At 41.1% G+C, this 72,089-nt stretch overlaps 1 long non-coding RNA gene across 1 annotated transcript; it reads right to left on the bottom strand.

The window, feature by feature from the left end:
* Positions 1-60,340: 60,340 nt before the first annotated feature.
* LOC115136483 (uncharacterized) lies at positions 60,341-69,266 on the bottom strand. Its single transcript, XR_003864633.2, has 7 exons — positions 69,086-69,266; positions 68,859-69,004; positions 68,624-68,667; positions 68,326-68,450; positions 67,809-67,932; positions 61,002-61,044; positions 60,341-60,548 (listed from the first exon to the last, which is right to left on the bottom strand). It is a non-coding gene; the product is annotated as an uncharacterized LOC115136483 (long non-coding RNA).
* Between the last annotated feature and the right edge of the window lie 2,823 nt (positions 69,267-72,089).

The following is a 72,089-nucleotide window of genomic DNA, read 5'->3' as shown; positions in this document are numbered from 1 at the left end:
ATAAAGTGGGTCTGCTGAACGTCGTTTAAAGTGGGTCCGCTGAACGTCGTTTAAAGTGGGTCCGCTGAACGTCGTTTAAAGTGGGTCCGCTGAACGTCGTTTAAAGTGGGTTCGCTGAACGTCATTTAAAGTGGGTTCGCTGAACGTCATTTAAAGTGGGTCCGCTGAACGTAATTTAATGTGGGTCCGTTGAACATCGTTTAAAGTGGGTCCGCTGAACCTCATTTAACGTGGGTCCGCTGAACGTCATTTAACGTGGGTTCGCTGAACGTCGTTTAAAGTGGGTCCGCTGAACGTCATTTAAAGTGGGTCCGCTGAACGTAATTTAAAGTGGGTCCGTTGAACATCGTTTAAAGTGGGTCCGCTGAACGTCATTTAAAGTGGGTCCGCTGAACGTCATTTAAAGTGGGTCCACTGAACGCCTTTTAAAGTGGGTCTGCTGAACGTCGTTTAAAGTGGGTCCGCTGAACGGCGTTAAAAGTGGGTTCGCTGAACGTCGTTTAAAGTGGGTCCGCTGAACATCATTTAAAGTGGGTCCGCTGAATGTAATTTAAAGTGGAACCCATCACGGTCTAAATCATACACACAGTTTGCAGTACACTGTTTGCGTGGCTATCAGTAAAGATGCTGCCAAATTATTTATAGGAAATTGTACCTATTGATGAGGTCCTTACATAAACAAATAGTGATGATTGTTCATTTTGAGAAGAGGGGTAACATACTTACATGATAATATATGTTAATGAATGTAATGTTACAATAAAGTGTCATCACTTATTAATATCATTAAATGTTAATAATGCCAGAATGTGCACCCATAAAGCTAGTATGTAACCTTCCCCATGGCTACCAGACTGTGATGGGTCAAATGAAAAGTTAATCCTTCTTTACTTGTTTTTGCTGAACTTGCCCACTGAAAAAGTTGCATGACGACTCAAACTGAATGTTCGCTACATACTTCAGTCTGAGATTGCCATCATTGAAGTTGGTTGTGGTGATGTCAAAATGAGGGTTGGTGTACAAAACAAAGTAACCATAGATAATTTCTAACCAATCAGAGTATCAAAGGCAATGACGCACTTTCAAAACGCTGCTTTTCCCACGTGTGTTCTGGCTCTGGCTCAACCCATCGGTTTCTGGGACCAATCAGAAAGGTTAGAATGAGTTTGTATTCTAGAAATTGTCGGGGAGGTACTAAGATCCAGACTCATTGCGGAGAAGAAACTAACATCAGTGGGCGTGGTGTAGCGTTTGGCCGGAGCAAAGCGTTTGGGTAGCAAGGCAATTGAAAAAGTGCCATATAAGACAACATCAGTATTCCTGGCCTGTGTTTTGCAGTGTCTGTGCCCCACAAACTGTTCCAGATATGCTGCGCTAAAATAAGGTGAAATTATTAATTGTCACACTTTCTGCCATCTCAGACTTTCTAGGTATGCAATCCAACACATCCCAACACGTCACATCCCAACATGGCTCACCTTATGTGGAGGGGCTGTTTAAAACTTTAACATAAACGCAGGCACCATTGTCATGATGAATAGTGTTGCATTGATCTTCTTCCTCTGCTCTTGAAGTGTAGTGGTATCTTGCATTAATGCATCTGAAATGCATGGCGTACCTTTTGACTGGATCGAGCAGAAACATCTCAGAGATGAAAGCCCAGGCGCGGGTCAAAGCAAATTCTCTTTGTTTTTCAACACACTTTAACAACATACACACACACAAACTGGGCCTGGGCAAGGCATGCTGGGAGATACCTATATCTGTTGGGCTTTCCAACAAGTTACAGCATAGCACAGTGATTTTATGTTATGCAAGTCATGTTAAATGTATACTCTCAAAGTAAGCCAGGATAGTGGAAGGGGGAAAAATAACAATGTTCCTAAAGACTGATAAGCCAACAAATAAGATAAAACAGGGCATCCATCTCTTAAAACTTCTTACAGCTAGGGGTTCCGCTACCGGCACCCCTCGACAACATTCCGCTGAAAAGGCAGCACGCGAAATTCAAAAATATTGTTTAGAAATATGTATCTTTCATACATTAACAAGTGCAATACACCAAATGAAAGATACACTTCTTGTTAATCTACCCATCGTGTCCGATTTCAAAAAGGCTTTACAGTGAAAGCACAACATATGATGATGTTAGGTCAGAGCCAAGTCACAAAAACACACACAGCCATTTTTCCAGCCAAAGAGAGGAGTCACAAAAAGCAGCAATATAGATCAAATGAATCACTAACCTTTGATGATATTCATCAGATGACACTCATAGGACATCATGTTACACAAGACATGTATGTTTTGTTCGATAAAGTGCATATTTATATCCAAAAATCTCAGTTTACATTGGCGCGTTACGTTCAGTAATGTTTTGCTTCCAAAACATCCGGTGATTTTGCAGAGAGCCACATCAATTTACAGAAATACTCATAAGAAACATTGATAAAAGATACAAGTGTCATTCACAAAATTAAAGATATACTTCTCCTTAATGCAACCGCTGTGTCAGATTTCAAAAAAACTTTACGGAAAAAGCAAACATGCAATAATCTGAGTACGGCTCTCAGACAACAAATCAAGCCAAACAGATATCCGCCATGTTGGAGTCAACAGAAGTCAGAAATAGCATTATAAACATTCACTTACCTTTGATGATCTTCATCAGAATGCACTCCCAGGAAATCCCAGTTCCACAATAAATGTTTGATTTGTTTGATAAAGTTAATCTTTATGTCCAAATACCTCCTTTTAGTTAGCGCGTTCAGCCCAGTAATCCAAATTAATGATGCGCGATCACTAGGAGCAGACGAAAAGTCAAAAAGTTCCGTTACAGTCCGTAGAAACGTGTCAAACAATGTTTAGAATCAATCTTTAGCATGTTTTTAACATAAATCTTCAATAATGTTCCAACCATAGATTTCCGAAATGCAATGGAACTCAAGCTAACTCTCACGTAAACGCGCATCACGAGCTCATGGCACTCTGGCAGAACACTGACTCATTCAGCCCTCATTCCCCCCTCCTTCACAGTAGAAGCATCAAACGAGGTTCTAAAGACTATTGACATCTAGTGGAAGCCTTAGGAAGTGCAATTTGACCCATAGACAATGTGTATTCGATAGGCCAAGAGTTGAAAAACTACAAACCTCAGATTTCGCACTTCCTGGTTGGATTTTTCTCAGGTTTTCACCTGGCATGTGAGTTCTGTTATACTCACGGACATCATTCACTTCAGAGTGTTTTCTATCCAATACTACTAATAATATGCATATATTAGCAACTGGGACTGAGTAGCAGGCAGTTTACTCTGGGCACGCTTTTCATCCAAATGTGAAAATGCTGCCCCCTTTCCCAAACTGTTTTCACCTTCTCCATATTTCACCAAGGCTGTCAATAAGTTTGTAAACTGATGCATTCAGTCTAGTAACAGCATTGCCATTCGAGTGATGTTTACATAAGCAATATCTGTCTCTGGGTGACGGTACTATGCCGCTACTACTCAGTGTGCGCAGAAGAAGAAATTCTTGTTGAAAGAAAAACTAACTGTGTCATAACCTCCTCTGACAGTCCTGCCCCTCTCTCCAGCACTTGGCCTGCCACTCAAATTAATCATCCTGAATCCCTGTCATCGCATCTCGAATCCCTGTCATCGCCAGCCCTCTGTCACTCCATCTTCAGCGAGGTGCTCTTGAACTCATCCTCCTCCCTGTCCACTCTCTTCATTAGCCCTTTCTCTCCCAGCTGCGGCCCGCATTCACATGCCAATTATAGGCACCTGTCCAAATGTTGTACAACACTATAGCCCCATCCATGACACTCATGTACAGTCACAGTCAGTCACAATTGTATGAACATGCACACACACACACACACAGCTAGCAACAACACTTCCGGATCCGGTGTTATATGCGTGTTTTCAAATACTAGCTGGCTAGCTACATGTCAGGCTAGTCTGGTGTTCTATTCTTTACGACGCTTCTGTTTTTGCCACAGAAGCAGAAGCAAACATGTCTCTCTTTGAATTGAGATGGATAAAGATTGAACTGCTCTTACTACTCAGGAAGGGAAGAAAAAAAACAGAAAATGTCAGGTTTATCCACTGAACACTACAAGAGGGGATGAAGGAGAATAACCATCTCTTTTCCAACCTATGAGAAGCATAGACAAGGAAAGACATTTCAATACTTTCGGATGTCTGTTGCTAAATTCGACAACTTGCTTCAGCGGCTTGCCCATCACATCTCGCACGAGAGAACTCACAGCTTGCCTGTAATTGCTGCAGGAAAACTGTTTGTGACCCTTCGGTTTTTGGCGTGTGGCAGCACACAGCAAAGTATCGCTGAGGAATCTCAACAGTTGGTGACATTGCCTCAGAAATGTGCCAAGCTCTCTGGCCTGTCCTGAAGGAGGATTTTGTTGCTTATCCCTCTGTGGCAAAACGGGCTTCACCATGATCAACGTGGAGGCATAGTTGGGAGAAAGTTTGGCTACCAACTCATTGCAGGCCAGTTGGCGCTACCAAGGCTCTAGTGCTTGCCGGGGGACCCAAATACTGAGATCATATGTCTTAGTGGGAGACAAAGCATTCCCTCTGATTGTAAACCTGATGCGACCATAGCCAAGTAAAATACGCTAAATACATGTAATATACAGTGGCAAGAAAAAGTATGTGAACCTTTGGAATTACCTGGATTTCTGCATAAAATAGTCATACATTTTGATCTTATCTTCATCTAAGTCACAATAATAGACAAACACAGTCTGCTTAAACTAATAACACACAAACAATTATACGTTTTCATGTCTTTATTGAACACACCATGTAAACATTCACAGTACAGGGTTGGAAAAGTATGTGAACCCTTGGATTTAATAACTGGTTGACCCTCCTTTGACAGCAATAACCTCAAACAAACGTTTTCTGTAGTTGCGAATGAGACCTGCACAACGGTCAGGAAACTGTTTCAGTTTAGCAATATTCTTAGGATGTCTGGTGTGAACCGCTCTCTTGAGATCATGCCACAGCATCTCAATCGGGTTGAGGTCAGGACTCTGACTGGGCCACTCCAGAAGGCACATTTTCTTCAGTTAAAGCCATTGTGCTGTTGATTTACTTCTGTGTTTCGGGTCGTTGTCCTGTGCACCGCACCCCCCAACTTCTGTTGAGCTTCAATTGGCGGACAGATAGCCTTACATTCTCCTGCAAAATGTCTTGATAAACTTGGGAATTCATTTTTCCGCCGATGATAACAAGCTGTCCAGGCCCTGAGGCAGCAAAGCAGCCCCAAACCATGACGCTCCCTCCACTATACTTTACAATTGGGATGAGGTTTTGGTGTGCTGTGCCTTTTTTTCTCCACACGGTGTTGTGTGTTCCTTCCAAACAACTCAACTTTAGTTTCATCTGTCCACAGAATATCTTGCCAGTAGTGCTGTGGAACATATTTTGCGAACTTCAAACGGGCAGCAATGTTTTTTTTGGACAGAAGTGGCTTCTTCCGTGGTGTCCTCCCATGAACACCATTCTTGTTTAGTGTTTTACGTATTGAAGACTCGTCAACAGAGATGTTAGCATGTTCCAGAGATTTCTGTAAGTCTGTAGATGATACTCTAGGATTCTTCTTAACCTCATTGAGCATTCTGCGCTGTGCGCTTGCAGTCATCTTTGCAGGACGGCCACTCCTAGGGAGAGTAGCAACAGTGCTGAACTTTCTCCATTTATAGACAACTTGTCTTACCGTGGACTGACAAACATCAAGGCTTTTAGAGATACTTTGTAACCTGTTCCAGCATTATGCAAGTGAACAATTCTTAATCTCCTGATATCTCTTTTGTTCGAGGCATGGTTCACATCAGGCAATGCTTCTTGTATCATTGATTGGACTCCAGGTTAGCTAACTCCTGACTCCAATTAGCTTTTGGTGAAGTCATTAGCCTAGGGGTTCACATACTTTTTCCACTGTGAATGTTTAAATTATATATTCAATATAGACAAGAAAAATACAATAATTTGTGTGTTATTACTTTAAGCACACTGTGTTCATCTATTGTTGTGACTTAGATGAAGATCAGACCATTTTGAAGGCCTGCGTGGCCCTCCACAATTAACTTTGTACTACAGACATTGACAACACAGTCATCAACACAGTACATCCACCCCACGTTTGTTGACCACTCCACACCCACTGGGGACCTGCATCCAGAAAGGTGGATACAGGCGGTGCATGAGACACCAGCTTCCCAGACCCAAGAAACATGTTTATTTATTTGATTTATTTCACCTTTATTTAACCAGGTAGGCAAGTTGAGAACAAGTTCTCATTTACAATTGCGACCTGGCCAAGATAAAGCAAAGCAGTTCGACACATACAACAACACAGAGTTACACATGGAGTAAAACAAACATCCAGTCAATAATACAGTATAAACAAGTCTATATACGATGTGAGCAAGTGAGGTGAGATAAGGGAGGTAAAGGCAAAAAAGGCCATGGTGGCAAAGTAAATACAATATAGCAAGTAAAACACTGGAATGGTAGATTTGCAATGGAAGAATGTGCAAAGTAGAAATAAAAAATAATGGGGTGCAAAGGTGCAAAATAAATAAATAAATAAAATACAGTAGGGAAAGAGGTAGTTGTTTGGGCTAAATTATAGGTGGGCTATGTACATGTGCAGTAATCTGTGAGCTGCTCTGACAGTTGGTGCTTAAAGCTAGTGAGGGAGATAAGTGTTTCCAGTTTCAGAGATTTTTGTAGTTCGTTCCAGTCATTGGCAGCAGAGAACTGGAAGGAGAGGCGGCCAAAGAAATAATTGGTTTTGGGGGTGACTAGAGAGATATACCTGCTGGAGCGTGTGCTACAGGTGGGAGATGCTATGGTGACCAGCGAGCTGAGATAAGGGGGGACTTTACCTAGCAGGGTCTTGTAGATGACATGGAGCCAGTGGGTTTGGCGACGAGTATGAAGCGAGGGCCAGCCAACGAGAGCGTACAGGTCGCAATGGTGGGTAGTATATGGGGCTTTGGTGACAAAACGGATTGCACTGTCATAGACTGCATCCAATTTGTTGAGTAGGGTATTGGAGGCTATTTTGTAAATGACATCGCCAAAGTCGAGGATTGGTAGGATGGTCAGTTTTACAAGGGTATATTTGGCAGCATGAGTGAAGGATGCTTTGTTGCGAAATAGGAAGCCAATTCTAGATTTAACTTTGGATTGGAGATGTTTGATATGGGTGTGGGAGGAGAGTTTACAGTCTAACCAGACACCTAAGTATTTGTAGTTGTCCACGTATTCTAAGTCAGAGCCGTCCAGAGTAGTGATGTTGGACAGGCGGGCAGGTGCAGGTAGCGATCGGTTGAAGAGCATGCATTTAGTTTTACTTGTATTTAAGAGCAATTGGAGGCCACGGAAGGAGAGTTGTATGGCATTGAAGCCTGCCTGGAGGGTTGTTAACACGGTGTCCAAAGAAGGGCCAGAAGTATACAGAATGGTGTCGTCTGCGTAGAGGTGGATCAGACTCACCAGCAGCAAGAGCGACCTCATTGATGTATACAGAGAAGAGAGTCGGTCCAAGAATTGAACCCCGTGGCACCCCCATAGAGACTGCCAGAGGTCCGGACAGCAGACCCTCCGATTTCACACAAAACTGTGAAGGAGTTGGTGAACCAGGCGAGGCAATCATTTGAGAAACCAAGATAAGCTTACAAGGCAACCAAAGTTGCTATAGACGTGAGCAACAACCTCAAGGACTACTTCCTCACACCAGCTAGCCAAGTGTCTTTCCAGGATCCTACTATCACGCGTGGCACCCTACAGTAAATGCTCAAATGGGGTTTGGAAATGTGCACACACAAATTATGTTCTCTTCCTTTGGTTGATGATTGTTGTTCTGAGATAAACACTTGGTTTTGCTGTTTTTCTTGTTCACACTTTACAAATCACAATAAAGACTACCATAATGGTAGCCACTTCATCCTTGTTGTTTTAGTTTATCATATTTTTTGGCGGTTGGACCTCAAGACATATAAATAACTTTGTTATGCCTTTCAAATGGGGACTTTTCTGCTATGGTACACTATATATACAAAGTATATGGACACCCCATCAAATTAGTAGATTTGGCTATTTTAGCCACACCCGTTGCTGACAGGTATTATAAAATTGAGCACACAGCCATGCAATCTCCATAAACAAACATTGGCTGTAGAATGGCCTTACTGAAGAGCTCAGTGACTTTCAACATGCCTCTGGAAGCAAGGTCAGCCTAATAACTGTTCATCGGGAGCTTCATGAAATGAGTTTCCATGGCCAAGCAGCCACACACAAGCCTAAGATCACCACGCGCAATGCCAAGCATTGGCTGGAGTGGTATAAAGCTCGCCGCTATTGGACTCTGGAGCAGTGGAGAAGCGTTTTCTGGAGTGATGAATCCCGTTTCACCATCTGGCAGTCCAACGGATGAATCTGGTTTTGGCGGATGCCAGGAGAACATTACCTGCCTGAATGCATAGTGCCAACTGTAAAGTTTAGTGGAGGAGGAATAATGGTCTGGGGCTGTTTTTCATGGTTTGGGCTAGGCCCCTTAGTTCCAGTGAAGGGAAATCTTAACGCTACAGCATACAATGACATTCTAGACAATTCTGGGCTTCCAGCTTTGTGGCAATAGTTTGGGGAAGGCCCTTTCCTGTTTTAGCATGACAATGCCCCCATGCCTTACTAATGCTCTTGTGGCTGAATGGAAGCAAGTCCCCGCATCAATGTTCCAACATCTAGTGTAAAGCCTTCCCAGAGGAGTGTAAGCTGTTATCCAGTAGCAGCAAAGGTGGACCAACTCCATATTAATGCCCATGATTTTGGAATGAGATGTTCGACGAGCAGGTGTCCACATACCTTTGTTCATGTAGTGTGCTTCTGAGAGAATGGCTGTCTAGCTGTAGACAACGAAGCTGGACCCTCAAGACATTCACCTTTGTCACAAGTATAAATAACCACAAATGCATTTGCAGACCATTTTAGATATTTATTTAGGAATGTAATACACAAGCGAAAAGTGTGATGAAAGGGTAAATAAGAGAGAAAAAACACAAAGTAAACCAGTGAAATGTGAATTAGGAAATAATAAATATTTTAAAAACACCCGTTTTTGGGGTGAGACTGCTCTGTCTCACACGAGAGCAGACAGTGCACTGATCGATGGTCCTGTGAAAGTACTGTACATTGTCATTTCCCTGGCAAATGGGAGACATTGATCAGAATGCATAAAGTCAGTGTCCAAAGGTTGCGCCTGGACGGTGGGTTGGGTGTTGGTGAGAGGGGCCGGGGAGATGTTGAACCAAACCGGGGAGAGAGATGAACAAAGGGGCAATGAACCACCTGTAGATGGGCCCTCAGGGCTCAGCTCTGTGTCTGGGCTGTTCAAAACATCACCCACTGTGACACCTACAAGCAGATGAGAAATACATTGCAAGCAATCTTAAAATATCTCCATGGGCTCCTTTGAGTACCTGTTGAGGCGAGGGGTTCCCCTAGGGGAACTCCACCCCCCGTTCAGCTGAAAAGGTGGCGCAGGGAATGCAAAAATATTCTTTAGAAATATATAACCTCCACACATTAATAAGTCCAATACCTCAAATGAAAGATAAACACCTTGTTCATCTACCCAGCGTGTCAGATTTTTTAAATGTTTTACGGCGAAAACACAACATATATTTATGTTAGACCACCACCAAACCAAAGAAAAAACGTAGCCATTTTTTCCAGCAAAAGATAAAAATCACAAAAGCAGGATTTAAAAAAAAAATCAATCACTAACCTCTTGAAAATCTTTATCAGATGACAGTCATATGACATGTTACACAGTACATTTATGTTTTGTTCGATAATATGCATTTTATATCCATAAATCTCAGTTTACATTGACGCCATGTTCAGAAAATCCTCCAAAATATCCGGAGGAATTATAGAAAGCTACGCCAGATAACAGAAATACTCATCATAAACTTTGACTAAAGATACATGTTCTACATATAATTAAAGATACACTGGTTCTTAATGCAACTGCTGTGTCACATTTTTTTTTACGTTACGGAAAAAGCCTAACATTGCAATAATCTGAGACGGCACTCAGACGTAACAATATTTCTCCGCCATATTGGAGTCAACAGAAATACAAAATTACAACATAAATATTCCTTTACCTTTGATGATCTTTCATCAGAATGTAGTGCAAGGAGTCCTAGTTCAACAATAAATTGTTTTGTTTCATAATGTTCAATTCTAGTGTCCAAGTAGCAGCATTTGCTATCACTTTCAGCTCATATGCCCAAAAAATGACTTCTGGTCCAGGATAACTTTGCATGAAAACTTCCAAAATACATATTACAGGTCGAAGAAACTGGTCAAACTAAGTGCAGAATCAATCTTCAGGATGTTATAATCATATATATCCAATAACATTCCAACCGGATCATTCGTTTTCATCTGGGGCTGATTGGAACAGCCGTAGCACTCAAAGACAAATGCGCCACAACAAAATGGCATTCTCTTGCGACACCGACTACTTTCCTTCCCATTAGGTCAAAGTTCACAGCAAATGCTCCATTACACTTTCTACTGAATGAGGACATCTAGTGGAAGACGTAGAAAGTGTTTCCAGATCCATAACTTGTTGGGAAGGGAGGGGGCGATGACGTCAAAGTTGCCCCAACTTTCAGGATTTCAAAACTTGTTTGGAAGATTGCCTGCCCTGTGAGTTCTGGTATACTCACAGACTTAATTCAAACAGTTTTAGAAACTTCAGAGTGTTTTCTATCCAATATTAATAATAATATGCATATATTAGCAATTTAGGACAGATTTTGATGCAGTTCACTATGGGCACGCAATTCATCCAAAGTGGAAATACTGCCCCCTATCTCTAACTGTTTTTTTAAAGTGCTTACTCAAAAGCACTGATTTCATAAACATCTCGATCTAATTAGCACACACACACACACCACAGCGTCTGTTTTCAGATGTTTGAACTAGCCCTGCTAATGAGTATGATAACACCGTCACGGAATATTTCTGTTAGAGGAAATTATAGTTGAAATGATTAATTATGTATACATTACTGATTTGAACCATTTATTCTAATACTATTATGTTATGATATGAAAAGTATGAGTTTTTGGTTGAGCTGTTACTGAAAATGTAAGCAGAACGAATTAATTGTCTGTGCCTCCTGGGCGTTTAAGGAAGAGGGATAAGATAGTTTTTCAGACAGATAAGAATGTTTTGGTTGGATTCCATTAGTGGAGAGAAGTATATCTTTTAGACAGGTTGGAATGTAGTTTTATGAGGGGAGTAAAAAAATCTCTAGGACTGAATACTACGCTATTGTAAGGCTGGGAGAGGGTGTGAAACTGATGACGTCATTTTATGTTCTCTTTCTTTAAAATGTAATGTTCTTTGTATTTTGGGTCAGTACTCTCTGGAATTAAACGCTCTTACCTGGCTTTTAAGACTGGTCTCAATCTACTTCATGCATAATTAATGAACTTACAATTCATTAATGAATTAGAAATGAGTGCGAATTGGTTTTGGCAATAAAACATAAAGGAATTTAGAATTCCTCTATCAATTTGGTCCTTCGAATGCCGGATCTAAATATCTCTCACTGTGCCTGAAGGTAGTACGCTGGAAAACGTGCACGGACGAGTTTTTGACTCGTTTTACTAAAGACCTGACCTCTGAATTGAGGTTAAAATTGAAACAGGCCTGCGTATTATCAGAGGACAGAGAGGGTGACTAGATTCAAACGAACAATGTTTTCCCAGCCGGCAGCAGGTAAAGTAGCCTTTATTCTCGATTCTGGGGGGATTTGAGCTCTTTAATTGATGTTCTGAAATTTTCAGAAATCATCAATAATGGGGGCCTGGCTATTCCCACAGGGTATGTATGATCATCATACAATGGGTTTTGTAGAACCGAAATACACGGAAGCAGGTTCGAAAATAACCTGTGGTAATGTGCACTACCGTAAATAAACTAAAACTTAGTCATGAGAGGCATTCCCGCCCGAGATTAAGAAGGGATATTAAATAGGTACTGGAAGATAGGACGGTGATTTTGTACAAATACTGGGCGTAGAGAAACGGCAAGAATGCGCAAGATAACTGGATGGGTCATATAAATAGTGGCAGTATTGATCACCGTCCCGATTCAACTAATACTACGGAAAATATCCAAATGAGGAGGAGAGGGAAACTTAAATCTAAAGAAATTAGATAAAAGCCATATCTATGGACATGATGTTTCCATGCGAGAGGGAAATTTAACAATTAGTGGCGTGAGATAACGATTATTAGAGTTCTTTACTGACACAACCGGAAAATAAGATTTTAACTAGGGCCTTACAAACCCTGGGCTTATAGTTGTTAGGTTAGACCTAAAAATCTGATTCAAAAGTCAAAACTATTGGTAAGATTTCCATAAAAGAGCTAAACTTAATCATGAGAGATTAAGACAGAAAAGGAAGGATTGTTTAGCCGAATAAGGAGGAGAGGGTAACTTAAATCTAATGCATTTACATACATTTAAGTCATTTAGCAGACGCTCTTATCCAGAGAGACTTACAAATTGGTGCGTTCACCTTAAGACATCCAGTGGAACAGCCACTTTACAATAGTGCATCTAAATCTTTTAAGGGGGGGGGGGGGTGAGAAGGATTACTTTATCCTATCCTAGGTATTCCTATTCCTTTTTGAACCAATGGAATGGTTCAAAAATAAACATATCCAGGTGTTAGAATGGCCAAGTCAAAATCCAGACCTGAATCCAATCGAGAATCTGTGGAAAGAACTGAAAACTGCTGTTCACAAATGCTCTCCATCCAACCTCACTGAGCTCGAGCTGTTTTGCAAGGAGGAATGGGAAAAAAATTCAGTCTCTCGATGTGCAAAACTGATAGACATACCCCAAGCGACTTACAGCTGTAATCACAGCAAAAGGTGGCGCTACAAAGTGTTAACTTAAGGGGGCTGAATAATTTTGCACATAATATATTTTTCAGTTTTTGATTTGTTAAAAAAGTTTGAAATATCCAATAAATGTCGTTCCACTTCATGATTGTGTCCCACTTGTTGTTGTTTCTTCACAAAAAAATACAGTTTTATATCTTTATGTTTGAAGCCTGAAATGTGGCAAAAGGTCGCAAAGTTCAAGGGGGCCGAATACTTTCGCAAGGCACTGTATCTACCTCAAATACCTTATTATTATCTATCCTGATGCCTAGTCACTTTACCCTGCCTTCATGTACATATCTACCTCAAATACCTTGTACCTCTGCACATTGATATGGTGCTGGTTATTCTCTGGTCTCTGAACACACTGTATCTTGAGATGTGTTTCCCAGTACTGTGTCCATGTAGCCCACCTGCCAGGGCCTTGATGATGTCGTCCCTCTTGTTGTGGGAACTGTTCCGGGCCTTGAAGGCGATCTGGTAGCTGCCCTGGTTGGGGGCTTTAAACCACGGCTCTAAGAACACACTCAGGTACTTATCCATGTCCTCCTAATGCGAGAGGGAAATCTAACAATTAGTGGCGTGAGATAACGATTATTAGAGTTCTTTACTGACACAACCGGAAAATAAGATTTTAACTAGGGCCTTACAAACCCTGGGCTTATAGTTGTTAGGTTAGACCTAAAAATCTGATTCAAAAGTCAAAACTATTGGTAAGATTTCCACAAAAGAGCTAAACTGAATCATGAGAAACGCACCCGCCCGAGATTAAGACGGGATATTAAATAAGGTACTGGGAAATAGAACGGTAATCTTGTAAAAATATTGATCATCGTTCCTATTGAACAAATACTACTGAAATATCCAAATAAAGATACACATGGCCAGACAGAAAAACTAAGTAATTAAGTAACGGTCAATTGCTAATTCGTAGAAAGCCACACATAAAGAATTTAAAAATGATATAGAAAGGCATCTAGATTTCGGAGTAACCAATACAGATAACGGTAAAAACAAGTATATTTGCGGAGAGTCTCAGTCAATTCCATTGTGTTAGTAGGGGAGTGGTGAGCGCAGCAGTCTCACCAACGGTAATCCACGGTTCAGTTTCCGTTTAACTAAAATTGATTTTAGATCGTAATTGACCTATTTGCATGTTTTGCCTGAAAAATACGGTCGCCAGTGTTTGCAAAAGATATAACTGAACGGATATTATGTGTTCTAGATAGAATTGATAAAATAAGTCATTAAAAATAATGGCGAGACAATTTCGATGTAAAACGCTATTTCGCCCAAAATGATCTGGTGGAATAATGTATTGAGATGGGAGTCGTAATTAAATTGATGTATCATAGAAGAGAGAGAGTTACCTAAAGTTAAATGGAGGGGATAACGGAGAGATACGATACAATTCCAGCCTGCCTTGATGTTATGGCTATTTATGAATCAATTGACATGAGAAGTTTAGCACAAAAACATGGTACGTTTAAATGTTAGGGTATAGTAAATTGAGAAGTTCGGTTGGGTTTACTCTGATGATTAGAATTTAAAACTGAACTCAATCTGAATAGGGAATATATATTTTACAAAGGCGGGCAAATTGTTGTCTATGGCCAGCAACGGAATTGCTAGACACTCAAATGGGGCTATATAGTGTAACGCTTTGGACTCTAAATTAGGTAAGAATAGTTTAATCGTAAAAAGTTGTGATTGTTTTTCTGATTATTGATTTTTGGTTAAGGTAACACCAGTGAATTTGAACAAAAAGTAACGTATTCTAAAAATTATCTGATTTCCGTTCACATTGCGGGGAACAAATGAAAAGTCTTATCTTAAAGGGACAGTGCACGGTAATCACCGTGGTTTGAGTGTATGACAGTGGAAAAAATATTGTGGGACGACAATTCGAAGAGAGAAAAATAAGTTACATGATACATCAAGAGATTTAAAACGAACGACGTGAAGGGATCATAAGAATTATTGGGTGTCGTTGTAGGAGTAAAAGTTTGGGTTAAGGGGATTTCCCGGTTCCCAGAGACAAGGCATTTTTAAGGCGAGCACTCACGAATGCTGGTCTGAGTTTGTAATTAGACAAGTGAATAACGTATTGGGAATAGAGTTGTAATTAAAATACTAAGTCAAAGACGAGACAGGTACTTAGAGCAAAATGGATTCTAAATGATAACAAAGAGACAATTATGATTTATGCCCATCGAAAAGCTTTTATAAAATTGGCGAATTTAGAGATGTCGGTTGGGGTGGTAAATTATAATTCAGGATTTGAACAAGATGTGATAAATTAGGTTTGGTTAATCGAACAAGAATTATTTACAATTCATTTGGAGTCGCTACGAATTGGCAGGTTGAGCGCTTGATGATGACGTCACTAGCGAGACACTTTTGTCACCAGGGACTGGGGATAACGGAGCAAACTGTATGGCTGTTAGTGTGTGTATCGAGGCTTCGAGTAACCTTTCAGAAGTTGAGATAAAAGTGTTTTGTTTATTGGTTATGGTCAATTTTAGGGTTTGATTTAACTTAGTTGAACAGTGTGTTCTGGCGGGTTTAGGTAGAACTCTTTGTTCTGGGACGGATGGGAGTTACCCAAAAAAATAAGTAAATTAAAGGAGCCATGAGAGAATGTGAATGCATATTTATTAAATATCGGGGATTAAATTACGGATTCCTTACACTGTGAAACGTACGACATTTGCGGCAGAGAGAAAAAGTAATGCATTGGATAATAATGTTATCGGGTTAATTGTATCTAAAGGTAGCATGGTCATTTAAGTAAACATATCCGTAGACGATGTTTAAAACTTATGATTATTGATTTGAGTCAAAGGGGAATTATCATTAGGTTTTAGAGGCATGCTCACACAGGTGACTATTTCTATTGTAAGGATAAAGGGATCTTTATGTCTAATATGGTATGGCCTTTTGACCTTATCATGACTGGCTTCTGAGGTCTGATCAGCCTCAAGGGAGAGTCATTTGTATAATGAATGGAGTCATATTGAGTTACTAGTTTTAAGGTAAATTCATTAGAAATGAAGCAGTTTTGGTTGAGGGCTTAGAATTACTGTTTGAGCCACAAATGAGAAAGGGGTTCAGGATTCCGTCTTGTAACATTAGCTGTGAAGTTTTTTGAATGGGCTATTAGGGAGTTGGTATTGTAACAGAGAAAAAGTCATATTCATCATTGAGAATAAATAGGGGAAGATAACATATTTTGAGCCAACAGGGCAGGGAAGAAATTGAGCTATTTTTGTTTGGTTTTAACACCCGTGTACAGGAGTGTCAAAAGACGGGGGACATTACCTGGGTAATGGGGGAGGGTGTCCATATGGGGATTACATGATAACCAACTTGGGACAGTTCTGGGACTGGAGAAGAGGGTATCCTTATAGCATAGAGGATCCCACAAAGGTGGATGGGTTTTCCATGATATGGGGGAAACCTGGGAGCACTGTTGAACTTTGTAAAGGTGATGAAATCCTACTAACCATCAAAACTATTAAGCTCTCTGATGCAGGCACTTACACCCCCGGACTACAAAGGACCGGGACAGACACGATGGGTGTGTTTTCTATTAAGGTACTGCCAAAACCAGAGGTCCCAGACGAACCAGGGCCAGACACACTCCTCTACCACCCCTGGACCGAACCTGCCACCACTGTGTTAAAAATCCCATTCAGGTAATTAATGTTAGACTATTCAGCCATTGATCAATTAGGCACGGAGACTGGTTTTGATGGTAGGGACAATTTGTGGCTGTCTTATACAGAATAGACTTGCTTAGGATATGCTTCTTGCTAGTCAGGGGGGCGTCTGCAAGATGTTCGGTGAACAATGTTGTACGTATATCCCTAATAACACCAGTCCAGATGGTAGTATATCTAAGGGCCTTAATGGGCTTGATGCACTATCTGTCGAGATGAGGACCATGGGGGGGGGGGGGGGAAGAGTCTGACTGTCCTCTTGGTTGGGAGCCTGGTTTGGTAAGTATACTGGTATGGTGGTTACTGGATTTCTGACCCTAATTCTTGTATTATTTGTTATTGATGTGATGTGCTGCCTGCATCATACCGTGTTTTAAGAAGTCTGTTACAGATGTGGTGAAGGCTTCAGGCACGATGCCTTTGCTTGATGCTCCAGTTGGAGAGGCTGAGGTGAAGCATGCTTTCAGGGGAGGATGAGACTGACTGAGGATGACCTGTGTATGGTTGTTCTCCCTGTCGTGAAGGGTGGCATGGTGCCCACCTGGTGCAGGATAGGAATAGCTGAGAGGACCAGATGGATTATAAAAATGCTTTGTTCTGCTTTACTCTGTTTTCCAGGACCAAAGTTTTATTCCACACTTTGCAACACATATTAAATCCATGTTATTGTCAGATAGAATACTGAGGGTCCCCAAGGAGAGGGCTTGTTAGTGTAGGAAGGATTTTTAATATGGTTAGCATTTATTAGATTATAAATTTTTAAATAGTATTATATTTAACAGGAATATAGGACATCTATGATGATTTAGGATTATTGTTAGGATTAAGATAGATTGATTAAGGACTTTAGAGAAAACCGCTCATAGACATGTTCTTTCTAAAAGAAAATCCATGAGTTTAAAAAGCCAAACAGTGAGGCATGTAGTTCAAATTTGGGAATGTGAAAAACAGCCACAGGCAGGCAGAAGAGCCCTCCCCCGCACTGCAGAGACCTTGAAGGTTGGAGAGCAGAGAAGTTTTAGAAGGGGAGCCAGGAAGAGCAAAGATAACATAGTGTGTAGATACTAAGTGGAGACAAAAGCGAGAATTGGACTTTTGGAAAATGAAAGGGACACTCCTAAATGAAAATGTCAGACATAAGGATAATTCACTAAATCTTACCTAAGTCATTGTATAAGAATAAGGCAAGGTTGTTACCTGGGCAGAGCCAGGTAACAAAAGGGGGATGGGTAAATAGTGTTCTAGAATAGGATGTGACCTACGGGATAATTAACTAATAATTTTTTTTTTAGCTAATTGGTTTGACGAATAAGAAACTGTTTTATTAACCAAACCTGTATGTCCAAGAGTTTATGCACTACAGGTGAACTACAGGTGAAGACACTCAATCCAGTCCCGTGGGCCACCCGGATTCATATCGCACTGCGGGAGGGTAAGATACATATTTTCTGTCGAACAAATAAACAGTGTTCGAGAGTAGAACTGGAATTAACAGAATTCCGGGGGCCATGTCTCGAATGAAGTAACCCTCCCTGTCCTGTCACCCCTGTTTTTGTTCATAGAAGTGAAGATGTGTCTGGCTCTTGCTAAGTGATGTGTTCTCGGGGAAAGGGTGGGGTTTCACATGGAAGCTGTTCGTCTGAGCTGTCTTATCGTGGGTGACATATTCCTGATACAGCACGTCCTACTAGATATGCGGAGAGTGGTAATTTGACCCAGGGTTTAGACGGTGAGGATTTGTTCCGAAATAGAAGAGATATCGGTGCAGGTTCCCATATTGATCGTGGACACAGGTCATAGCTCATTGGAAGAGAGGACTATATGAATCCACTCACCCAGTATGGAAAAAGGTAGTGGAGTGGCATAAGGAAATGCTTAACTCTTTAAATAAGAAATGAAAAGGATCAAGGGTTGTGATGACCAGGTCTTGGTCGACACCCTAGTACGGTTCTGGGTAGAGGAGTGTGGGTCGGTATGGTAAAGCTGTTCATGAAAGCAGGAATGCCAGATAATGACAGTTGTATTGATTTGCACTATTTATGTCCCCAGGTTCCCTTTAAATCAAGACTTCCTCCCTTTACCGTGACGAGAGGTGAATATTACTGTTTGGCCAGATACAGTACACATGGGAAATACGTGGGGGAAGTTAGTACTCGCAATAGGACAGAGAATATTACCACTGACGAGACCATGTCTGATTTGACAGGCTGGTTGAACTCTGGGGATTTCAATACGTTGAAGTGGGCCAGGGCGACATCTGGTGGTTGTGCGGGGGAATGAGTTTGTGGCCAGTATTACCGACTGATTGGACTGGTTAGGAATGCCTTTTACACTCATACAACACCAAGACATGAAGTTAGACAAACGAGAGAGAAGAGAAGCTCCATCTGGGTCTTTTGACGACAGAGTATATATTGATAACATTGGGGTTCCACGAGGTGTGCCGAATGAGTTCAAGGCAAGAAATCAGATACTAGCAGGATTGGAGTCAAGCATTTTCTGGTGGTCTACTCTCAATAAGAATGTAGACTGGATTAATTATAGTTACCAGAAGTGTTATTAAAGGTTTTGTAGAACAGACTGAAGCAACCAGCTGGAAGACCTGACAGAATAGAATTGCATTAGATAAAAGGAGGAAGTGGGCGTGGTAATCAGGACCATGTCTTACATCCCAGGTAGCACAGCTCCGGACGAATCAGTGCCCGAAGCCTCAGCTGGTTTGACCACCCTGGCTCACGGGTTGGCAGAAAACTCTGGGGTGAATACTTCCCTGACTAATTGGTTTGATAGTAGATTTGGAAAATGGAAAAATGTTATAATCACTGTGTTATGGGCGGCATCCATCCACCATGCATGACTGTTTTAAATTTATGCGGCTGTGTGCGAGGCCTTGTTTCCAGGACTCTGGAGAGATCAATGACACTACAGATGGTGCGTTATGGGCCGATTCCAGGTTCTGACCTGTGGAGGACTGAAGGCATGTCTACAGAGGAAGTGGACGAATCTGGATCTGTCATTTGTGGGGAATTTATGTTTGATGAGGCTAGTGTTGAGATGAAGGGGAATTAGATTGTAATTTGTTTCCATGATTAAACTGTTTTTTTAATGAAGGTTGTGACGAAAATCCGGAAGGAAGAGTTATGATTCTGATGTAGGTTTAAAAATAGTTGGAGTTAAGGTTAGATTTGATTAATGAGTTGTGAAGAGTTGGATAAACATTTATAATAATGTTGATTTGTTGATTGGCAATGGCTGTGTCTATTCATATGATAATCTGATAAACCTCTATAAAAAGGTTGGTTAAGTTCGTTTATACTTTCATTTTTTATGATAAAATAAAACTAGATGTAGAATTGAATGTATAATATTTGATCAAAGGGAGGATTGTTAGAGGAAATTATAGTTGAAATTATTAATTATGTATACATTATTGATTTGAACCATTTATTCTAATACTATTATGTTATGATATGAAAAGTATGAGTTTTTGGTTGAGCTGTTACTGAAAATGTAAGCAGAACGAATTAATTGTCTGTGCCTCCTGGGCAGTTTAAAGAAGGTGGATAAGATAGTTTTTCAGACAGATAAGAATGTTTTGGTTGGATTCCGTTAGTGGAGAGAAGTATATATTTTAGACAGGTTGGAATGTAGTTTTATGAGGGGAGTAAAAAAATCTCTAGGACTGAATACTACGCTATTGTAAGGCTGGGAGAGGGTGTGAAACTGATGACGTCATTTTATGTTCTCTTTCTTTAAAATGTAATGTTCTTTGTATTTTGGGTCAGTACTCTCTGGAATTAAACGCTCTTACCTGGCTTTTAAGACTGGTCTCAATCTACTTCATGCATAATTAATGAACTTACAATTCATTAATGAATTAGAAATGAGTGCACATTGGTTTTGGCAATAAAACATAAAGGAATTTAGAATTCCTCTATCAATTTCCCACTCAAAATGTCTCCCATCCAGACAAGAGCAAATCTCACGTTCTAACTATTTCTGTAAACATATGATCACAAACATGCACAATGTACGAAAGGACTTGGCTGCATGTCAAAAGTACATATGTATCTGGTTATATTATTGGTGTCTGTCTGATGATGTCCACGTGAACGAGAAAGCCAATTCAGTTGTCGAACAATCGACAGCAGCAGCCCGACTCCTCGTCTCCCTCACCCTTTTCAGATTGCGATAAACAGGTCCCAAATCTTTCTCCACGTTTCATTAATATCAGCATGGGTGTTCACATTTCGTGATATCCGTGACTTCTCCCTCCAGCTGTTGTTTTTGGCGTGCTTGTTTGAATACAACCACATCGAAGGGATGGAAATGTTCTTGTATGTCTCGCCAGTTTACATACTCTCTTCAAAAGAAATATACACAATTATGTGTAGCAAATCTCGAAATTAAAGCACAAAGAAGGAAGCTTGCAAGTAGTAGAAGTGAAGTAGCAGAACGTCCATCTCTTCTGTGTTAATACCACAAGAGAGATGGACGTTACCGGAACAGATGTGATGTAGACATGGGCGAGACTTCCGTTGAAAAATTCAGTCAAAAATGCCCCTCGGTCTCTCAAGGAATGATATGTCGGGGTCTTAATTTCCCGATAGAAAAAAATGTGTCAAATGATGGTGTGTTTTACAAGTAGCGGCCCTATTTGTGACCAAAAAACAACATTGAAACACTGCGCTATGCTCCATCGGCCCTGTTTGCGTATTCTGTGTAGACACCTTTAGATTTAGCTGCTCTAAGACCATTGTGAGTCAACTGGGTCTTCTGCTCCTCTAAGAGCAGAACTGTACTGTTTTATTTTATGCTGATATTCTATGAGCAGCACAAGACCTCTGGGACAGCTGCTGCGCTTGTAACAGAACTGTGTCAACTACATATTGCTGCTCTAAGACCATTTTGACTCAAATGGATCTTCTGCTGCTCTAAGAGCAGAACTGTACTGTGTTATCTTGATGTTGCTGTTCTATGAGCAGCATAAGACCTCTGGGAAAGCTGCTGCTCTTGAAGCAGCACAAATTAGCTAGTAGTGCCACTGCTCAAATAGTTCTAGATATTGCTGCACTAAGACCAGTTTGAGTCAACTGGGTCTTCTGCTGATCTAAAATCAGAACTGTGCTGTGTCATTATTTATGCACTGCGAGCACTGCCGCTCTTAGATCATAACTGTGTCAAGTACACTGAACCAAAATATTACCTCAACATGAAACAATTACAAAGAATTTACTGAGTTGCAGTTCATAACCAAATCAGTCAAATCATTAGGCCTTCATCTATGGATTTTACATGACTGGGAATAAAGATATACATCTGTTTGTTCACAGATACCTTTAAAAAAAGTTAGGAGCATGGATCAGAAAACAAGTCAGTATCTGGTGTGACCACCATTTGCCTCATGCCACACATCTCCTTTGCACAGGCTGTTGATTGCGGCCTGTGGAATGTTGTCCCACTCCTATTCAATGGCTGTGAAAAGTTGTTGGATATTGGCAGAAATTGGCACTGGAACATGCTGTCGTACACATCAACCCAGAGCAATCCAAACAGGCTCAATGGGTGACATGGTGAGTATGCAGGCCATGGAAGATCCAGGAATTACTGACTTTATTTTTCCTTTACTTAACTAGGCAAATCAGTCTACCCCGGCCAAACCGGGCTGACGCTGGGCCAATTGTGTGCCGCCCTATGGGACTCCCAATCACAGCCAGATGTGATGCAGCATGGATTTGAACCAGTGCAAGAGTGACACCTCTTGCACTGAGATGCAGTGTCTTAGACCACCGTGCCACTCGGGAGCCCATGATCTTTGCTACATGGGGCCCTGCATTATCATGCTGAAACATGAGGTGACGGTAGCGAATGAATGGCACGACAATGGACCTCAGGATCTAGTCAAGGTATCTCTGTGCATTCTAATTGCCATGGATAAAACACCCATACCATAACCCCACTGACACCATGGTGCACTCTGCTCACAACGTTGACAACAGCAAACCACTTGCACACACAATGCCATACACGCTGCCTGCCATCTACCAGGTACAGTTGAAACCCAGATTAGTCCGTGAAGAACACACTTCTCCAGCATGCCAGTAGCCATCGAAGGTGAGCATTTGCCCACTGAAGTCGGTTACAATGCCGAACTGCAGTCAAGTCAAAACCCTGGTGAGGACGACGAGCATGAATATGAGCTTCCTTGAGATGGTTTCTGACAGTTTTTGCAGAAATTCTTCTGTTGTGCAAACTCACAGACAGGTTTTTAGATTTTTTTGCAAATGTTATCAAAAATTGAAAACAGATACCTTATTTACATAAGTATTCAGACCCTTTGCTATGAGAATGGAAATTGAGCTCAGGTGCATCCTATTTACATTGATCATCCTTGAGATGTTTCTACAACTTGATTGGAGTCCACCTGTGGTACATTCAATTGATTGGACAAAAACCAAGCCATGAGGTCAAAGGAATTGTACATAGCACCGAGATAGGATTGTGTTGAGTCACAGATCTAGGGATGGGTACCAAAAAATGTCTGCAGCATTGAAGGTCCCCAAGAACACAGTGGGCTCCATCATTCTTAAATGGAAGAAGTTTGTAACCACCAAGACTCTTTTCCTAGAGCTGGCTGCCTGGCCATCCTGAGCAATCGGGGGAGAAGGGCCATGGTCAGGGAGGTGACCAAGAACCCAATGATCACTCTGAAAGAGCTCCATTTTATTTTATTTTTTATTTTACTAGGCAAGTCAGTTAAGAACAAATTCTTATTTTCAATGACGGCCTAGGAACAGTGGGTTAACTGCCTGTTCAGGAGCAGAACGACAGATTTGTACCTTGTCAGCTCGGGGATTCGAACTTGCAACCTTTCAATTACTAGTCCAACGCTCTAACCACTAGGCTACCCTGCCATAGTTCCTCTGTGGAGATGGGAGAACCTTCCAGAAGGACAACCATCTCTGCAACACTCCACCAATCAGGCTTTTATGGTAGAGTGGCCAGACGAAAACCACTCCTCAGTAAAAGGCACTTGACAGCCCGCTTGGAGTTTGCCAAAATGCACCTAAAGGACTCTCAGACCATGTGAAACAAGATTCCCTGGTCTGATGAAACCATGATGGAACGCTTTGCAAAGCGTGATGTCTGGAGGAAACCTGGCACCATCCCTAAGGTGAAGCATGGTGGTGTCAGCATCATGCTGTGGGGATCGTTTTCAGAGGCAGGGACTGGGAGACTAGTCAGGATTGAGGGAAATCTGAATGTAGCAAAGTACAGAGAGATACTTGATGAAAATCTGCCCTAGAGTGCTCATGACCTCATACTGGGGCGAAGGTTCACCGTTCAACAGGACGATGGCCCTAAGCACACTGCCAAGACAGGAGTGGCTTCAGGACAAGTATCTGAATGTCCTTGAGTGGCCCAGCCAGAGCCCGGAGTTCAACCCGATCTAACATCTCTGGAGAGACCTGAAAATAGCTGTGCAGCGACGCTCCCCATCCAACCTGACAGAGCTTGAGAGGATCTGCAAAGAAGAATGGGAGAAACTCACCAAACACAGGTGTGTCAAGCTTGTAGCATCATATCCTAGAAGACTCAAGGCCTTAATTTCTGCCAAAGGAGCTTTAACAAAGTACTGAGTAAAAGGCCTTAATACTTTTTTAAATGTGATATTTCAGGGGGGTTAATACATTTTCAAAAATGTCTAAAAACCTGTTTTTGCTTTGTCATTACAGGATATTGTGTGTGGACTGATGAATGGGGGAAAAACTATTTAATCAATTTTTAAATAATGCTGTAACTTAACAAAATGTAGAAAAAGTGAAATGGTCTGAACACTTCCCGAATGCACTGTATCGTGTGCAATATGATTATTAGGCAATGGCAGTTTGTTTGTGTGCAAAGTTGAAGAAAGAGGTACCTGTTGCGACGAGCCATCCCGGATCCGGGATCGTGAATACAGCCTCAAGCTCATTACCATAACGCAACGTTACCTATTCATGAAAATCTCAAATTAAATGAAATCAATATGCTAGCTCTCAAGCATAGATTTTTGTTAACAACACTGTCATCTCAGATTTTCTAAATATGCTTCTCAACCATAGCAAAACAAGCATTTGTGTAACAGTATTGATAGCCTAGCATAGGATTATGCCTGACATTCAGCATGCAACATTTTCACAAAAACCAGAAAAGCATTCAAATAAAATAATTTACCTTTGAAGAACTTCAGATGTTTTCAATGAGGAGACACTCAGTTAGATAGCAAATGTTCAGTTTTTACAAAAATATTATTTGTGTTGACAAATCGGTCCGTTTTCTTCATCACGTTTGGGTAAGAAAAAAACGAAAATTAAGTCATTAAAACGCACATTTTTTTCCAAATTAACTCCATAATATCGACAGAAACATGGCAAACCGATGTTTAGAATCAACCCTCAAGGTGTTTTTCACATATCTATCGACGATAAATCCATCGTGGCAGTTGACTTTCTCTTCTGAAGAAATGGAACGCGCATGGACCTAGAGATTACGCAATAATTTCGACACAGGACACCGGGCGGACACCTGGTAAATGTAGTCTCTTATGGTCAATCTTCCAATGATATGCCTACAAATACGTCACAATGCTGCAGACACCTTGGAGAAACGACACAAAGGGCAGGCTCATTCCTGGCGCATTCACAGCCATATAAGGAGACATTGGAACACAGCGCCTTCAGAATCTGGGGCATTTCCTGTATGAAACTTCATCTTGGTTTCGCCTGTAGCATTAGTTCTGGGGCACTCACAGATAATATATTTGCAGTTTTGGAAACGTCAGTGTTTTCTTTCCAAAGCTGTCAATTACATGCATAGTCGAGCATCTTTTCGTGACAAAATATCTTGTTTAAAACGGGAACGTTTTTTATCCAAAAATTAAAAGAGCGCCCCCTATCTCGAAGAAGTTAAATTAATTCAATATTAATTTTTATGTTGTTGGCGTCGCTTTTGAACACACTAACACAGTACATGTAAATCAACATTTCAAAGAGGGGGGGCGGAACTCTTGTGAGATTCGAACGTTTGCCACAATCTGCGACAATTACGTGGATCAGACACCAGTCAGTCAAATACACATGATAGTTGCTTTGATGATCAGAGTGTGCTGTTGGACTTAGGTATGTTAAGGACGCTTCCATCGATGAACAAGTGTTGAAACAAGTCCAACTACTATTTTTAATTGGCTGATGCAGTTATGCCAGGATATAAATCAGTGCCACCTGTTGAATTTAGCATAGGGCTAACGTGTGCCATGTTATCGGATGCGGCAAGCTACAATTTTGTGTTCTGTCGCATGCAAGAAAATCAACCATTTTAATTGGCTGATTCCCTAAGTGGTTACTTATGATTGCAAGTATGGTCCTAACATATTTATTTAGTGTGTTGAGATCTGATTAACTTTATCCCTAAATGTTTTTAATTTAGAAGTTATGCAACACAACGCTTATCTAAATTTAATCTCAACCACAATATTTTAGCTAAAATAAAGCGAAGCATCAATGTCAGCCCAGAACCTCAAACAGCAATCAAAGCAGATGTAGAAGCGCGGTGGCTAGGAAAAACTCTCCAGAAAGGAAGGAACCTAGGAAGAAACATAGAAAGGAACCAGGCTCTGAGGGATGGCCAGTCCATTTAGGCCAGATTGTTCAAGATGTTCAAATGTTCATAGATGACCAGCAGGGTCAAATAATAATCACAGTGGTTATAGAGGTACAACAGGTCAGCACCTCAGGAGTAAATATCAGTTGGCTTTTCATAGCCGAGCATTCAAAGGTCAGGACAGCAGGTGCGGTGGGTGGGTGGGGGGGGCATACTTAAATTCACACAGGACACCAGATAAGGCAGGAGAATTTCACCATATAAGACGTACTGACCCTAGCCCCCCGCCACATCCCCTATTGCCACATTGATACTAGAGGCTGAGAAAGGGGGAGTAGGGGGACACTGTAGCCCTGTCCGACGATACCCCCGGATAGGGCCAACTGGGCAGGATATAACTCCTCCCACTTTGCCAAAGAACACCCCCACGCCACTAGAGGGATATCACCAGATCACCAACTTTCTACCCTTGGCAATTTTCCAATTTTGTTGCCTGACAACCTGGAATTAAAATACATTTTTTAGGGGTTTGTGTCATTTGATTTACACAACATGCCTAACACTTTGAAGATGCAAAATATGTTTTACTGTGAAATAGACAAGAAATAAAAACTTGTGCATGCATAACTATTCACCCCCCCAAAGTCAATACTTTGTAGAGACACCTTTGCAGCAATTACAGCTGCAAGTCTCTTGGGGTATGTCTCTATAAGTTTGGCACATCTAGCCACTGGGATATTTGCCCATTCTTCAAGGTAAAACTGCTCCAGCTCCTTCAATTTGGATGGGTTCCGCTGGTGTACAGCAAAGTCATACTACAGATTCTCAATTGGATTGAGGTCTGGTTTTTGACTAGGCCATTCCAAGATATTTAAATGTTTCCCCTTAAACCACTCTAGTGTTGCTTTAGCAGTATGCTTATAGTCAATATCCTGCTGGAAGGTGAATCTCCATCCCAGTCTCAAATCTCTGCAAGACTGAAACAGATTTCCCTCAAGAATGTCCCTGTATTTAGCGTTTCCCAGTCCCTGCCGATGAAAAACATCTCCACAGCATGATGCCACCACCGTGCTTCACGGGATGTTGTTCTCGGGGTGATGAGAGGTGTTGGGTTTGTGCCAGACATCGCATTTTCCTTGATGGCCAAAAATCTCAATTATAGTCTCATCTGACCAAAGTACCTTCTTCCACATGCATTTTGGCAACACCAAATGTGTTTGCTTATTTTTTTCTTTAAGCAATGGCTTTTTTTCTGGCCACTCTTCCGTAAAGCTCAGATCTGTGGAGTGTATGGCTTAAGGTGGTCCTATGGACAGGTACTCCAATCTCCACTGTGGAGCTTTGCAGCTCCTACAGGGTTATCTTTGGTCACTTTGTTGCCTCTATGATTATTGCCCTCCTTGCCTGGTCCATGAGTTTTGGTGGGTGGCCCTCTCTTGGCAGGTTTGTTGTGGTGCCATATTCTTTTCATTTTTTAATAATGGATTTAATGGTGTTCCGTAGGATGTTCAAAGTTTCTGATGTTTTTATAACCCAACCCTGATCTGTACTTCTCCACAATCTTGTCCCTGACCTGTTTGGAGAGCTCCTTGGTCTTCATGGTGCCGCTTGCTTGGTGGTGCCCCTTGCTTAGTGGTGTTGCAGACTTCTGAAGTTAATTGGTTGCACCAGATCTTATTTAGGGGCTTTATAGCAAAGGGGGTGAATACATATGCACGCACCACTTTTCCATTAATTTAAAAAAAAATTAAACAAGGTATTTTTTCCCCTTACACAAAATAGTCCAACTTGGTGAAGTGAATGTCCATTACATGAAATCCAAATAAAAATCTATTTAAATTGCAGGTTGTAATGCAACAAAATAGGAAAAACGCCAAGGGGGATGAATACTTTTGCAAGGCACTTTAGGAGGGCCAGGAAGTAGCTCTTTCAGTAGTTTCATTGGAATAGCGTCCAGTAGGCAGCTGGAAGGTTTATAGGCCATTTTTATTTTTGTAAAATGTGTCGACAGATAAAAAATAAAATGAATGTCTCCCTTGATCCACTGAGTCTACAGTTATGTGCAGACTCAGGGAAACTGAGTTTGGGGAGAAATACACAGATTCAAAGAGGAGTCCGCAATTTACTTTTCTTTGAATAAGTTGAATTCATCACTGCTGAAGTGAAGGCTATCCACTCTTGGGGAATATTGCTTTTTAGTTAGCTTTGCGACAGTATAAAACAAATATTTTTGATTGTTTTAATTCATTATTAAGTTGAAAAGTAGGCTGATCGAGCAGCAGTGAGTGCTCGATATTACATGGTACGGTCTTTCCAAGCTTGTCGGAAGACTTCCAGTTTGGTGGTGCATCTTGAGTATTATGCAGGGTTAAATTTAGATCCTTGGTTAGGTGGTTAACAGATTTTTGTACTCCAACGTCCTTGGGTAGGTGGAAGGAGTCTGAAAGAGCAGCTAGGAATCTTTGGGTTGTCCGACAATTTATAGCGCAGCTTTTGATAATACTTGGTTGGGGTCTAAGCAGATTATTTGTTTTGCGATTGCAAATTTAATGAGATGGTGGTCAAATAGTTCAGGATTCTGAGGAAAAACATTTAGATCCACAATATTTATTCTACAGGACAAAACTAGATCCAGATCCTATAGAGCTCATCACTCCCCCTAACTGGGAGGGGGCCAGAGACAATTACGTGATGCCAACACGTCTTTCTAGCTAAATTATACGCTGAAGTTATGTTGCGCTTCCTGACCTCAACCTAAAATCGTTGGATAAAATATCCCTATACCATCTACACTCGCCAATTTTAGCCTCAGCCAGCACCATCTTCAGTATTAGCCTTTACGTCGGTAGCCCTGCCCCCTGGTAAACAATGTATGATCACTGGATGATTCTTTTTTTTTGTTCTTTTTTTTTTGCCCCTTTTTCTCCCCAATTTCGTGGTATGCAATTGTTAGTAGCTACTATCTTGTCTCATCGCTACAACTCCCGTACGGGCTCGGGAGAGACGAAGGTTGAAAGTCATGCGTCCTCCGATACACAACCCAACCAAGCCACACTGCTTCTTAACACAGAGCGCATCCAACCCGGAAGCCAGCCACACCAATGTGTGGATGATTATTTTTAAGTGTAACATTGTGGTTAATGGAGTTGCCAAGGACTAGGGTTTTCAATTTGTCAGAGCTAATGGTGGGAGTCTTTGGCGGCTTAGATCCCGTAACAGGTGGAGGAGAGACCTGAGAAGGCTCGTGCTCTGACTCCGACTCATTGTTTAGTGGGGAAAACCAGTTGAAAGTTTCTATCGGCTGAATGAGCGACACTGGTTGAGCATGCTGAAAGCATTTCTTTCCAGGAGCCATGAGAAAATTGTCCAGCTGCGGGAACAGTGTATTCACACACAGGTGTGCGGAGGTCAAACACCTGGCAGGAAATACCATTTATGGCTACCTTCACAGTGAACAGAAAGAATGGTTAGTGGGTTGGAAGAGAGGCAGCCATATGTGGACAGGGTAATGTAATCTCATGTAATGGTAATGTCGGGGTAGGGTAGACATGGTAATGTCACCTCACCTGGATTAGAACGTTATCATGGATCCATGTGACGTTGAGGAGGTGACAATTGGCTGAAAGGGGAGCCAATGAAATTAATATTTACTAGAAGATGTTAGTCATAACAGGGATTCCTACAGGCAACATTATGATAACCCTCACAGTAGTCAGTAGTCAGTAGTGCCTTACTACAAATACACAAATGACACTGGTCTACATCACAATTTCCCTCCATTAAAGGCCATGATTCCAACAACTTTTCCTCCAGCATTGAAAATGTAGAATCTGATAGTTTCCACTTGGCCCTGGTCTGTAAAAGAAACACTTTGAAGTGACAAAAAATAATAACCCTATGTCATTTATTGTGCTATTAAGTCTTTCTTGTAAGAAATAGATGAGAGGTCTACATTAATACATACCAGCCATTCTTTGATGACAGCTTTATAATTAATATATCTAAGTCATTCTTCAGGCACTCTAGCTAGCTCTCTCTAACCATGCCACCAGCACCATGACATCTGTCTTGTGTGAGCCATCACAGGGACTCGCTGCGAGAGACACATTTACTCTGGAATAACAAAGGGTGACTGTTGTCCACCTCCCCGACTTCATTATTCAAAGCGAAAGGATGTATCACGCTCAGAGAACAAGATGTCTGCCCCCTCCTGCCTGAGACCCTGTTGCCCATCAATACGGTTCAGCTAGCTTTGGCCTCCACCAAGTGGCTCAGGAATATGACAAGAATACAGTTGGCCCTTACAAAGATGAACAAATGAATATCTGCAATGCAGGGTTACAGAGAGAGAGAAAAATGAAGATAAGGAATAAGTAATTTCGAATTAACTTTATAATCCATGTTTATTGCAGAAAAAAATACTTTGTCTCTAAGGGACTAGGTTTTCTTTCAGGTGTCATGTTCATTCTTGCTAGGAGGAGCTGTGGCACCTTGCTCAGGTGGAGCAACAAGACATTTGCCTTGACTGTAAATGGATATGTTGAAAGGATGCAGGAAGGTCCCAAAGCACTTCTCAAAGTTCACGGATCTCTCTCCCTTCCAAAAACACTGAGTAATAATACAACCTCAATCAACCCCTCCAGCAACAACTCATTGATTTTCTCATGATATCTACTTGAATGACAAATTCCCATTCCTCGCTTGTGGAAGGAGGGCCGAGGCTCTCTGTCACAAATGTCAGTATGGAGATTATCTCGATTGCTCAAAGACTCCCTGTACATACATACTGTAAGTCAATTTATGGTATCACTGAACAGAAATGCAATGTTCATAAGCACAGGGACATGGTTGTAAGACAGACGACTTCAGATTGAATTCATACTGCAGGATTAAACGAAAAACATAATTTTACTCATTTGAGAACATTTAAAAAAAATAATTAGTATTGTGTAGGCTTTTGTGCTGTATCAAATATTAACACAATGTTTCTCCTCTCTAGTAACTGTGCCTGTGGACATAGGTCACTAACCTGAGAACTTGGAGGATAAACCAGCAGATAAAACAGGCCACAATGTGTCTTTTTTAATTATATCCTGAAGCTTTTCCTACCCCTCGCGGTAACAAGATTCATGTCATGTTTTGTTACGATTGGCTACCGCTAAACCAAAGAGAAAAGCCTTTCTGTTATAGTACCGGTACGTATTTATACTGTTGTTTTGCTATGAGGTAGAAGTGATGCTGCAGAGGCAAGAGAAGAACATTTTGGGAAACAAATTGCAACGGACTTCTACCATACAGTATAAAGTGGAGAAAAAAATTGTAAGTGGATATTGAATTAAAATGGTTATTCAATCAAAATGATATCAAAGCCCTTGACAGCGTGTAATTGCAATCAGTTAAATTGCTTAATCTAAATGGAGAGACATAGCCATGGTGTGTTTGAGAGAATGATCTATAGACCGTTTCTCAAACCATTTCCTACAGCGTTTAACTACATTTAACACTGATGATTAAATGTGTGTATACTGTCTGGCAGTTGGCTAATACTGATGAACGTACACCACCATTTGTTAAGTAAAAACACTGTGATTGAGTGGCATCTTTACCTCTAACACAGCAAGCCTTCCAAATCTCTACTACTCAATCACTGAGACCAAGAAGTTAAAATGCAAAGATTTTGTAGACAGAATATGTATTAGCCAGAATTATAATGATACTCCAGATATTTATCACCAAATACTTACAGAGAAGAACATATTTGTATTTTTTGTTGATGGGTGGCTTAGTTGGTAGTTAAAAAGTATGCACACATGACTGAAAGTCGCTTTGGATAAAAGCATCTGCTAAATGGCTTATATTGTTATTATTATATTATTGATGGATGAATGATAATGAAGGGGAAGTGTCCAGCGCCCCAAGAAGGTTCATCAGACTTTGCATTAATACTGTCTGACCATGATGGAAGTGTTCCCTCTAACCATGCCTTTTCCCTATTTCAACTCTATTTCCCCAGAGAGAAGCATGGAAGGAGTGGAAGAAAAGCAGGCTAGGATCGGGATGCCATAATTTAACATGCTCCAGAGTTGAGATTATATCCGAACATTATGATGTTGGTGAGAAATAGCCCCTCTACACTGTGGGCTTGTGTTCCAGCAACGCTGAGGTGAATAATGGCACCCGGAGAGCAGTGATTTGGTTGCCGAGTTCACATGTACATTACCACAGTTTATGTTCAGAGGGCTCTCCGAGAGCCGAATACTTTATGGTACTTTGTAGGCAAGATAAAGGCATTCATCTCATTTTAACGCGGCTGCAATGGAGGGAGAGAGAGGGCCTCAGTGGAATGTGAGTGGCTCTCTCTCTCTCTCGCCTCCTTCCGTTGTGTTATTTATCCCCTTTCAGTGAGCTCCAGCAAGTCAACTGATTGAGATAATACATTTGGAGTGTTAGTAATGCCACTTTAAGTGCCTCTGGAGGAGCCAGGCGAATTAATAGTCTCCATGCCACGATCTCAGCCAATTACATTATCCCCTGATTTATGGAAAAACAGGCCTTAAATAGAACCGTAACCTTGAGTCGGAGGAATGCAAAGTGAAATAGCTTTTCTATGAAATTCCACAGTCAGAAATGCTCGACATCGCTAAAACGCTTAAGAAATCAACCATAGACATGAAGAGACGAGAAAACAATGTAACTTCTTTGTTTGTTGATTTGGATTTAAATAGAGATGCTTTCTTTGGCAGTTCAGTGGAATGAGAGTTGAATTTTGACACCAAGGTGAAATCCATGAGTGAACAAGAAAACTTAATGTACTCTGTGGAATGTATTATAATTCAGTCGATTCACCTTGCAGTACTTTGTTATCACTCCCAGCTAACTCCAAAGTGCCTGGAATCCTTTGGACGCTATTGTGCAAATAGGCCTGCAAAAGGCTTTTGAGTGGCTGCCTAAAGTGAAGTCAGACCAAATTAAAGATTGAGAGTCATAACGATCAGATTTAGAAGCATTAACATAAGAATTTTCTCTGACAGCCATGGCAATAGGTTTTCAAAACAGGCCTAGTATTTCATGTAGACCTCCTTAGAGATATTCATAATAGGCTAATTTATGTAATGCTGATGTATTCTAGCCTTGCTAAAGGTGCAAAAGGTGGCTATAGCAGTATGGCTACAGAGGTTGGATTGCTAGCTAACAGATCTTGTGCATCAATCAATGCAATTACATCTAGCAAGGAGGATGATGATAAGGATATCCTTGTGACAAAACTAACTGCCCTGTAAGGATCAACCCATAGACTTCAGCTCACATTAAATCCAAAGTCAGCGTCCTGCTATTAATCTACAGTGACTCAGTGATCGACTCATTGGCCTACATAGCCTGAGGAGAGCCAGAGAGAAATCCAAGGAACAACACAATGTGTTTGATAGAGATTTCGGATGATTGGCTTGTCTGCATCTGGGAGTCACCACAAGCACATGAGAGTACATTAAAGCAGATTAAAGCTGAGCCTGTTTTGCACAGCAGCTTAAACCGTTTGTGACAGCCTCTTGTCCCGTGGGCCTTCGAGTGGGGCTTCAACCACCACAGGATGACTAGAAGTGCCACCGTTGTTTAGACTGCCTGTAATGCCAGCAGACAAAACCTCCAGAAATCAATGTACGTCCGTTGTTGTTCTGATATCCTTTGCTTAGTTTGCATACAACGAGTGACCTACCAAGTGGCCTGTGAAACCTGATTTAATCACAGTCGGTGGGTGCTGCTTACAAACCGAAATGAAGCATTCTCATCTACAGCAGTAGTAAAGCCAGACATGTGTTGGTGGGTGAGCCTGTTGACCGCAATTAAAGGCACTGGATTATGAACTGTATTGTTTGCTAAATGGACAAATTAAGTAGGCAGTGGCATGGTGCATATAGTCATAGAAGCACAGTGACATATGCCTCAATACAGTCATATATGTGGCTTATTGGAGGTGTGACTATCAGTTAGTTATTTTTGGCATACCATCGCATGAGAGTGAATGTCATTTCAGTTAATCTGAATGTCATTCCAGTGCACTGCTTGCTATGAATTCTATCTGATAGTGTTTGCATGTTTAGGTAAAAATACAAATAATGTCCCGTTTGGAACACTGACAAGTACAGAGCATAAAATATGTAAATACATTCTATGCAACTGATCTACAGTATCTCCAATTCTCCAAAGCTGAGTATATAGTGTAGGTGGCATTCAGAAAGGTCACTGGGGAACTATTGAATATGCCACTGTAATTAAACGTCAAGTCACTGTGGCTGTATTGAACAAAGTCTGGAGTCTACATTTATTGAGTAAAAAGCACATTATGACCTATGATAAAGTAAACATACTAAACTTTAACACCATTTACACACACACCACTTGTCTCAGGGGTAACAGCTCTTAAAAAGTTATATAACCATGTAAATATGTTTGTTTCCACAGTCAGGGCTATGTGAATATACAGTACACTTATTTTCCACCATAATTTGCAAAGAAATTCATTTAAAAAATCATACAATGTGATTTTCTGGATTTTTTTCTCATTTTGTCTGTCATAGTTGTAGTGTACCTATGATAAAAATTACAGGCCTCTCATCTTTTTAAGTGGGAGAACTTGCAATTGGTGGCTGACTAAATACATTTTTCCCCCACTGTATACTGGTAATAGCTAGCTAGGATAACAACAACGTAACCACATATGGTCAAAGATTGGGCAACATTGAAAGACCACTGTCACGCCCTGGTCTAAGTATTTTGTGTTTATCTTTATGTATTGGGTCAGGCCAGGGTGTGGCATGGAGTTTTTGTATTGTGGTGTGTTTTGTCTGGGGGTTTTGGTGTGTATGTTAGTGGGATTGTAGCTTAGTAGGGTGTTCTAGGAAAGTCTATGGCTGTCTGGAGTGGTTCTCAATCAGAGGCAGGTGGTTATCGTTGTCTCTGATTGGGAACCATATTTAGGCAGCCATATTCTTTGGTTGTATTGTGGGGGATTGTCCTTAGTGTCCTCGTTGTTAGTTTGCACCAGTTTAGGCTGTTTCGGTTTTCTCATTACGTTTATTGTTTTTTTTGTAAAGTTCGTGTTTCTTTATTATTAAATAAACATGGATTGCAATAGCCACGCTGCATTTTGGTCCGATCCTTGCTACACCTCCTCTTCCGAGGAGGAGATAGAAGAAAACCGTTACAACCACATTCTGGCGTTATGACAAAATAGTGATGAAGATCAAGTTAGTTGAGTAGAATTAGTCATGTACAGTGTCTTCAGAAAGTAGTCACACCCCTTAACCTTTTCCACATTTGTGATGGACTGGCTCGATTCGGTCTTATGTAGCAAAATTCAAAATTGTATTTTTTACATTGGATAAAAGCACAGACTCAGAGCTAGAAAATTGTATATCATACACTACAGTTGACAAACAATGGGAAAGTCATTCTGCTTTGAAAGTTGATAAAATTATGACCCCACTTTTGAGAAAACGGCCCTTTAATGTTTTGGTACAAGTATTGAAGAGCTCATCTTAGTCTATAGCCATTCATTGAGTCTCTTATCCACCTCAGAGAGAATAAAGTAGACGGCACGGGTCAAAGTAATTGATTTATGACCCTGTGTCATGATGACGTGTACATGTCCAAATATAGGCCTCCGGCCAGGCCATCCTGTTCCTGTGGTCACGTGTTAGAGGGTGTGTGTTATTTTATATCTATATTGCATCCTTTGAAGTAGTCATGGTGATTGATGTCTAGGGGCCTGGTTGAACTGGGGGGGTTGAGTGTTTGAACTTTTGAACGTGTATGTCCCCCACCCCCAGTTTTATTGCCCTTATGGTTGTTATCTGATGAAGCAGGAATGTCTTGGGGTATTGGCTGTGGCATATGCATTATAAATGTCCAGAACAAGGCCTGCGATTTTTTTTAAATAAAGGCCCAAATATTAAACATAAAAAAATATGTCTCCTAGGCCAATTCTCGGGGTGCTCTGCAGCTCATGTCATGAACCCAATGACAAAAGCCTGGAGGCTGTTTTGCGTGAGGCTCCAGAATGTTTTAAAGGATTTTTGTGTACGAGTGAGGGACATATGTCTTACATATTCCAACCTGAGGAATCTACGGTTAAGATATTCACAGACAGCGGGTCCAAACCCATTTATCGGGCAGAACCCGAGAGTTTTTCTCCAGCGCTAAGGATGAGAGAATGGCTTAAAATAAGACTCACGCTGTGTCAAATTGAACAGGCCCTGAGTGCTTCAAGTCTACCCGGATATGCGTTGGAAGAACTGGTCTGCGGACGAAGTGATCTGAGGGCCCTAAGAGTCGCTTCAATGGCATATACCCCGGACTCCAGAGTGACAATTTTAGCATGTGAACAATTTGATAGTGCAAATGCGACGAAAACTGTCAGTTCATATGTATTTTCCAAAGCATGCAAGGATGTACATTTTTTTCAAATAATGTTCAGTTTTAAATGGCGCGATTACCATATTTTCCGAACACTGATGAATAAGCTGGACAGTCTTTTCGAAAATCGTGAACAATTACGACGATGGCCGAGGTTATCGTTGAGACATACCCAGGACCCACAAGGCCGAAGGCGGATCTTTCCCTGAGTGAAAACGTCCGGAGCTTCGATGGAGCGGGCAAACGACTTTGCGATGGTGAATTGGAAACGGATAATAGTCAGGGCTAACCGGACCCTTTATCTGTAAGAAATAGTAAAAAATGTTGAATTATAACGTGTGTTAAAATGTAGGTACTAAATATTCAGAATTAAATAATTGGTTTTGAAAATGTATCTCACCATTTAACGAAAGGGGAAGCGGTCTTTTCTCTCACGCCGGGGTCTGTCGCAGACAAATGTAATATCTGAAAAAACATGCATTATTTTATAGTCTTTCCTACAATGGTATGTCATGAACATTACGGGTTATTAAAGTTTGTAATAATGTACAACTGCAGGCCTCCAAGGTTTTTTACATAAAACACTTGTGATGCATGTTTAAATATTATTCAAATTTGTTAATTAATTCTAACATGTCTTAAAGGTTGTACGAAATATTTTGGAATTCATTAAAAGGAATTTAAAAACTGTATCTCACCCCTTAACTATGGGAAAATGTATTTCACATCCTCACCCAGCTCTGTCATCAGGGGGCGTGCGTGAGTGTGCGTGTGACGGAGCAGCAGGAGTGTGTGTGTGTGTGTGTGTGTGTTCAACAGGGGCCCAAGCATTCTATCTGTAGAGAATCGTTTGAAACCAAGGTTTGCACTATCATGCATACGGCATGTCCAGATATCTGCAGACCGCCCGGGGTTAAACACTGATATCTAATCAGCGCCCGGTACCCCACCAACCCGGTTGTAGACAGAATGTCTCTTTGAATTCACCGCCTTTGTTCTCTAAACCAAACATACAGGGGGGGTTGCATACAGGATATCTCCCTTTAATCTCATTCCGTACTTTCGCACGTTAGGGACAGAACGTGGAGCATCTACGAATATTTAGCTGCCCGGACAGATTAAAAAAAAAAAATCTGAATAAGTGAATCTCTCCTAATGGATATTTCTGGAGGTGAGTAAGTGAAAAATATATTTTAAGTTTTGTTTGAATATTATCGGGATATTATTGTAATATTAAACCAGAGTTATTTGTGTTTTTCAGGCCAAATGCCAATATAAGTTAAAAAGTGTATATATAGCGTATAGCTGTTAATATTATCTAACGTTTGTTAGGATCCCAAACATTTACGCAGCTTTTACGAGGTTTAACAGATCTGGAACAACATGAGGGGGATTCTCAGTCTCAAAAACCCGGCAGTCAATCGCCATCATCATATTTTCGCGGTAAGTCCTTATAATTAATCACATACCCAAGAATATGTATATATAAAAAAATATTTAAAAAATAGTGTGTACTATTTTAAAATCTATTTGATGTATTTACAGCCGACATACAGCCAAGAATGATAAAGGATTCGTTATGGACATATGACACATCGGGTGACTTGGATGCAATTCTCCCGTTCTGTACTAACGTTTTTTCAAACTCACCACGAATCCCGGGAACCTCCACCCCCTCATGACATATTCCAGACCCCAACAAGCAGCGCACAACACGGGCTCTAGTACATTGCTCAGAATCCACCCCTCCAGAAAAGTACTACTGGGCAGGGAACTTGCGGCTTCACGAGCCGGCGCTCCATTATACATTTTGTTATTAGTTATACGTCTTTTTATTAGTTATACCTCTTTTGATAGAATATGTTAAAACAAGGACAAATCATGTTTTTTTCAGACTGCCAGGAGAACGGCCCTGCAGAATCGGGAACACTAGCTGAAAAAAGTCACACACCCCCGGTTTCTGCGATTCGTCAGAACAGCCAGCGCCAAAAAAGCCGAGTTATTTTAACTATGTATTGTTAATATATAGTATTATACCTGAAATGTATTTGACATTTTATGTATCTAACATTTTTATATTTAATAACCTATTTTGTATGTATTATTTTCTTTCAGACTCCTCCCCGGCGAAAAACGGCACATACATCTAGAGCTGGGGGATTCCAGCGCACCGAACATTCCCGATGAAACAACCAAAGCGGAGGATAGACCTGTTTTTAATGACATTTCAGATGTTGACGACCAGTTATTCTGTGATGTGGCCAACCTTATCGACCCCGTCAATTCTATGGCACCGGGATCGGCAATAGAACAAGCAAGGTTTTTCACATTATTTTCCAGGGCTTTGAAATCGAGGAACGTTTTGCTATACAAACGACTGGGTGTTTTAATTGAGAGACAGTACCGAGACGATATGTTATTCTGGCATAGAACAATTCCACGCATGTTAAACAGCAAACCGATTAAAAAACACAAATACAGACGCTAAAATCATACATGTAACACCTATCATTCCAGAAATACCCAAAAATGCACATCCTTAATTATCCAAATGGCAGAACTACAGGAACAAGGTGAGACAGTTGAAAGCCTCTTAGCACAGATACCGCCAGAACTCCTAGAAGTTATTAATCGTATGAACGAGTCAGGGACGCCCGATGAAAGCATATTATCCCAGATTCCAGCCGAACTCCTAGAAATGATTAATCGCATGAACGAGTCAGGGACGCCCGATGAAAACCTGTTATCACAGATTCCCGAAGCCCTCATAACCTTAATTAATCGGATGAACGAGAGTCAGACATTTTCGGCCCCTGCCACCCCAACAGCGATAGACCAACCGTTAACGCCCATGTCCGTAGAGTCTGAAACGCCACATGATGTTTTTGGGGAATTGGAAAATTGTCTAATAAATCTGGAGGGAGATGGTATTGATAGACGTGTCCAGGTTGTGTACCGGAATAAATTCAACAATACAGAGATTCAACAGTTTTTCAATTTCCTATGGGTGAATCAGAATCTTGACTATGCAGTGTTTTACGTAATGATAATGGACACTCTGAACGATCTGTTAGAGACTGCAAGAGATTATGGCGAACCACCTGATGTCTTACAGTTGGAGATTTGTGGAGATAGCCTGCATAACACAGTATCTCTTATTTTACCCAATGGCGAAGCAGATCTTGAACAATTTATCGCGCTGCTAGAACGCCTTGTTCAGTCAAATTTAGCCAAAACACATACATCACCCATGTCACACCCTGACTTAACCAAAATAACAAGGAAAACAAAGAACACTAAGTTCAGGGTGTGACAATCTTGGCAAGGTCGCAATTGTAAATGAGAACTTGTTCTCAACTTGCCTACATGGTTAAATAAAGATGAAATAAAAATAAATAAAATACATTTTGCATCATTCACACCCTCTTAAGCCTTAGACCCACCCATCTCTTTAAGGAGTTACATGCATGACATCAGCAGCTTGGTGGTCCAAAATAGCATAACTGGAGTATTTTAACACAAATAAATCCATCCGTTTAAAAATTAATTTAGTGTCAATCTAGCAAACCAGGCAACTAAAAGCAACTTTCTAAACAATGTTTTGGTTCGTTTCTAGCTTGTTAGCTAGCTAGCCAGTTCAAATAATGACCAAATCATACAGCTGACAACGTCTTAACTTAGATCATTTGTATTCATTATTACAGGAAAATAAACTCACAACAAGATCATTATTTAGAAGTTAATGGCAAGAAAATTACAGAAAATAGCTTACGGTTGTGACTGTGATGAAATAAAAGCATGGCATTCTACCGGAGCATTTTAGAACTGGGACGCTGTTTTGTTGGACAAACGTGATATCCTAAATTGACTTTGGTGTAGGTCAGGTTGTTCTTCACATTACCGTCTCTGGTAAACACACACTATATCAAATCAACTATATTTGTCACATGCACAGGATACAGAATGTGTAGTGAAATGGTTGCTTGTAGTGAAATGGTTGCTAGAGTCTTTTGTTTTAGCTAGCTAGCTAACAAATGAACCATAATCCCAATTTATAATGTTACTAACCTGCATGAGTCATGAATCCAACTAGATTCAATGTTAGCTAGCTAACATTAGGCTATAACTAGCAATGCAATTGGTCTATGATATGAATAATATTACTACACAGATAATGCACATAACGTTAGCTAGCGAGATAGCCAGCTAATGTTAGCTAGCTAGCTAAGAGTACGCTTTAACTTGCAATTAAAATGACTTTCTGAAAAAAATAGACACGTATAATATCTTAAAATATAGCTAGCTAGATTATCTTACCTGTATAATTTACATGGATGAAAGCTTCTCCATCTTAGTCACGGATGCCATGCCATGGCCCTTAGTTTGAAGATCTAATCCAGAGAGAGGTGTTTTATACAAATCAAATATAATTTTATTTGTCACATGCGCCGAATACAACAGGTGTAGTAGACCTTACAGTGAAATGCTCACTTACAAGCCCGACCTAACAATGCAGTTTAAAAAATGTAAAAATGTAAAGAAATAAAAGTAACAAATAATTAAAGAGCAGCAATAAAATAACAATAGCGAGGCTATATACAGGGGTTACCGGTACAGAGTCAATGTGCGGGGGCACCGGTTAGTCAAGGTAATTGAGGTAATATGTACACTACTACCATTTAAAAGTTTGGGGTCACTTAGAAATGTCCTTGTTTTTGAAAGAAAAGCTCATTTATTTGAGCCTGTAATCGAACCCACAAATGCTTATGCTCCAGACACTCAACTAGTCTAAAGAAGGCCAGTTTTATTGCTTCTTTAATCAGAACAGCAGTTTTCAGCTGTGGTAACAAAATGGTTTTCTAATGATCAATTTGCCTTTTAAAATGATAAACTTGGATTAGCTAACACAACGTGCCATTGGAACACAGGATTGATGGTGGCTGATAATGGGCCTCTATACACCTATGTAGATATTCCATAAAAAAATCTGCCGTTTCCAGCTACAATAGTCATTTACAACATTAACAATGTCTACACTGTATCTCTGATCCATTTGATGTTATTTTAATGGACAAAAAAAACTAGCTTTTCTTTCAAAAACAAGGACATTTCTATGTGACCCCAAACCTTTGAACGGTAGTGTAGGTAGAGTTATTAAAGATAAGATATTAATAGATAATAACAGAGAGTAGCAGCAGTGTAAAAGAGGGGGGGGGGCAATGCAAATAGTCTGGGTAGCCATTTGATTAGATGTTCAGGAGTCTTATGGCTTGGGGCTAGAAGCTGTTTAGAAGCCTCTTGGACCGAGACTTGGCGCTCCGGTATCGCTTGCCATGCGGTAGCAGAGAGAACAGTCTATGACTAGGGTAGTTTGTTGGTGATGTGGACACCAATGAACTTGAAGCTCTCAACCTGCTCCACTACAGCCCCGTCAATGAGAATGGAGATGTGCTCGGTCCTCTTTTTCCTGTAGTCCACAATAATCTACTTTGTCTTGATCACGTTGAGGGAGATGTTGTTGTCCTGGCACCACACGGCCAGGTCTCTGACCTCCTCCTTATGGGCTGTTTCATCATTGTCGTGAACAGGCCTACCACTGTTGTGTCATCGGCAAACTTAATGATGGTGTTGGAGTCGTGCCTGGCCAAGCAGTCATGAGTGAACAGGGAGTACAGGAGGGGAATGAGCACGCACCCCTGAGGGACCCCCGTGTTGAGGATCAGTGTGGCAGATGTGTTGTTACCTACCCTTACCACCTGGGGCGGACCGTCAAGAAGTCCAGGATCCGGTTGCAGAGGGAGCTGTTTTGTCCCAGGGTCCTTAGCTTAGTGATGAGCTTTGAGGGCACTATGGTGTTGAACACTGAGCTGGCTGTAGTCAATGAATAGCATTCTCACATAGGTGTTCCTTTTGTTCAGGTGGGAAATGGCAGTGGGGAGTGCAATAGAGACTGCATCATCTGTGGCTCTGTTAGGACGGTATTCAAATTGGAGTGGGTCTAGGGTTTCTGGGATAATGGCGTTGCCATGACCAGCCTTTCAAAGCACTTCATGACTACAGATGTGAGTGCTACAGGTCGATAGTAATTTTGGCAGGTTACCTTACTGTTCTTGGGCACAGGGACTATGGTGGTCTGCTGGACTCAGACAGGGAGAGATTGAACATGTCAGTGATTACACATGCCAGTTGGTCAGTGCATGCTCGGAGTACACATCCTGGTAATCCATCTAGCCCTGCGGCCTTGTGAATGTTGACCTGTTTAAAGGTCTTACAAAAGCCTTCTGTATGTTCTCTTTTCAACTCCCTTCACATATTTGCAATCAAACGCCAGAATTTTCTTCACCTCTTTAGCTATCATACTCTGCTTCCACTGGGCATTCCAATGATTTCAAAACTCCGTCCTCCAGAAAGTGGAGAGCAACACTTTGCAGTTATTCATGATGATTTTCAAAACGCTGTGTTAGAAAGGATTACCTATACATACTGAGCAGCCCTTTGTTATAGACAGAGGCATGCTACATGGCAGACCAATCCGAACTCATCTCTCAGCATGTCCAGCCTATCCATTATCTTAGCCAATCATGGCTAGTGGGAAGGTTCCTGACTTTTTCCGTTGCTAAACCGACTAGGCTTGTAATTTAACAATTGAATTCGTATTTACAGACCACATAAAAGTTTGTAATTAAGGCACATGAAAGTGCACATATTCCAGAAGACATATCTACCAAAAATGCATTATGATTAAAAAAAAGAATGTTTATGTTCAATTGCCTCTCCTGTGAAGTAGTGACATGTGACATACACCTAGTTTCCTGAAACAAGTCCAATTTTGTTGTGTTACAGCCTTAACTTTAAATTGATAAAATTTTGTCACTGGCCTACAAACAATACCCCATAATGTCAAAGTGGAATTATGTTTTTGGACATTTTTAGAAATTAATTAAGAATGAAAAGTTGAAATATCTTGAGTCAATAAGTACTCAAACCCTTCATTATGGCAAGCCTAAATAAGTTCAGGAGTAAAAATGTGCTTAACAAGTCACATAATAAGTTGCATGGACTCTGTGTCTGTGTGCAATAATAGTGTTTAACATTATTTTTGAATGACTACCTCATCTCTGTACCCCAAACATACAATTAGCTGTAAGGTCCCTCAGTCGAGCAGTGAATTTCAAACACAGATTCAACCACAAAGACCAGGGAGGTTTTCCAAGAAGGGAACCTATTGGTAGATGAGTAAAAAAAACAGACATTGAATATTCCTTTGAGTATGGTGAAGTTATTAATTACACTTTGGATGGTGTATCAATACACCAAGTCACTACAAAGATACATACCTTTCTGAGTTGCCAAGTCACAGCTTATTATGTGACTTGTTAAGCACATTTTTACTCCTGAACTTATTTAGGTTTGTGTCACGCCCTGGCCATAGAGAGGCTTTTTATGATCTATTTTGGTTAGGCCAGGGTGTGACTAGGGTGGGGCGTTCTATGTTATTTTTCTATGTTTTTGTATTTCTTTGTTTTTGGCCGGGTATGGTTCTCAATCAGGGACAGCTGTCTGTCGTTGTCTCTGATTGAGAACCATACCGAGATAGGGTAGTTATTTTCTGTTTAGTGTGGTTTGCACCTGACGGAGCTGTTTCGGTTGTTTCTTTTGTTCCTTGTTGTATTTAGTGTTCAGTTTATTAAAATAATGATGAACACTTACCACGCTGCATCTTGGTCCTCACCTTCTTCATACAACAACCGTTACAGTTTGCCATAACAAAGGGGTTGAATACTTAGAGTCAAGATATCTCACCTTTTCATTTTATATTAATTTGTAAAAATAAACATAATTCCACTTTGACATTATGGGATATTGTGTGTAGGCCAGCATACCCATAAAAATAACCGGAAACACAATGTGAAATCTACGCTGGAGGTGCTTACCAAGAAGACAGTGAGTGTTCCTGAGTGGCCGAGTTAGTTTTGGCATAAATCTGCTTGAAAATCTATGGCAAGAATTGAAAATGGTTGTCTAGCAATGATCAAATACCAATTTGACAAAGCTTGAATAATTTAGAAAAGAATAATGGGCTAGGAATGTACCATATAAATGCCTTAAATGAAGATGACATTCATTGTAAATTAAATTATGTGCTCTGGATTTTAGCACATCATGCTAATATTCCCAATCCTTCAGCACCTCCATTTATTTTCCTATAATGTGTTCACACTGAATGAAACATTGAGGATAATGCTGTTTTCACACCAACCATAGAGGTGTATCAATCAATCAAATTGATTTATAAAGCCCTTCTTACATCAGCTGATGTCACAAAGTGCTGTACAGAAACCCAGCCTAAAACCCCAAACAGCAAGCAATGCAGGTGTAGAATACAGTACATGCTTCTATCATTCTATTCACTGTTGATTGATGTTTTGTTTATTTTTTAGCTAACATTGTAAAATTGGTCAGTAATTGAAATAGCTATAAAAGCTTTAAATATAACCTATTGCAATACAGGAATGCAGGAAGAAATGGTCATGATATAGGTCTCCACACCCTCTAACACGTGCATGCTTCCGTTCCAGCATATGTATGTGTGCAAATTGCAGACCAGGCCTTCCCAGGGACCTGGTTGACAGTCAAGGCCTGGGTAGACAAATTACCATTAGCACATACAGCCTGGGTCAAGTACTGAGGGCCACAGATTCATTATCACAGCCAGGCTAAGAGAGGCTCCACATGCCTAGACATGGGCCACATTACATGATGAAGAGGGTTGAGATGTGGCTAGGGGTTTCCTTACCTTGCCATTACTCACCTGGATATAATACCACTGTAGTCTGCTTTGTCAATCAACAGCCATCCAATCAAGACTGAGCATAGGATTCCATCGATCCACTGAGATAGTGGACATTGCTGACAAAAAGTTATTACAAGGCAGATGAAGGATGTGATGATTGTGAGACATATTGGAGAGGACATGAGTTCATACAGATTCAGATGTAAGACCATAGTTTCATAGTTCAATGTTTGTCACAATATTGTGTACGACAGGCACACACAAAGAGGGAGAGAGAGAGTTGGTTTGTTTAACTATATTCTTGCACAGAGAATAACATGTAAGCCTGTGAATGTAAATACAGTATCGATAATGTGAAACACCAAAAATAATCCAATATAAACCTTTATGATCCCTCTACCTTGCAGTGCAAAACCAGTTTGCAAAGCAATGTGTTTTACTGCTCTATTTATGCCGTATGTCTTTGGTGTTGATCACCGGGCAGTGTGTCAGAAAAATATATATCACCTTGTGGAGTTTCCCAACCTGGTTCAGTAATCAGAACCATTAACGATCCTCACGAGCCCTGCAACACGGCTCCTCTCCCCTCCTAGTCAAACCGCAGCACCTTAGCCGCATGGCCCAACCATTGCTTCTGAATCACACACTCCCCAGTGCCATATAATGCAAGTAATTAGACTGAAATCTCATGACCATTGGAGTCCAGGGTATACTATGTTTAATGCACATGTGTGTTATGTGACTACACAATGGCCAAGCATACTTTCTTTCAATGGTCTCTTTCTAGACAAAATTGTAACAATCCAGTTTAATCTTCAGAGGAAGGGGAGAACCTGCCAGATTGAGGGTTTATCTTACATTTTCCATTACACAGGTCCCGATCATGTCACAACTCTTGTCATAGTAAGCGTTCACTGTTTTCACTAAGGTTCAAGGCAATTGAAAATAAGGACTGTAAAGTCGACTCTATTTCAAGCCAGAGCCCGCTCTCCAGTTAACCTTGGTCAGGTCCAACAACAACAACAACCACCACCACCACCACCACCACAACACCATTAGCAGCCTGTGCTCTCGATGTCTGATACCATGTGGAATCTGCACTACAATCTGCAAAAAAAGGAGCTTAATTTATCTTCTTAAGTGAGAAAGCATGCCAAGATGCGCAACAAACCAAACCCCCAACCAAACTTGTTCAACATTTCCAAATCAATCAAGATTCAAATGAATGAAACCACACACCTGCAGTGCCAAGCTATCGCCAGAGGACAGTGAATAATCTGCCAATAAAATGAATCAAGCAAAAGGGTCTGACTAATTATTCACAAACAATCTGGAGCATGGCGGTGTGCTTAAACAGTTGATAGTTATCATTGAATTAGAGCAGAGATTAGTGCAGGCGCAGTGGCTGGGTTGTTTCATCATTTAGGAGCCTGATGAACTGTGGCCTGGGCTGGGCATTTGTTTTGGGAGAGTGACAGGCAGCCCTGACTTTAATTTGCTAGAGCCTAAAGAAGGGTCAGAGACAGAGAGAAGTTAATTACTAGTGGGAATGCAGCGCCACAGCGGAGCAGAGCATTACAGCATGGCAGAGTCACAGCTCCTGTCTTACATAAACTCAACAAAAAAAGAAACGTCCCTTTTTCAGGACCCTGTCTTTCAAAGATAATTCATAAAAATCCAAATAACTTCACAGATCTTCATTGTAAAGGGTTTAAACACTGTATCCCATGTGTGTTCAATGAACCATAAACAATTAACAAACATGCACCTGTGGAACGGTCATTAAGAAACTAACAGCTTACAGACGGTAGGCAATTAAGGTCACAGTTATGAACATTTAGGACACTAAAGAGGCCTTCCTACTGACTCTGAAAAAACCCAAAAGAAAGATGCCCAGGGTCCCTGCTCATCTGCGTGAACGTGCCTTAGGCATGCTGCAAGGAGGCATGAGGACTGCAGATGTGGCCAGGGCAACAAATTGTAATGTCCGTACTGTGAAATGCCTAAGACAGCGCTACAGGGAGACAGGACGGACAGCTGATCGTCCTCGCAGTGGCAGACCACGTGTAACAACACCTGCACAGGATCGGTACATTCGAACATCACACCTGTGGGACAGGTACAGGATAGCAACAACAACTGCCCGAGTTACACCAGGAACGCACAATCCCTCCATCAGTGCTCAGACTGTCCGCAATAGGCTGAGAGAGGCTGGACTGAGGGCTTGTAGGCCTGTTGTAAGGCAGGTCCTCACCAGTCATCACCAGCAACAACATTGCCTATGGGCACAAACCCACCGTCACTGGACCAGACAGGACTGGTAAGAAGTGCTCTTCACTGACGAGTCGCGGTTTTGTCTCACCAGGGGTGATGGTCGGATTCGCGTTTATTGTCGAAGAAATGAGCGTTACACCGAGGCCTGTAGTCTGGAGCGGGATCGATTTGGAGGTGGAGGGTCCGTCGTGGTCTGGTGTGTCACAGCATCATCGGACTGAGCTTGTTGCCATTGCAGGCAATCTCAACGCTGTGCGTTACAGGGAAGACATCCTCCTCCCTCATGTGGTACCCTTCCTGCAGGCTCATCCTGACATGACCCTCCAGCATGACAATGCCACCAGCCATACTGCCGTTCTGCTCGTTATTTCCTGCAAGACAGGAATGTCAGTGTTCTGCCATGGCCAGCGAAGAGCCCGGATCTCAATCCCATTGAGCACGTCTGGGACCTGTTGAATCGGAGGGTGAGGGCTAGGGCCATTCCCCCCAGAAATGTCCCGGAACTTGCAGGTGCCTTGGTGGAAGAGTGGGGTAACATCTCACAGCAAGAACTGGCAAATCTGGTGCAGTCCATGAGGAGGAGATGCACTGCAGTACTTAATGCAGCTGGTGGCCACACCAGATACTGACTGTTACTTTTGATTTTGACCCCCCCTTCTTTCAGAGACACATAATTATATTTCTGTTAGTCACATGTCTGTGGAACTTGTTCAGTTTGTCTCAGTTGTTGAATCTTGTTATGTTCGTACAAATATTTACACGTTAAGTTTGCTGAAAATAAACGCAATTGACAGTGAGAGGACGTTTCTTTTTTTGCTGAGTTGTGTACATGTGTACAGTGGGGATATAGGGTATGTGATATCATAATGTTAGTATGTTTACCTCTGACTGCAATCAAGTAAAGTTACTCTCTATAAAATGGAATTTCCCATTTGTGCCTGACTGGTTTGACCCAAATTTGTATATTTCAAAGGGACTTCAATGGTACAAAAGATTTTGGATACATGTAAATCCAAATGATTTTGGTTAGAACCACAGATGACATTCATATTTGAACATCCCTGGGTGCCTGATCTCCCACTGCCATATCCATTTAAAAATCTTGACTGGCACTCAGATAATTTTTTTATGAACATTTCTGGGAAATTGAGATGCTGTGTTCCCCTTAAACGAAGCGATGACACTAATCATTCAAACAATAAATCAAAAAGAATTTGTGCCAGAGGGACATTATCAATTTCTAGTTTTAGAACGTACACCATTGAAAAATAATAGATGAAGTTGGCTCCGAGCAAAAGCACTAAGCACTTTAAAAGCTTTCACAGGCTTACAATACATTTCCAAATCAATATTTCATTATCTGGAAAGAGGTGCAATGTTCTTTGTTAATAAAAATGGATAGAGGTACATAGTTCTTTGTTAATAAAAAAATGTTTTTGCTGGATACAGAGTTAAAGTTTACAGTTTGAAAGACTTTAGGCATGAAGATATGGTATAGGGTAGGTAAGGTGGGGGGCTGGCTGTGACCTGTCGCATGGAGAGCCCTGATTGTATATGTGTTTATGGCTCGTTTTATGGACAGAATGCAACGGATCCCTATAGACACATGTATTAGGTGACTTTCCCCACAGCAGGTAGTAAGTACTGTACATTAGGAGGTGCTCTGACTCTGGCACTGATTAATCTCATAGGGCAGGGCTACTCAAATACAATTTGAGAAGGTCCAGTGACACAAATTTGATGTGATGTTTTCATTTATCTGCAATTCGATGTAGTAGCAAACCTCCACTTTCAGCTTTAAAGCTAATTTCCTGCAATTCTGCACATTTTGGCATGTCTTATGTGTGTTCATATGACACCTGAGGGACTCAACAAAATCAATGGGGGTCGAGTTGAAAGCTCGACTGAGTTCCCCAAAAATATGTATAAATATGTTTTTAAGTCGGGACCCGCGGTCCTAGAAAGACCGGACGGACCATATAAACCGTGGAGCTGTATAGCATAACTATAATTAATGTCAACTGTACGGTTGACATTTAAAGAAGAAGAATTCAAGATTTGGAGGCAAGAGGTGGAAGGTGGTAAGGAAAGTCTATTTTGAATATGTCCCCTCTCTACCCATATGGTGCCATCCCCACAACTGCATAGCAGCACACTGTTTATCAATTACCTTTGTAATACTAGTAACTATTGGAATGATATGATGACACAGTATTAAACTAATTCTGTCATTACATTATTCAGCAATCCCGTTCATTCTAAGATGATAAGGTCGCGCGTAACCAATTTAAATATTGAAATTGTAACATGCATAACAATAGGATTGGATTTGTGCCTCTCAATAGCTGCTCAATTTAAACATGATATTGGATTTTATCTGCCCGGAATATAAATTGTGGGCATGTGCTCCATTCAATCAAGAGAAACATATTCCAACACATTTTTCTGGTGCTGTTGGGTCTTTGCATAATTTAGTGCTAAGTGCATTTAGGAGCAACACAACAGTGACACCTATAGACAAGCAGTGACTATTAGGCAAACTGGCTTCCTTCATTATGATTATCACAACATTAATCCATTGTGTTGCAGAAAGCCTCCTATTATATTATAAAACCTCTGAAACCTTACTGCAAAATTAAGTATGTTAATGCAAATCTATAACTATAAACTAGGCTGGCATTTACAAAGATCTTCTATACTAATTCTTATTCTAGGAACAGAACTAATGCCCCAAATGTCCTCCTTGCTGATCCTGCAGTGATTATCTATTATAAAGACGCATTCATGATGGAAACAACAAAATACCTATTTTAAGGATGCATTCATGACTCAGCAGGGGAAAAAGCCAGACCCCACCCAGGAAATTGCTAACGCGATGAGAACGCTCTGTAAGCAAGTATATTCAGGGACAGATGTGAATGTTGTTTTATTGAAGCCTTCAGACTAGCTGAAGTCCAGGAAGCAATGAACGTGTTTGAGTCGGATTCTGTTATTGCTTTGTCTCAAGGGCAAAACATTCTGTGCAGGCTGCATGGCTGTGTGAGCTGCTGCTGGTGTCTGCAATGGATTTCATTTAGGAGCTAACATGTTGTGGCTGCACAAAATATTCCAACCTAAACCACTACTACTATCATATTAACAGTAACACAACCCCCACTGCAAGAAAATAACATTCTATCTAGAGAGAATACTTCACCCAAGGAGTGAGAAGAAATCTATACATGGCCTTTTCTCAATGCACGGCTTCACATGATGAATAATAGAGGGCTTTCTCAAATCAAGACATTTTATGTCTTTCACAGCCATCTCTCTTGGCAAATCACACATCTAGTTGACTCATTGGCTGTGGAGCATATGGTTGAAATGATGCATTATTGAATGTCTTTAATCTTTTATCATTGGATCTATCCTGGGACCTCATAGTACCAAGCACAGAAGAGACCATACCGAGTCACATCAGAAGTGAATACTTATTTCTGAACAGGAAGTTGGCCGAGCAATCCAATGTCTTATTCATCAAGTTCCTCCATATATAGATCAAAATGAATGTGAATCGTTTCACAATCCCATCCTGTAGTAAAACACGCTGATTAACACTGGTTAATCAGTGTGCTTTTTAAAACCTGAAACCAAACTTATGGCATGTGGCTGATGCACACTCTGCCTGCCTTGTTCATGTGACAATGTTTCTGCCATTCATTCCAATGTAAGGAATGACACATTGCTGATGTTACAGTATCATTCTACCTCAATCAGCTCACTCAGATCATTGTCTAATTGCTATGCTCGTCTAGTGATTAATCAGTGTTTTCATTTCACAGCGAGGATTCATCTAACATCCTCTTTACTTGTACAGAGCTGATAGACAAGATGGTTTCCTTAACACAAACATTCAGGGTTATTGGTCTTTCTTGACAGCTGCAATAGCTTTTTCACAGCAATTGTATATTTCCGTGTCTCTGATTGGAGGCAATCATCTGTACAATATCAGCTAATTGAGTGAGGCATTACATAAGCCAGCTTGTCTCCACACAATTGGGGGATAAAAATGCTTCTTATGCAACAACTGAGAAGCTGGGAGTCACCATATTTGAGCGGAGAAAGTAAATAACCACTTTCTGCAAATGTGTCAATAATGGCAGCATTTGTTATACTGCATACCGGTACATAAAAACGTATGATGTATGCATGTCTGTGATTGTGCTGTGCTCTATTAAGGTGTGATTGGGGAGAAAAAATAAACATTAAAAGAAAGAACAGCTGCTATGCTTTTGCTGGCTCTGATGAGTTCTGTGCTCTGGGAAACGATGGGATAGTCATGGGCTCTAACCTGAAATTGAGGGCACTTGTCTGCTGAAATTGGGGCCAGGAGATAGCATTTTATTTTTAAATACACTCAAAGCCATTCGGAGCCGACATGGGCTTTGGCAGGATGAAGTGACAGACAGAACAGACAGGCTGGCCAGATCTGTAACATAAGAAGTGGGGAAATAGGGCAATTAGGAACAGCAGTGACCCAGCTCCAAGCCTTTTCTCCTCCCAGACTGCTCCCCGACCTGTGACCTTTACAAGATGGGGAAACCTTAATATAAAACTGATAATATACACGGGAACTGTAACCAATTTAGTCACAGAATGATGGAGAGTGGTGAGGATGGGTTGAATAAGTCAAAATGTAAAGGTGAATGCATGGTATTGAGAAACAGATAGAGAAAAAGTATTCCTTTGGATGCAGATCAAGATACAGCATAGTGCTCCCCTTGAGAAAACATCATGTCAATGCTAGACTGCTTCTTCTTTACTGCTGCGTTTTAAAGCATTGTCAAGTTGCACCGTTTTGTAAATGCAGTCAGGCCCAAAGGAGAGCCCTGTCTACACTCATAACAGTCACAGATCTAGAAGTAAATGGAGCATAGAAATGGGAGCTGGTGTTACAGGATTACACAAGGGGAGATGGCTTGGTTACTGTTGTCATCCAAAACCAGACACCATCAGGGGAACCCCGACTTGAAGGGTATTTGGATGTTGGATTTGCAGAGTTGTTGGAAGCAAACCAAGATGTCTATTCAGCCGTGGTGATGTGCCTTCTGACAAGGTTTTCGTGTTGATGCTGTAGTTGAGGGAATTCAGCAGTGCTTTGCACAGGTCAAAACATAGTGATGCAATGTCGTAGTACTGTCTATTTTCTCATTATGATAAATAAGCCAAGTTTACCCTCTCCCATAAAAAAAATGTATTTTACTAGACAGGTCAGTTAAGAACAAATTCTTATTTACAATGACGGCCTAGGAACAGTGGCTCGTTCATGGACAGAATAGCAGATTTTTACCTTGTCAGCTCGGGGATTTGATCTATCAACCTTTCAGTTACTGGCCCAATGCTCTAACCACTAGGCTACCTGTCACCCCACTCTACTCACTAGAATACCTGCCACCAGGCTACCTGCATGAATGATGAAAGTTAAATGGAGTTTTGAGCTTGCATTACAGTTGCTAGATTGTAAAAGAATAGAATAGTTTGGTCTCTGACAAAAATACATTTACATTTAAGTAATTTAGCAGACGCTCTTATCCAGAGCGACTTACAAATTGGTGCGTTCACCTTAAGACATCCAGTGGAACAGCCACTTTACAATAGTGCATCTAAATCTTTTAAGGGGGGTGAGAAGGATTACTTTATCCTATCCTAGGTATTCCTGAAAGAGGTGGGGTTTCAGGTGTCTCCGGAAGGTGGTGATTGACTCCGCTGTCCTGGCGTCGTGAGGGAGTTTGTTCCACCATTGGGGGGCCAGAGCAGCGAACAGTTTTGACTGGGCTGCGCGGGAACTGTACTTCCTCAGTGGTAGGGAGGCGAGCAGGCCAGAGGTGGATGAACGCAGTGCCCTTGTTTGGGTGTAGGGCCTGATCAGAGCCTGGAGGTACTGAGGTGCCGTTCCCCTCACAGCTCCGTAGGCAAGCACCATGGTCTTGTAGCGGATGCGAGCTTCAACTGGAAGCCAGTGGAGAGAGCGGAGGAGCGGGGTGACGTGAGAGAACTTGGGAAGGTTGAACACCAGACGGGCTGCGGCGTTCTGGATGAGTTGTAGGGGTTTAATGGCACAGGCAGGGAGCCCAGCCAACAGCGAGTTGCAGTAATCCAGACGGGAGATGACAAGTGCCTGGATTAGGACCTGCGCTGCTTCCTGTGTGAGGCAGGGTCGTACTCTGCGGATGTTGTAGAGCATGAACCTACAAGAACGGGCCACCGCCTTGATGTTAGTTGAGAACGACAGGGTGTTGTCCAGGATCACGCCAAGGTTCTTAGCGCTCTGGGAGGAGGACACAATGGAGTTGTCAACCGTGATGGCGAGATCATGGAATGGGCAGTCCTTCCCGGGAGGAAGAGCAGCTCCGTCTTGCCGAGGTTCAGCTTGAGGTGGTGATCCGTCATCCACACTGATATGTCTGCCAGACATGCAGAGATGCGATTCGCCACCTGGTCATCAGAAGGGGAAAGGAGAAGATTAATTGTGTGTCGTCTGCATAGCAATGATAGGAGAGACCATGTGAGGTTATGACAGAGCCAAGTGACTTGGTGTATAGCGAGAATAGGAGAGGGCCTAGAACAGAGCCCTGGGGGACGCCAGTGGTGAGAGCGCGTGGTGAGGAGACAGATTCTCGCCACGCCACCTGGTAGGAGCGACCTGTCAGGTAGGACGCAATCCAAGCGTGGGCCGCGCCGGAGATGCCCAACTCGGAGAGGGTGGAGAGGAGGATCTGATGGTTCACAGTATCGAAGGCAGCCGATAGGTCTAGAAGGATGAGAGTAGAGGAGAGAGAGTTAGCTTTAGCAGTGCGGAGGGCCTCCGTGATACAGAGAAGAGCAGTCTCAGTTGAATGACTAGTCTTGAAACCTGACTGATTTGGATCAAGAAGGTCATTCTGAGAGAGATAGCGGGAGAGCTGGCCAAGGACGGCACGTTCAAGAGTTTTGGAGAGAAAAGAAAGAAGGGATACTGGTCTGTAGTTGTTGACATCGGAGGGATCGAGTGTAGTAAAATAATGGCAATGCAGCACCAACTCACCTGTCTACCTTATTAATGCACTTCATTTAATACAAAAATATATACAGTCGGGTCCAGTGGAAGTAAAATAGCTCCATAACATCAAGATTCACCTTCATATTTGACAGTAGGTATGGGGTTATTTTCTGCTTATGCATCCTTATTTCGACGTCAAACCCACCACTGGTGTGCATGGCCAAAGAACTACATTTCCATGTCACCTGACCATACCACCGGTTCCATTCTAAGTGCCAATGCTACTTAGCAAACTCCAAGCTTTTAGACTTGTTGGATGACATGAAAGTAGAGCTCTACTCAAAGGCATCATCAACTTTACCCAGTACCCGGACATTTTAGTCAAAAACTTGGTTGTCAAGACAATAATCCCAAAGAAATTGTTAATTGACCACATTATCAACATTTTGCAATGGCCATGAACCCCATTGAAAACCTGGGGTTTGAATTGAAGAGGGCAGTCCATAAGCGCAGACAAAGGATATCAAGGATATGGAAAGATTCTGTATGGAGGAATGGTCTAAGATCCCTCCGAATGTGTTTTCCAATCTCATAAAACATTTTAGAAAAAGACTGTGTCGTTATAATCGCAAAGTGAGGTATTGAAAGGTATTTAAATCAGGGGTGGCAATAATGTTGACCACTATCTTTTTTAGAAAAAAGATATTACTGGTTAAACAAAATATCTTTCTCTGAGCAATTGTATTAGTATAAAATAACATACACACATACAGTTGAAGTCGGAAGGTTACATACACCACAGCCAAATACAGTTAAACTCACAATTCCTGACATTTAATCCTAGTAAAAATTCAGGTAGGAATGAGGTCAGGGCTTTGTGATGCCCACTACAATACCTTGACTTTGTTGTCCTTAAGCCATTTTGCCACAACTTTGGAAGTATGCTTGGGGTCATTGTCCATTTGGAAGACCCATTTGCGACCAAGCTTTTTCCTGACTGATGTCTTGAGATGTTGCTTCAATATATTCACATAACTTTCCTGCCTCATGATGCCATGTATTTTGTGAAGTGCAACAATCCCTCCAGCAGCAAATCACCCCCACAACATGATGCTGCCACCCCCGTTCTTCGCGGTTGGGATGGTGTTCTTTGGCTTGCAAGCCTCCCCCTTTTTCTTCCAAACATAACGATGGTCATTATGGCCAAACAGTTCTATTTTTGTTTCATCAGACCAGAGGACATTTCTCCAAAAAGTACGATCTTTGTCCACATGTGCAGTTGCAAACTGTTGTCTAGCTTTTTTATGGCAGTTTTGGAGCAGTGGCTTCTTCCTTGCTGAGTGGCCTTTCAGGTTATGTTGATATAGGACTCGTTTTAATGGGGATATAGATACTTTTGTACCTGTTTCCTCCAGCATCTTCACTTTTCTGTTGTTCCGGGATTGATTTGCACTTTTCGCACACCAAAGTACGTAATCTCTAGGAGACAGAACGCGACTCCTTCCTGAGTGGTATGACAGATGCGTCGTCCCATGGTGTTTATACTTGCGTACTATTGTTTGTACAGATGAACGTGGTACCTTCAGGCGTTTGGAAACTGCTCCCAAGGATGAACCAGACTTGTGGAGGTCTACAATTCCCCCTAGAAATGTCCAGGAACTTGCAGGTGCCTTGGTGGAAGAGTGGGGTAACATCTCACAGCAAGAACTGCTAACCTGGTGCATTCCATGAGGAGGAGATGCACTGCAGTACTTTTAATGCAGCTGGTGGCCACACCAGATACTCACTGTTACTTTTGATTTTGACCCCCCCCCCACACATTATTCACACACATCATTATTTCTGTGAGTCACATGTCTGTGGAACTTGTTCAGTTTCTCAGTTGTTGAATCTTGTTATCTTCATACAAATATACACTACCGTTCAAAGGTTTGGGGTCATTAAGAAATGTCCTTGTTTTTGAAAGAAAAACACACACTCCTCTTTCTATTCTGCTTAGAGCCCGTTTGCGCTGTTCTGTGAAGGGAGTAGTACACAGCGTTGTACAAGATCTTCAGTTTCTTGGCAATTTCTCGCATGGAATAGCCATCATTTCTCAGAACAAGAATAGATTGACGAGTTTCAGAAAAAAGTTCTGTGTTTCTTGCCATTTTGAGCCTGTAATCGAACCCACAAATGCTGATGCGCCAGATACTCAACAAGTCTAAAGAAGGCCAGTTGTATTGCTTCTTTAATCAGAACAACAGTTTTCAACTGTGCTAAAATAATTGCAAAGGGGTTTTCTAATGATCAATTACCCTTTTGAAATTATAAACTTGGATTAGCTAACACAATGTGCCATTGGAACACAGGAGTGATGGTTGCTGATACAGTGGCTTATGAAAGTATTCATCTCCCTTTTTTTCCTATTTTGTTGCCTTACAACCTGGAATTAAAATAGATTTTGGGGGGGGTTGTATCATTTGATTTAAACAACATGCCTACCACTTTGAAGATGCAAAATATTTTTTTTTATTGTGAAAAAATTAAAACTTGAGCGTCAATACTTTGTAGAGACACCTTTTGCAGCAATTACAGCTGTAGGTCTCTTGGGATCTGTCTCTATAAGTTTGGAACATCTAGCCACTGGGATTTTTGTCCATTCTTCAAGGCAAAACTGCTCCAGCTCCTTCAAGTTGGATGGGTTCCAGGCCATTCCAAGACATTTAAATGTTTCCCCTTAATAACCTCTACTGACTCCCCATCCTGCATGCGGGAGCGTAATCATCGCCTGACACGAATTAGCATAACGCAACGGACATAACTATCCCTAGAAAATATTCCTATTCATGAAAATCACAAATGAAATATATTGAGACACAGCTTAGCCTTTTGTTAATCACCCTGTCATCTCAGATTTTCAAAATATGCTTTACAGCCAAAGCTAGACAAGCATTTATGTAAGTTTATCGATAGCCTAGCATAGCATTAGGCAACCTTTTCACAAAACAGAAAAGCAATCAAATTCAATCGTTTACATTTGATGAACTTCGTATGTTTTCACTCCCGAGACTCCCAGGTAGATAGCCAAAGTTCATTTTTTCCAAAAATATTATTTTTGTAGGCGAAATAGCTCCGTTTGTTCTTCACGTTTGGCTGAGAAATCGCCTGGAAATTGCAGTCACGAAAACGGCAAAAAAAAATCCAAATTAGCTCCATAATATCGACAGAAACATGGCAAACGTTGTTTATAATCAATCCTCAAGGTGTTTTTCAAATATCTATTCGATAATATATCCGTCGGGACAATTCGTTTTTCAGTAGGACTGATTGGAGTAATGGCTACCTCTGTATTTTACGCGAGAGTCACCCTGGGAGCCATCAGGTGACCACTTACGCAATGTAGCCGCCTACGGCTATTCTTCAACATAAATGCGTAAAACTACGTCACAATGCTGTAGACCTCTTGGGGAATACGTAGAAAGCGTAAGCTGGTTGATAGCACATTCACAGCTCAATAGGGACTCATTGGAACGCAGCGCTTTCAAAATATGGGGCACTTCCGGATTTGATATTTCTCAGTTCTGTTATACTCACAGACAATATCTTTACAGTTTTGGAAACGTTAAGAGTGTTTTATATCCAAAGCTGTCAATTATATGCATATTCTAGCATCTTGTCATGACAAAATATACTGTTTAAAACTGGAACGTTTTTGTTCCAAAAATGAAAATACTGCCCCTAGAGTCATTACTTGAGTGTTGCTTTAGCAGTTTGCTTAGAGGCATTGTCCTGCTGGAAGGTGAACCTCCTTCCCAGTCTCAAATGTCTGGAAGACTGAAACAGGTTTCCCTCTAGAATGTCCCTGTATTTAGCGCCATCCATCATTCCTTCAATTCTGACCTGTTTCCCAGTCCCTGCTGACGAAAAACATCCCCACAGAACGATGCTGCCACCACCACTGTGGGGATAGGGTTCTCGGGTGATGAGAGGTGTTGGGTTTGCGCCAGACATATAATTTTCCTTGATGGCCAAAAAGTTCAATTTTAGTCTCATCTGACCAGACTACCTTCTTCCATATATTTGGGGAGTCTCCCACACCAAACGTGTTTGGCAGCAATCGGTTGAAGAGCATGCATTTAGTTTTACTTGCATTTAAGAGCAGTTGGAGGCCACGGAAGGAGAGTTGTATGGCATTGAAGCTCATCTGGAGCTTAGTTAACACAGTGCCCAAAGGGCCAGAAGTATACAGAATGGTGTCATCTGCGTAGAGGTGGATCAGAGAATCACCAGCAGCAAGAGCGACATCATTGATGTATACAGAGAAGAGAGTCGGCCCGAGAATTGAAGCCTGTGGCACCCCCATAGAGACTGCCAGAGGTCCGGTCAACAGGTCCTCCGATTTGACACACACACACAAACTCTATCAGAGAAGTAGTTGGTGAACCAGGCGAGGCAATCATTTGAGAAACCAAGGCTGTTGAGTCTACCAATAAGAATGTGGTGATTGACAAGAGTCGAAAGCTTTGGCCAGGTCGATGAATACAGCTGCACAGTAATGTCTCTTATCGATGGCGGTTATGATATCGTTTAGGACCTTGAGCGTGGCTGAGGTGCACCCATGACCAGCTCTGAAACAAATAGCAATCCTTTTTTTAAAGTCTGAGATAAAAGTTTGAGGTGGGGGTTTAAGTGTTTTTTCCCTAATTTATGCTTTGGCCACAAATACAAGTATAGAACAAGTCAAAAACATAAGGATATGAGTTAAGAGTTTATGAACTTTTAAAAAAATAAGAATTTCACTGGACAGTTACTTTAAGCTACATGAAACCTACCCTTAAGAAAAATATTGTTTACTTAAAGTTACTTTGAAAAAGTAGATTACTACATCCAAACTACTTAATGATAAATTATCATATTCAAATATGAAATGTCATTGACTATAAATCTCAACAGATAACATCTGAATTCATAGTTAACAGAATGTGTAACAGACTATTAAAAATTAGGCAGGTCTGATGCCCAAAAGGAAATGATTGCCTACTTCACCCATATGCAATTTTATTTTTGCCCCCCAAAAAAGGTGTGTAGTTCAAGTAGCTAGCTACAGCACTACATACAACCAAGTAATGAACTACTGAAAACACTACCAAGATTTGAATTTAGTTCAACTACCTCCAAGCTACTGCAAAATGGAGTTAAATTACTAGTTGAAATCTGGTGATGTGTCCTTGAGCAAAGCGCTTTATCCCTAATTTGCTCCTGGTGCACCTTACTACTATGGCTGACCCTATAAAACAATACATTTCAGTGCACCTATCTGCTGTATGTAACAAAACTTTTTTTTTACTCCACAACTGCTGGATGTAATCGCAAGGTTTCTTTTAACACAAAAACATACTTGTCTCAATTTCTGGATGATTTTCCAGCATAATCAATCCTAAATGAGAACAGCCATAATCATAAAAACAATCCAGCAAATATAATACATGATTTATTTACGACAAATATCAAATGACAGAGTGTATTAGTTGCCATATCGTGTGTGGATAATGATGCGATTGAAATAGCCTGTCTTCTGTTCCACTTTAGATGGGAGCCCTTCCACCAGCTTGACAAAGTAGTGGCAGTGCACTTTATCCATGATCGCAAACATTCCTCTGCCATGGAAACGGATATGTTTCAGGTACTTCCCCTTTTTAGAGAATGATTCCATTGGAGGGAGAAAGGGAAAAATGTGCGGGGGTTTTTTTCATTCCGGAAATTGCATTTTAATGTCAAACATCAGAATTAAGAGATTTCAGTTTCCATTTGTTTATCTATAATAACTTCTACATTACAATTGCATAAATCATACTCAGCCACTGAAGTGAAGACAGGTATTTTTCAGGTATCAAAAATTACATCCCTATTGGGATTTATCAAGACATTTCCATTGAAACAGTCAGGATGTGATTAAAATGCACTATACACCCTTTGATGATCATCACCATAAGTTGTTCTAACCTTCTGCTAAAACAATTTACATTAGAAATTCAATCATGCTATTTAGGGCACACATGGGCAATTTATGTCATACTTTTAGAGATGATACTAACAAGAGGTTACGTGTAAGATTTCAAGAAGATGTTCTAAAGTTGACATTTACCAACATATAAATTGGACTTGTTATGGACTGCCATCTCCTGGGCCTGCAAGATAAAAAATAAAAATAAAACAATGTATAACATGAATGGAAGACAGTGCTCAAACACTGACTAAGTCATACCAGTGGATGTTGTCAGTATACTGTAACTATAGAACTACAGCACATTAGCATATCACAAGCCTAAAGAAAATAGTGTATTGTTTTGCAAAAATAGGAAACTAAGTTCCTTGTTGTCCACATGACCAACAAACTATTATGGTCCAAACACACAAAGACAGTCGTGAAGAGAGCACGACAAAACCTATTCCCCCTCAGGAGACTGAATTGATTTGGCATAGGTCCTCAGATCCTCAAAAAGGTTCTATAACTGCACCATCATGACTGGTTGTCTCACTGCCTGGTATGGAAACTGCTCGGCCTCTGACCGCAAGGCACTACAGAGGGTATTGCGTACGGCCCAGTACATCACTGGGGCCAAGCTTCCTGTCATCCAGGACCTATACCAGGCGGTGTCAGAGGAAGGCCCTAAACATTGCCAAAGACTCCAGCCACCATAGTCATGGACTGTTCTCACTGCCACCAGAGCACCAAGTCTAGGTCCAAAGTGCTTCTTAACAGCTTCGACCCCCAAGCCATAAGACTGCTGAACAGCTAATCAAAGGGCTACCCAGACCCCTCTTTTACGCTGCTGCTACTCTGTTTATTATCTATGCATAGTCACTTTAACTCTACCTACATGTACATATTACCTCCACTAACCACAGCCCCCACACCGACTCTGTACCGGTACCCCCTGTATATGGCATCGCAATTGTTATTTTACCGCTGCTGTTTATTATTTATTTGTTACTTTTATTTTTAGCACTTATTGTTGGTTAAGGGCTAAGTAAGCATTTCACTGTAAGGTCTAATACCTGTTGTATTCAGCGCATGTGACAAATATCATTTGATTTAAAAGCATGCTGTTGACAGTTGTACAAGGATAAATTAGAGGTGTTAAAACACACCACATTGTTGCCATGACGTTGGCCTGGGGGTAGGTTTATGACAGTCATAAATACCTCTTCCCCCCTTTTTCCTCTCTACCCTACTGATGTGAAATTTGAAAACCCCTTGGTTAACATTGAGATTCTGGGAGCATCAGAAGGTGGGGGGAAATGAACTACATTCTGGTAATCCAACCAATTGAACATATGGAATTGTTGTTCAATTTAAATGTTTGAATATAAAATTATTTGTGATGGGATGAATTGTGATTTTAGCTTCTAAAATGTGAGAATTGGGTTTTCATGAGTGAATTAGGCCCGACTCAGTGGCCCGCCCACGTGAAGAGACATAGGTTGTAAACTATGAAACACACCCCTTTTCTCCCTCCAATATATAAGCCCTTGACTAAAATGTAACCTCCTGTTCCGAGGATGAAGGTCCAATGTCAGAATGGTTCAGATATTAACTACAGAACGAAGCCAACAGCGTGAGCTTTGGTTGCGCATGGTATGAACTTCGAACTGTTATTCACTACAGAAGCGATACCTCCTAGCCATTGAGTTAGCAGCAACAACAGCTGCAAACGAGGGTTAGGAAGGAACAGACAGCGTATCCCGACTATCACACAACGACGTATCCAATTGTCCACCAGAATTCACTATCATGAATAGTTAACGTTGCGTTATGGTAATGAGCTTGAGGCTATAATTACGCTCCCGGATACGGGATTGCTCATCCCAACAGGTTAACTAGTTATGGCTACAATCCCGATATCGGGATAAGTGTCATAAACAACCGCTGAATAGCATAGCGCTACATGCAATAAATATTACTATATTTATATTCATGAAATCACAAGTGCAATATTGCAAAACACATCTTAGCCTTTTGTTAATCTACCCTTCTTGTCATTTTGAAATTATTCTTTACAGCGAAAGCAATCCAAGCGTTTGTGTAAGTTTATCGATCGCACGATTAAAACATTAAGTACACTTAGCACCAGGTAGCTCGGTCACGAAAATCCGAAAAGCAATCAAATGAATCAACCGTTGATGATCTTCGGATGTTTTCACTCACGTGACTCCCAGTTACAAAACAAATGTTCCTTTTGTTCCATAAAGATGATTTTTAGATCCAAAATACCTCTGTCGCGTTATGTTCAGAAATCCACAGGAAAGAGCGGTCACGACAGCGCAGGCAAAAATTCCAAATAGTTTCCATAATGTCCACATAAACATGTCAAACGTTTTTTATATTCAATCCTCAGGTTGTTTATAAAATATATAATCGATAATATATCAACCGCAAATCTCTTTCACAGTAGGAGGGGGAAAACAATGGCTGTTCAAATTCTGTTGCGCGAGCAAAACTCATGTGACCACTTGACGCGATGTTATCGTTGTGGCTCATTTTTCAAAATAAAAGCCTGAAACTATGTCTGAAGACTGTTGACACCTTGAGGAAGCGATAGGAAAAGGAATCTGGTTCATATCCCTTTAAATCCAGCAAAGGGAGGATATGGAACATGGAGTTTTCAAAATAGAGGCCACTTCCTGGTTTGATTTTTCCTCAGGGTTTCGCCTGCAATATCAGTTCTGTTATACTCAGACAATATATTAACAGTTTTGGAAACTTTAGAGTGTTTTCTATCCAATACTAATAATACTATGCATATATTAGCAACTGAGACTGAGGAGCTGGCCGTTTACAATGGGCACCTTTTCATCCAAGCTACTCAATACTGCCCCTGCAGCCATAAAAAGTTAATTACATTTACATAAGCCCAATCAGGTAATATTAATTACAGAGAAATTATTTTATAGAATAGCATGTCATATTACTTAATCCGGTATAGCCAAATACACAACATAATTGGTGCCCCCTGTGAGGAATCTAAAATTCAGCCTATATAAAATTGAAAAACAGATTACATAATATACCAAGTTTATTGTACACATTTTTGGAGTGATAGAGACAAGCATTATTAGGTGTGTGTGTGCTGAGTATTCCCCGCCTCCGTGTTGTTTTCTGATGTAGTCAGTGGGTAACGTAAGCGAATACATTTCTGTTTGAGGGCTGATAAAGCTAATTATAGAAATCTGAGAAATAGAGCGTTTGGCCAAACGCAGGGCTATTTCTGCCTGGCACATTTCAGACGCGGGTAGGCTCGGTCATTATGAATTTCTCGAGTGAGGACAAAGAGCCAGCAGATTGAAATTCAGGAGATAAGCTTGACCAGCGATATATATATATATATATATATATAGCTCTGATTCCTCGCGAGTAGACCACGGTGCATTTCTTTGTTTGCCGCATGTTCCAGTTAAAACATCTTCAAAAATGCCGAAAAGGGTTTGAACATAATACATAAGTAAAACCTTTCCCTTGACAAGGGAATCCTATGTGCTGCATTTTCAGATACAAAGGAGGGTTAGCTTGCGCGAGATACTAAAACTAACAAGGGAAAAATAGCCATTTTTCGTTTCTTGTGCCACGTTGAAATTCCTCCGCCTTGCGGAACGGAAGTCCCGCCCCGGGTAATTCCGTTTGATTTCAGCGTGTGAAATCATTGACCGCTGAAGTGTGCCCTACTATATTCGTTCAAGAAAGAATTATTCAGGTCACACTCAAGTCATTACTTATGATATCCTGACAGATATCAATGTCTTATCCAATTGAACTAATACGTGTAAATCTGGCAATTTACATTCTGAAATAGATACTTTAAATAATATCCAAATTGATGGGTTTTCTAAATATGACATTGTAAACTTTTTCCAAACTAACCTAGATGAAGCAACTTCTCAGGTTAATTAAAGTTTAATACCCAGATAGCCTATACAGGTCTGATTTATCATTAAATTGATAAATCAGTAAAATGAGGTTTTTGCAAAACCATTCAGTAATCCAGTACTGACAGAAGTCCCGCCCCAGCGGGAATCCCATGTGGCTTCAGCCTTAGGGAGAAGTGTACCATAGTTGTGGTGAATGGTCCCAACATTTGATCTAATGTTTACACTTATGCTATCCAATCAATGGAGATTGTATGGATTATAGTCTCATTCAATTTAATAAGTTAAATTGTTGAACATTACTTAATGTTCTTCCAATAAATTAGACACTTTTAAACTTGTTATATTAACCTAGATGAAGCAACTTCTCAGGTTAATTAAAGTTTAATACCCAGATAGCCTACCCAGGTATGATTAATAATTGGCATTGATTAATTAAGTCAATTTGCTTTTGCAAATTCATTCACGTCCAACTTCCACATTACTGGTACGGTACTGATGGTTAGTCAACATCTATAAATAGATCAAACTTGTCTTTGCAGCTTCCAATGAATTCCAAACCCAAACTTTGAAAATAAAAGGGAAAAATGTCTCTAAATTTTTCAAAAAATGTGCAAGCTAGCAAAGGTGGTCACCACTCCTCCGCTAATTAGTGAACCTCCACCCATAAAAGGATTGATCTCTAACCTCAGCAGCAATACCAACCCTAATTATACCATTAGCGAAAAAAACTGCTGAAATTTCAAACACTCTCCAAAATCAACCATCAAATACAGGCTTTGTGACGGTTCTCCCCACTTTTGCACTGATGTATCGCCATAAAAATATGGCATTGGTCCAATACCACAGTGCACAGCTGAGGCACGTGCCAGACATGGCTAACATGAGGGGCAGGTGGAGAGAACTGAGCAACTATTGACAAAAGCAAGAAATGAAAACAATCTGCTAGTCGAGGAACTGCGTTTGAAATTTGAACAATTAAAAGTAATTGCAAATACATATGATGATGAACAAGCACAAACTATCCAACAAAATCGTTGTCTCCAGGAACAACTCGATTTAGCCAAAACTAAATACGAGGTAGTTCACTCCAAACTAGATAAATCTGTTGAGTTATCAGCAAACAGGAGCACGCAATTTGATAACATGCGGGCAGTTTTGTTGAACGTTACTCAGAGTAACAATGTTCTACTCCAAATTCTGCAGACCAAAGACGATCAGTTGATGAAGACAATGACTAAGTTGGATGACAAATCAGCAGAACTCATTGAAGTCGCTGACCAAATGAATGATGAGAGAACTCGGGTGATGAAGATGGAACTCTTAATTTCTAAGCAAGCGGAATAAATCTCATCACTGAATCTCTCTCTCCGTACTCAAGAACTCTATCTGCAAACCATGACAGATAAGTTTGAGACCGAAAGGAGCAAGTGCGACACTCACGTGTTCAAAATCAGTACTCTAAGCGCTCAAGTGGACTCTGCAATGCAGCAGAATACCACCCTTAGGTACCATCTGGAGGAAGTCCAGAATGGTCATGCTCTACAGCGTGACTATCCATTCAAGCAACCGGAGCCCGGTACTCAAAGGAGTGAAGACTATAGGTTTCAAGACATGGCCTCCATCAAGTGTCCCTCAGTCTTCTCTCGGCCACTCGGCACTGAGTAATATGGCGCCTCTTGGCCAACAAAGCTAAAGCTTGGCTTCTCCTCTTGGCCTTTCGGCCCCACTTTTCCCACAGGATGAAGCCAACACTCTCCGCCCGATTGACGCGGAATACCTTGACACACTCGTCAAGAATTTCCCCACCTTTGGGGAGGTCAGCCAAACGATACTGAGACGTTCCAAGCTGACATAGAGGACGCGTTGGATGGCTACCCGAATGCTACGGGTTCTGACAGGGTTTACCTGTTGAAGCGAACGTCAAATAGACACGTGACAAGGTTAATTCGCCTACAACAGCAACACGTGCTAAATGACTACGCTAAACTTGCCACAGCTTTGAAATTAGAATTCAGTGGTTCTGCAACTCGCAAACACGATAGCTCACTGGCTAACACGATCAAACAAGCTAGGAATGAACACCCACAAGCTTACTATCATAGGCTTCGTTCAGCTTACTTTGGCCTACTCACTGAAACAGGCATGGAAGACCTGTTAGCATTTAAACAAATGTTCCTGTCGAACATGTATCCCACCTTCATTACCTATTTTGGCCCTACCGCCCACATTGGCTTGCCTATCTTAAAACTCAGAGCTTGCAAGCACAGCTTTTGAGGCATCAAAAGCTCGCAACGCTAAGAGCCCTGACCACTCCAACCTTCAGATCGGGACTGTTTATCTAAATGTCAAAATAATTTAGTGTAGCAGTTCTTTTTAGAATTTGTGTAAAACATTACTCAGGATTACAAAGCAGGTATGGAGGAATCAGATTCAAGCCATTCATAAAACCGTATCAAGCAATTCATGAAACTCTTACATTGTGGTGGTTAAAAATTCAATACATTATCTAATGTATTATTATAGCTAACATAGATTGACCTATCAATTTAACCATCTAGCAAGCAATGTCATAGTGAAGAAATGTGATGTTCGGTCCCTGCATTCCTCGCAGGTCCCCCAGCAGGAACACCAGCATTTGCAAGCCCGAAAGGTCAGTTCAACATGTAATACATGTATCACTAGCCACTTTAACTATGCCACTTTGTTTACATACCATCTACTGTATCTTGCCTATGCTGCTCTGTACCATCACTCATTCATATATCCTTATGTACATATTCTTTATCCCCTTACACTGTGTATAAGACAGTAGTTTTGGAATTGTTAGTTAGATTACTTGTTGGTTATTACTGCATTGTCGGAACTAGAAGCACAAGCATTTCGCTACACTCGCATTAACATCTGCTAACCATGTGTATGTGACAAATAAAATTTGATTTGATTTGAACATCCGTCATTGTAGACAACGTCATATATAACTAAAATACATCAGCTACACCTCTGAAGCCTCCATCCACCCACATACTTCTCTCCTCTTTTCAGGTTCAGGAACTTCAGTGGATGCTCGTGCCTGCACGCCATCCCAAACACACCAGTTATATCCAGTTTCTGGATCGCAGCGCATCCCCGGCTTGAAATTCTGGGTACCCCTGTAAAATAAAGTGAATAAGCATGAGTGAAGAAACACATCACTCAAGTCACACAGAAGAGGGCTAGTGAATCTGATTGTGAGACACAGCCCCTTCAAAATGTCTGATACTCCTCCTACAAAGCAGTCAATTCTGGAGGCAGACAATATTTTCATGGGGCCCAAATAGTGCATCAGCTGCAATAACTTGATGACCTTTTTTCTTAAAATTAATTCTACAAAATTATTAGGGATGACTCAATTGTGAGCTTCCGGTATAGCTCAACTGTGGAGATTAACTACTCCTCTTAGTGAAACACTTGCATGTATGGTTTGATTTCCAATTTAAAATACAATAACTTCCAGCATGTATTGGATTTATGGAAAGCCAAGGTAATCTCTCTCAAAGACACACCACACTCCAGCTGAAGGGCTGCAAACTGGCGCAGGTGGTCCACTGAAACGGCTGTTTGTGGCAGATCAGGGTGACAGGTTCCAGCTAACAGCTGCAAAACTGCACCCAGACACCATGAGCTCTTCCTGAAATGAGACATTGAATTTCTTAGATCGCATTGCTAAACATCACATCCGATGTCTTAAGGACTTTCAAAATGACTCCATATTTTTATCATAATGTTAGCAGTTGATATTCTTCAATAACAGACCAAAGCAAATCAGAGGGAGAAAAATATATTTATTCATTTGTTACTTACGCCTCTTGGAGGGGGGAACGCAACACCCTGCTACACTCAACTCCCTGTGGAGTGAAAGAGGTATGTGATTGTAGGTGCGGGTATGGATGACAGAGGCAGAGAATATTACCGTTTACAGGTAATTTATTTCCTTAACACGGTGATGTGGGGGAAAAGGGTCTGGAAGGAACCAAAGCAAAGAAATGTAAAGTTAAAGAGCCCCCTCTCCTACCTTACCTGCCTACCCACTACTTACCTAACCTTTTAGCACCCCCTGGCGCGCTAACCAAAATACAGGGTGTGGTCCGCCCAGATCTTACATAGTATTTACGGTCTATGCACACTACGAGTTATGTACGTCCGCAGGCCTCTTGCCTAAGCACTCCCAAGGTGACTTCCCCCCTGGGAACAAAAACAGAATAATTACTAACAAAGTGAACAATTTCAATAATCAAAAACACAGTCCTTTAGGTATACACATACCTCAGAAGTAGCAGCAACAAAACACATTCAACAAAACTGTTACTGGGCAACAACCAAAACAGGACATCAAAGAAGCTCTCTCTTCTCCTGACAAAGGAACACCGGCTTTTATCCAGCAGGAGAAGGAATTGGTAATTGAAAACAGCTGTTTTCCCCTGACGAGCGGGAGGGTTCAGAGCTCCAAACATCGATGGGACTGACCAATCAGCTGCTTGGAATCCAGGAAGCCATTTCCTGAAATACAAACACAAACAAACCCAAAACAACACAGAAACTGGGGAACGTAACATCATTAAATATATTTATGGCCCTTCTTTGGACACTGTGTTCACAAACCTCCAAACAAGCCTCAACACCATACAACACTCCTTCCGTGGCCTCCAACTGCTCTTAAATGCTAGTAAAACAAAATGCATGCTCTTCAACCAATCGCCACCTGCACCCGCCCGCCCGACTAGCATCACTACTCTGGACTGTTCTGACTTAGAATATGTGGACAACTACAAATACCTAGGTATCTGGCTAGACTGTAAACTCTCCTTCCAGACTCACATTAAGCAACTCCAATCCAAAATTAAATCTAGAATCGGCTTCCTATTTAGCAACAAAACATCCTTCCCTCATGCTGCCAAACATACCCTCGTAAAACTGACTATCCTACCAATCTTCGACTTCGGCGATGTCATTTACAAAATAGCCTCCAACACTCTAGTCAGCAAATGGGATGCAGTCTATTACACTGCCATCCGTTTTTTTCACCAATGCCCCATATATTACCCACCACTGCAACCTGTATGCTCTCGTTGGCTGGTCCTCGCTACATATTCGTCGCCAAACCCCCTGGCTCCATGTCATCTACAAGTCTTTGCTAGGTAAAGCTCCGCCTTATCTCAGTTCACTGGTCACCATAGCAATGCCCATCTTTCCCTCGATCCTGACTAGTCTCCCAGTCCCTGGCAATGAAAAACATCCCCACAGTGTGATGCTGCCACCACCATGTTTCACCGTAGGGATGGTGCCAGGTTTCCTCCAGACGTGACGCCTGGCATTCAGGTCAAAGAGTTCAATGTTGGTTTCATCAGACCAGAGAATATTGTTTCTCATGGTCTGAGAGTCCTTTGGGTGCCTTTTGGCAAACTCCAAGCTGGCTGTCATGTGCCTTTTACCGAGGAGTGGCTTCCGTCTGGCCAGCTCTAGGAAGGGTCTCGTTAGTTACACACTTCTCCAATTTAAAAATAATGGAGGCCACTGTGTTCTTGGGGACCTTCAATACTGCAGAGTTTTTTTGGTATCCTTCCCCAGATCTGTGCCTCAACACAATCCTGTCTCGGAGCTTTACCGACAATTCCTTCGACCCCATGGCTTGGTTTTTGCCTTGACAATCCACTGTCAACTGTGTGCCTTTCAAAATCATGTCCAATCAATTAAATGTACCACATGTGGACTCCAATCAAGTTGTAGAAACATCTCAAGGATGATCAATGATAACAACACCCACCCGTAGCACGCGCACCAGCAGGTATATCTCACTGGTCATCCCCAAAGCCAACACCTCTTTGGCCGCCTTTCCTTCCAGTTCTCTGCTGCCTAAGACTGGAACGAATTGCAAAAATCACTTAAGTTGAGGACTTATATCTCCCTCACTAACTTTAAGCGTCAGCGACTGTACATTTGTTAATCCCATGTGTAACTCTGTGTTGTAGTTTTTGTCGTACTGCTTTGCTTTATCTTGGTCAGGTCACAGATGTAAATGAGAACTTGTTCTCAACTGGCCTACCTGGTTAAATAAAGGTGAAATAACATTTTTTAAATAAAGAACAAATCATAGTTGTTATCCTGGGAAGTAGATGGTCATTCTTCCCTTTCCTCATAGTTTTTCCCCTGAACCAAGTGACAGAATGTAGTTTATAATCCAACCCTAGCCTGTGGTTGACCAATTAGAATTCCTTGCAGTACAATTGGGCCAAATAACAAGTATCCCATTTAATTTCAGGCTCAATGTATAGACAATTTGGACCGATGAGAACTTGCCACATGTAGCTATAAGTCCTGGACTGAAATTCCTCCCTTGTCCCTGACCCATTAATCTTCAATTCCCCATTACAGAAAAACAACTATTTCCATTGATAATTAATTCCCTCTTGACCTATGTGTTGTGTATTTATCTTTGAATATTCTTACAATAACAAAAGAGTGAACAGGGTTATGGTAAACTAGATCAAATGAAATCTAAATCAAAGTTGTAATTTGAGCAGGAATAGAGCGTAGTGTGTACAATACAATGAAATAACTAGATGACACAATCAAGGGAATATTTCATTACACAAGTTGTAAGAAAATCTGAAATCAACTCGGTGCTTGGCACGACAGATTTTGTCACATTTACCTTACCGCTGCAGGGAACTGTAACTTTTTCTTTGAAACTGTATTTGTACTGTACTATATATTTTTCTCAACCTTCCTAATATTAAGCAAATATTAAGCGCATAGCTTGAATTTACAACAGGTGTATAGCCTACCTGGCTGGCATGAAAATGAACCACAGGAAAAGCATCCTCCATTCGCTATTTAAGTGCAGAGATGACGTATTTTTCCCCCTGCCCGTTTTGAGACAGGTACATGATAATGGTTCATTTAAAATCCAAACGAATTTCACACATATATTATTTAGTATATGTAAAGCCACAATTAAATCAAGAATAGTCTGACTAGCCTATAACTTGTGAATTATATATTAGCACTTGTGAATGAGGACCACCATAAGAAACAATGGCTTTAAAAAAAAAACGTTTTCAAATCACCTCATGTAGCCTAGCCCATGGGCCTATATGTTTTGATAAGGTTTGTAATCACAACTAAAGTGTCCAAATAACTTCTTAAAATGAAGCAAATTAATCTGGTTTACAACGGGTGTAGAGTCTAAATGGCATACACACGCAGCGTGTAGGTTTCAAGTTTGGGGAAGATCATTTTCAGCATAGAAATGCACCTTTATAATAAAAGC

The sequence above is a fragment of the Oncorhynchus nerka genome, linkage group LG10 (assembly GCF_034236695.1).
Source record: "Oncorhynchus nerka isolate Pitt River linkage group LG10, Oner_Uvic_2.0, whole genome shotgun sequence".
NCBI lineage: Eukaryota > Metazoa > Chordata > Actinopteri > Salmoniformes > Salmonidae > Oncorhynchus > Oncorhynchus nerka.
Note: the sequence above shows the minus strand (reverse complement) of the source record. Positions and strands in the feature narration are given on the sequence as shown.